Genomic DNA, 71,368 nt, shown 5'->3' on the forward strand with positions numbered 1-71,368 from the left:
TCTCACTGCTTTCAGCTTTTTCCTCCTTGAAAAGGTCTGAGATCATGACCCTCTCATTCAGTTTTTTCTCCTTAAGCAGGCCTGAGATGATGACCCTCTCCTTCAGCATTTTTGGTCAGCTCCTGCACCCCTTTTTTCCTCCAGTTTTAACTATTGCAATGGCCTGATGCTAAAATGTTTTATCTTGAAGGTCTAGAAAAGCAATGTTTTCTTCTAGCATAACTTGATTTTATATTCTTGGCTTTTCTTGCTGTGTCTAAATTTTCAGTGTAATCAGAAAACTTCTCATGCTGTTCCTAAGAGTCACATATGCTCATAACCTTAAACACTGTTCCTGTGCATTCAAGCACTTCTTTCCTCAAGTTTGTCTTCCAGGTTATCTAAATGGGCTTCCCGTAAGGAGAAGCAGTCTCACTGCAGAAGGTTTTCTCTGCCTTTTTATTAGCTGGCTTTACTTTTTTTTTTTTTTTTTTTGCGACTGGGTCTCACTTTGTTGCCCAGGCTGGAGTGCAGTGACACAATCTCAGCTCACTGCAACCTCTGCCTCCCGGGTTCAAGCCATTCTCTTGTCTCAGCCTCCCCAGTAGCTGGGACTACAGGCACCTACCACCATGCTCAGCTAATTTTTGTATTTTTTGGTAGAAATGGGGTTTCACCATGTTGGCCAGTCTGGTCTTTAACTCCTGACCTCAAGTGATCTGCCCACCTCGGCCTCCCAAATTTCTGGGATTACAGGTGTAAGCCACCACACCCAGCCTATCAGCTGGCTTTTTTAAAAAATGCAAGATTTTATATTTTATCAAGATAATTCTTATGCTGTCTTTATTAGGTTTTCTATTGAAAAAAAAAAACCCTGACATTTAAAAGGCTTAAGGTTTTTACATCCATATGACTTTCTGTATTGCTCGTAATGTCTTCTTTATTATTACTCTTGGTTAAATGTGTGGGGAAAAGAAAGAGAGATCAGACTGTTACTGTGTCTATGTAGAAAGAAGTAGACATAAGAAGCTCCATTTTGTTCTGTACTAAGAAATATTCTTCTGCCTTGAGATGCTGTTAATCTGTAACCCTACCCCCAACCCTGTGCTCACAGAGACATGTGCTGTGTCGACTCAAGGTTTAATGGATTTAGGGTGCAGGATGTGCTTTGTTAAACAAGTGCATGAAGCCAGTTTGCTTGTTAAAAGTCATCACCACTCTCTAATCTCAAGTACCCAGGGACACAATACACTGCGGAAGGCCGCAGGGACCTCTGCCGAGGAAAACCAGGTATTGTCCAGGGTTTCTCCCCATGTGATAATCTGAGATATTGCCTCGTGGGAAGGGAAAGACCTGACCGTCCCCCAGCCCGACACCCATAAAGGGTCTGTGTCGAGGAGGATTAGTAAAAGAGGAAGGCCTCTTTGCAGCTGAGATAAGAGGAAGGCATCTCTCTCCTGCTGGTCCCTGGGCAATGGAAGGTCTCAGTGTAAAACCCGATTGTATGTTCCACCTACTGAGATCGGAGAAAACCGCCTTAAGGCTGGAGGTGAGACATGCTGGCAGCAATACTGCTCTTTAATGCACTGAGATGTTTATGTATGTGCACATCAAAGAACAGCACCTATTCTTAAACTTGTTTATGACACAGAGACATTTGTTCACATGTTTTCCTGCTGACCCTCTCCCCATTATCACCCTATTGTCCTGCCACATCCCCCTCTCCGAGATGGTAGAGATAATGGTCAATAAATACTGAGGGAACTCAGAGACCGCAGGTGCGGGTCCTCCTTATGCTGAGCGCCGGTCCCCTGGGCCCACTATTGTTTCTCTATACTTTGTCTCTGTGTCTCCTTCTTTTCTCAGTCTCTCATCCCATGCGACGAGAAACACCCACACATGTGGAGGGGCAGGCCACCCCTTCAAAATGAGTAACTGTTACAATGACCTGTGATTCTGTTTTGATCAAATGTTTTGAGCCTTTTAACATCTTTAACAAATATTCTCAAAATCAAAATCCTAAATTAAGTCTCCGATTTAGTGTCCTCGCTGGGGCTTATTAAACCTATAAAAATTAATCTCTGTGAGGTTATAAAATCTTTGTATAGCTTCCAGGTAGACCATGAACTCCAGTATCACCACCTCCAGCCTGATAATTATATATTGGAAGAAAATTAGTTAAAGGATTCCCTTCAGCCCCCTTGAAACTGCCCTTATCAGGAGTTGTTAGCTAATCCTTGTGCTCAGTTAATAACCTGTTGCAGGCCCTTGACTCCTGGGCACACGTCTAAAGAAGGCACTGACTTCCACCAGTATCTGACAAAAACTCAGGTTAATCGAAGCCTCGTCTTTAGACCTGGGCAAAGGGGACAACGTAAACTGCTTTCATGAGACACAAGGACAGGCCTGTATTCCAAAACATTATGATTCATTTCAGAATTTTACCTTTATCTGAAATAATATAATTTGTTCTATGCCTTTATACTAAATAATTTAAATGTTTAACTTATTTCCTGGCATTCTCAAAATTAGATAGGGCTTATGACCTTTTTCTTTAAAATGTTGTTAATTCTTTATGTTTTCTTTTACCTCCAAAATTTACTCCCACCAGGCCCAGGGAGTGTCATAAGTGTTTTCAGGGCCAGTTTTGAGGAATAAAATGAGTGCAAACCTTCCAAATAAAGGACAGGCACACAAATGCCTAAATGGCTGAACAAAGTGCTTGTGTTTTGTGTAGCTAATTGCCACAAACCATGATGACAGTAGCTCATACACAGAATGTATAAAGAAGCCAATTTTGTAACCTTGCCTTTTGGCTTTTGATTTTTGGTTCTCATGTTGCTGAAGGGGGTTTAAGATTAATGAGTGCCTGCCCACCTACATTCCCATCTGGCCTAGAGTACTTCATTGGCTCTAAGTCTTTTGACTCAAAGTCCCTTGGCCACAGGAATTCCACCAAGGGGCATGATGGACCCAGGGCAGGTTGCCCACCACTCCCACTCCAGTGTCCACATGGGACAAAATAGAAGCGTGGCTGTTGACACTGCCTCTGGCATACCTTGACAAAAAAGGAGGAAAATAAACGTAAATAAATAAATAAAATCCTAAGCACCCCCATCCCCAGCAGAATGGGGCCCCCTTAGGCCAAAAACCTGAAAAACTAGTTTAGGCCAGGAGGGGAAGTGGAGCTGGTAGTCAGGGGGCGGGGAAGGCATGGACAAGCCTCACTATACCTTTCCCCCACCTTGGAATTCAGGCACAACTGACCAGCATTAAAATTAAAATAGAGGTCATAAGACTGACAAAACAGACTGGATCGAAGACCCTGCCAGGCAGGGATGAAGTCTGCACCCCAGGGTAGACAGAGGTGTAAGTTACAGGAACGTTTTAAAATATGTTTGCGTCAGGACCACCTTCATGAATATTCATAGCTCCTCTGTTCAACCAGAAGACTTCATCTTATTAAAAACCTGGAAAGAAGGATCCTCTGAGGATCAGTTACAGCCAAGATGGAGGGGCTCATCAGGCATTGTTGAGCACCCCCATTGCCGTTAAACTTCAAGGACTCACTAGCTGGATACACCTGTCTAAGATTAAGCCCGTTTCTTATGAGTCCCCACAGGCACCTGAGAAAGACACTATGGCCAACACTTGTGAACTCTTAGAATACCTAAAGCTGTTGTTTTGGAAATAAACAGATAACTAGCATCCTTAGTCCCTCCTACTCAGCCTCCTTAACAACTCTCATCCCATACAGGTTTGCACCCCCAGTGGATACCTATGGTCATGTGGTCACCTATTCAATCAGCATATAAATAGCTTATCTCTCATTTGGGACCATGAACTCAATGGTTACCAGCGTATTGATAACATTTGGTTCAGGGGTCAATGTACAATAAGACAGGCAACACCCTATAATGTACAATTATATACCATCACTTACCTGAGAGCTAAGTGGGCAATTCGCCTTATATTGGCTGGGGTTGAGGCTGCCATTGGCTTACCCATCCCATGGGGAAAATTTGCCTATTATGAGGCAACTCTTCAAAACTTTACTTCTTCATTCTACGCACTGTCTCATAAAACAGGAGACACTTAGAAACATTAAAACTCTCCCTTGATTCCTTTGCAGATATAATAATTGATGACAGGTTAGCATGAGAGTATTATACTTATTGGTTGAACAAGGAGTATGCACTATAAGTAATAAAACCTGCTGCACTTACGTAAACACCTCAGGTCAAATAGAAGAAGATGAACGTAAAATATATGAGCGAGCTGCCCAGTTGCATAAATACAACCAAGGCTGTGATCCTAACTATAGCTGGTCAACAATAAAAAGCACCCTCCTGAGTCTCACTTGGTTTTTGCCCTTCCTAGGACCTTTGATATTTATCTCATTATTAGTAATCTTTCGCCTTTGCTTATTTAACTTAATAGTAAAGTTTGTGTCTTCTAGATTACAACAGTTCCACATAAAGATTATTCTGGCAACCCATCCCGTCTTCTGACCTTGGAAATAAAGACATCCTGCCTCAGGCCCCTTAGATCAGGCATCCAGAGAGTTTTACACCTCCAATACTAGGCAAAGCATAAGCCCATAGAATCATCAGTCAGGCTGGAGTTAGAACGTATATGACCATGCGATCGTAAACCCCAGGCAGGAAAACCACTTGCAAGTGGTCATGAGTCATCCTCACGCTGGGAAGCCAACAGAAACCATCACTGGAGGGGGACATACCCTCCACTCAGACCCCCAGCCTCTGGTTTACTAATGACAAATACAGATGTGCCACAGATAACCAGAGGCACAGAAGTGATTAAGCCCCCAGGAGCAAAGGCAGAAGACACAAAGTCTCCAAGTTAGACTCCCAAGGAATTCCCATATAGGAATGATTGGAGGCAAATGTAAACATACAGCCTTGAAAAGTCAGGAAAAAATCAGGTCACTTCCACTTCTACATGGGATGCAGTAGGTTGTGGCTGCTCAGAATGTGACAACCGGGCAAATCAATCCACAGAGTTAAAAGTCACATTTGAAAGGCCCTTGGACAGATGTGGAAGCACCAAGGCCTGCATGAACTGAAATTCCGCAGAGGGCGAGCCCTTCCAGGGTACCCTTTGTCATTGCAGATACATTTGTCAGTTTGGGCACCAGCTGAAAGCCAGGCTGGCTACAGACAGGGACTCCAGTAGGGAATGCAAACCAGAGTGCCGTCTTGGCTCACGGGGAACCAAAGTGGCCCAGAATCTCCAGGTACCTAAAGATCAAGACAGTTTTCCCATGGAAGAGCCTCCAAGTGCTGTGCTGGGAGGGACCCTGGGAAGTCAGAGAAGGCCAAGTAGAATCCCCCCAGTGTGGCAGATCCCAGGAGACAGAGTGCCCCTAGAAGGAGCCTGCCACAGTCATACCACTGGTCTCCATCATAAGCCAGTGGCCCGGATGGAACAGGTGTGTGGGATGAGGTTCAAGGGGAAAGTCAAAGCCTAGAAAGGGAAACCTGTCCGAGCTGAGGATTCGGTGTGAAAGGTGAGCATACAAATTGGGTCACCCTTGTCACACCCAACTAAGGCAGAGTGCCAGGTAGGGAGACCATTCAGCACTCAGGATAGAAAACATTGCTCCAAGAATGTACTTCTCTGAGGCCTGGCTGCTGAAACTGCCTGCGGTAACTTGAAACTAGTTTTATCTGATGGCTACTGAGACCACCTGCTGCAACTCTAAGCCTCGGTTCACCCACTGCTGTCACTGATTCACTCATCAACCAGAGCTTGCCAGCTCCCCAAAATCCTACTAGTGCCAATGAAACTCAGACAGCAATATGTACTATTTCTCTTCTTTATAAAAAAGAGACATAGTTTCTTTTTTTTTTTGAGACAGAGACTTGATCTGTCCTGCAGGTTGGAGCGCAATGGCGCGATCTTGGCTCACTACAACCTCCACCTCCCGGGATCAAGGGATTCTCCTGCCTCAGCCTCCTGAGTAGCTGGGACTACAGGCACGCACCACCACACCCAGCTAATTTTTGTATTTTTAGTAGAGACGGGGTTTCACCATGTTGACCACTCTGGTCTTGAACTCCTGGCCTCAAATGATCTGCCCGCCTCAGCCTCCCAAAATGCTGGGATTACAGGTGTGAGCCACCGCGAATTTAAAAAAGCCTTTTCTTTGTTCTTTGGACATACTGAAGGCCAGCCAGTCTGCCCCCATGCCCCTAATTGCAGTTATTTCCTCCCAAATAAAACATTTCAATTTCAGAAATTCACCTATTTTATATGACTTCGACAAGAGACAAGCCACACTGTGTAGGAGATGCTCGGGTGAAGCCAGCTGTCCCTGGCCACACACAGCTTGGAGGCAAAATGGCAGGAGCTCAAGCGAAAGCCAGGCAGGTCTCCCCCTGAAACCTCTGCACAGGTGGGCGCTGGCGGGGCTGAAGGGCAAGGGCACCGCTCAAGCTGGCTTTGGTCAGGGTTAGGGACAGGGCCGGCTCCAGAGGCGACGGGGTCACACCCTGAGCGGAGGGGCTCCCGGGGTCCCCAGGGGTTATGGTGATGGCGGGACCCCCTAGAGGGAGGGTCCAGGAACGAGGCAGGTGGACTGGGACCTTGAGGGCAGGGTGGGCCTGGGCGGTGCCAACAGGCTGCCGAGGGTGGCTGCTGTCCCGTTTCTCCAGCAGCCAGGGCCGTGCGCTTCTAGAACATTCCCCGTGGCTTTCCTAAAGGGAGCATGGATGGAGCCAGGGTGTGCAGATTTCTGTGAGAAATATTTTCACCTGGGAGCCCCAAGGGCGACCCTGCCAACCTTTGAACACTGGCAGATGGGCTGGAGGCCTGGAGCCTGGGGACGGGGCTTTGAGGGTCCGGAAGGAGGGCGGAGCTGTGCGGCCGGCGGAGGCCCCCGAAAGTTCCAGAAAGCGGGTGGGGCGGTCGGCGCGGGAGGCTCAGATCGCTGGAGGCGGCGGGCACGCACACTGCAGGCTCCGAGGGGCACAGGTCAGTTTCCTGAGGCGGGTCGGGACCCAGGCGTGAGACTGGAGTCTGCCCAGGGGCCCCGCTGAGGCAGCCCGGCAGGCAGCCTCCTCGTCAGCTGCTTGGGCCGCCAGGACGCCGCCTGGGGGTGCGCCGCGCTTCCCTGGATGGGGTGCCCCCACTCCCCTGGGAACTCCACTCCCCTCGGAGCCCCAGGGAGACCCCCCGAACTCAGCTCCTCTCAGGGGTACCAGGGGGACCCCTCAAACTCCACTCCCCTCAGGTTCCTGGGGAGACGCCCCCTACTCCATTCCCCTCAGGGTCCCAGGGAGACCCCCTAATTCAGCTCCTCTCAGGGGTACTGGGGGACCTCTGGAACTCCACTCCCATCAGGGTCCCAGGGAGACCCCCCAACTATGCTCAGGGGTCCCAGGGAGATGCCAGCACCCCAACTCCGCTTCCCTCAGGGGTCCCAGGGTCCCCCTCCCCTTACAGCTCAACTTCCCTCGAGAGTCTGGGGCTGGGGCTCCGTTCAGTTCTTGAGCCCCCTTCCCTCGGGGTGTCCCGGGGGCCGCCCCACCCCCACACTGTCTGTGATTCCCCAAGGCGGGGGTCTCGGGCCGCAGCCCTTGCCACGTTCTGCTGCTCATTCTTTTCTGGCTCCTTGCTGTCGAAGGAGAGAAGGAGGCCTTCGTTTCCAGTCTTTTTGCCTTTTCTAATGGAGCCCTGCTTTTCCTTCCGTGTCCCTTCAGGCTACTTCTGCCAGGTTTCTATTTTTCATTCTTTATTATGACTTTGCCCAAAATATTCTTGACTTCTATTGAGAAGGATTTGGGGGTCCATTTCTTATTTGGAGGTGTGTTCTTAAGTTCCAAACAGATGAGGATTTTCCAGTTAATCCTTCTGGGGTGACTTATTGCTTAATGCCACCATAGTCAGAAAATGGACTCTGAGTGTCCGAAACTGCATTCGGCTCTGAAGTATCTGTCCTTGTCACCTCTTGCAATGTTTTTTGCCTGGAAGCCTGCACTCGCCGACGCTGACGTAACTGTTTCTGCCTTTCAGTTCTACAGCCTCCTTTGCTTTGTGATATTGTCATATACTTTATTTCTATATATGTTATAAACTCAGTATTTCTTGTAGTGGGTCTGCTGATAATAAAATATTCCTACTCTTTTTGTCTGAAGCCATCTTAAGCTTACCCTGTATTTGCCCCATGCATCTCTTCCGTTTCACGGTTCCTGAGTTGTCACCTTTGTGATAAACTGGTAATAGTAAGTAAACTGTTTTCTTGTGCTCTGTAAGCTGTTCTAGCAAATTGTCTAGGAGGAGGTGGTCTTGGAAACCCTTGATTTATAACTGGGCAGTCAGAAGTACACGTGGCCCAGACTTGTGATTGGCATCTGAAGTGGGGGCATTAGGGTGGGACTGAGCCCTTCACCTGTGGGGTCTGCCCTACTCAAGGCAGTGTCAGAATTGAATTGAAATGTTGGACAGTCAGTGTCCAGAGAGTTGGAGAACTGGTTCGTGTGTAAAAACTCACATATTTAGGGTCAGAAGTATGGTGGTGTAGAAATAATTCATACTATAGTCCCTTATTTCTGCCTCTTACACATCCTGTTATTTTTAAAATTTTTTCATCTTTAAAAAATCAATTTAGTAATCTTTTTCTCTTGCTCTTTAATGCTCTCATTAGAATTTTTAAAGTACTTGTATGCTAATGTCAACATTTGAGTGAACTGTGGGTTTATTTCTATTGTTGTTTTATTGATTAGCAATAATTTATTCCTAATTCTTACATATCCTGTGATGTTTTTATTGAACATCTTGCGTTGCGTACAAAATAGCTGGAAAGCTTGGAGGCGGTTGTATGTTACTACTGGGGATGTGTGCCCTCTCCTCTCTCCAGGAGCCTGTGGGAAGGCCTGGACTACTGGCTTGCTCAAAGGTGGAGGCCAATTGGGATGCTTGCAGCTTCAATCTGACCCTGGCTGCCTCTGGAGCCGGCCCTGTCTCTAACCCTAACTGAAGCCATCTTGAGCGGTGCCCTTCCCCTTCTCCTACAGAGTGTGGCTTGTCTCGTGTTGAAGTCAAATAAAATAGATGACTTTCTGAAATTGAAATCTTTTCTTTGGGAGGAAATAATTGTAATTAGGGGTATGGGGGTAGACGGGCTGGCATTCAGTATGTCCGAAGAACAAAGAGAAGGATTTTTAAAATTTGCAGTGGCTCACACCTGTAATCCCAGCACTTTGAGAGGCTGAGGCAGGCAGATCACTTGAGGTCAGGAGTTCAAGACCAGTGTGGCCAACATAGTGAAACCCCGTCTCTACTAAAAATACAAAAATTAGCTGGGCGTAGTGGCGTGCGCCCATAGTCCCAGCTACTCAGGAGGCTGAGGCAGGAGAACTGCTTGAACCCTGGAGGTGGAGGTTGTAGTGAGCCGAGATCACGCCATTGCACTCCAACTCCAACCTGCAGGACAGAGCGAGACTCTGTTTCAAAAAAAAAAAAAAAAAAAAAAGAAACTATGTCTCTTTTTTATAAAGAAGAGAAATAGTACATATTGCTGTCTGAGTTTCATTGGCACTAGTAGGATTTTGGGGAGCTGGCAAGCTCTGGTTAATGAGTGAATCAGTGACAGCAGTGGGTGAACCGAGGCTTAGAGTTGCAGCAGGTGGTCTCAGTAGCCATCAGATAAAACTGGTTTCAGGTTACCGCAGGCAGTTTCAGCAGTCAGGCCTCAGAGAAGTACATTCTTGGAGCAATGTTTTCTATCCTGAGTGCTGAATGGTCTCCCTACCTGGCACTCTGCCTTAGTTGGGTGTGACAAGGGTGACCCAATTTGTATGCTCACCTTTCACACCGAGTCCTCAGCTCGGACAGGTTTCCCTTTCTAGGCTTTGACTTTCCCCTTGAACCTCATCCCACACACCTGTTCCATCCGGGCCACTGGCTTATGATGGAGACCAGTGGTGTGACTGTGGCAGGCTCCTTCTAGGGGCACTCTGTCTCCTGGGATCTGCCACACTGGGGGGGATTCTACTTGGCCTTCTCTGACTCCCCAGGGTCCCTCCCACCACAGCACTTGGAGGCTCTTCCATGGGAAAACTGTCTTGATCTTTAGGTACCTGGAGATTCTGGGCCACTTTGGTCCCCCGTGAGCCAAGACGGCACTCTGGTTTGCATTCCCTACTGGAGTCCCTGTCTGTAGCCAGCCTGGCTTTCAGCTGGTGCCCAAACTGACAAATGTATTTGCAGTGACAAAGGGTACCCTGGGAAGGGTTCGCCCTCTTCGGAATTTCAGTTTACGTGGGCCTTGGTGCTTCCATATCTGTCCAAGGGCCTTTCAAATGTGACTTTTAACTCTGTGGATTGATTTGCCTGGTTGTCACATTCTGAGCAGCCACAACCTACTGCATCCCATGTAGAAGTGGAAGTGACCTGATTTTTTCCTGACTTTTCAAGGCTGTATGTTTACATTTGCCTCCAATCATTCCTATATGGGAATTCCTTGGGAGTCTAACTTGGAGATTTTGTTTCTTCTGCCTTTGCTCCTGGGGGCTTAATCACTTCTGTGCCTCTGGTTATCTGTGGCACATTTGTATTTGTCATTAGTCAACCGGAGACTGGGGGTCTGAGTGGAGGGTATGTCCCCCTCCAGTGATGGTTTCTGTTGGCTTCCCAGGGTGAGGATGACTCATGACCACTTGCAAGTGGTTTTTGTGTCTGGGGTTTATGATCACACAGTCATACACGTTCTAACTCCAGACTGACTGTTGAGAAAGCCTCTGGGTAAGGAATTCCTGGGAAACACACTGTTTTCATGCATCCTCTGGAAGATGAGGCCCGAAGTTACCAGGGTCTCTGTTTGCTGATGCTGATGATCCACATTTTCTAGCCCACTCTGCTTCTCTGACACCTTTAGTCTAGAGGATCCATGCTCTGTGAAGGAATCCAAGCTCTCATTTCCCACTCACCTCGGCCCTGGCTCTGTCTCCAGGACCTGTTCTACTACAAAATCCTAAAGCTCTGGGCGCTGGGTGTCAACCTGTGCCCCAGGAAATCATACAGTTACTGTGGACTTTCCAGTTTGCTTTCTTCTAGTATTCCATTGTAGCTCTTGGGTATTTTCCCATCTGCCCCAAGATCCAGCTGGAAATCAGTGAACACATTTGATGGGAGTTTTCCTGCATGTGCTCTGGGCATTGACAGTGGAAGGGTGTTCAGAATGTCTGCTGTGCCCTCATGGAGGAAGAGGGCCTCAGTGTACATGCTCTGGGTCAGTAGGTGCCCTTGAGCCCAGCTTTGGGAGCAAGTGTTGGATGAGTGAAGGAGGCATCCAGGGAAAGCAGGCAGGACAGAGTGGAGATGGGGCTGCTGGGTCTCAGGGGAATGGGCATGGAGTGGGTAGGAGATCCACCTAGGGAGGCTGGCTGGCCGGGTGAGTCAGGAGCCCCTTCCAAGGGTGGACACTGACAGGCCCTCAGTCTTGGTCTCCTGCATCCCAGAGGTACCAGCCCATCTTTTTTCCCAAACTTGATGACCTAGGGCTAGGGGCATTTTGAATCTCAGCCTCGCCCACTGGAGCTGGACTTGGTACACAGGGTGGGGCAAAGTGGGTACTGGATCCTGATCGTCCCTATCCCTGGGGTGTGGCTTCTTGCTGCACAGTCAGCTTCTAGTTCTGTAGCCCCAGCTGCTCCTGCGGTGGAGGGAGCTACAGATCAGGCTCTGACCCCCTCCAGGTGGGGCCTTCGCGTGAGGGGAGTCAGCAGGCATCAGCAGCTGGGCCCAGGGAGTTGCCCCACTGAGCACTGCGGGCTGACCTGCTCCCAACCAGGGAGATGGAGCTTCCCCCTTGAGTTGGGCTGCTGAAGGGGGGTAGGGGATGGAGACAGCGCGTTTGCAGGAGTAAGGGTGCAGTTGGGTCCCTGCGAGAAAATGTCTCAGTTGTGGCAACTGATTGGTGACCTGGGGGGCGTTTCTGAGCCCACAGTGCTGGCATCAGGACTCAGGTGTGAGGTGCCCCAGACCCTCCCCTTGCCAGTAATTAGCTGATGGCTCAGTGATGCCCAGGGTGAAGGAAGACTTGATTTTGGGAGGGGAGTTCTCTCGTAATGACACTGAGGATGCCTTCAAGTTGGGCTTCTGGCATGTTCTGCCCTCGCTCCCCTTCTGTAGTCACCTCGGCCCTCGTGTTGCTGAGCTGTGTGTGGGAGCGGGAAGCGCGTCAGTGGGCGGAGTATTTGAGAACATTTCACAAGCCGCTGTTGAGGTTCAGAATCAACCAGCAGATACAGAAAAATATTTCGGAGCGTGGGGACCCTTGGGTGAGCTGCCACATGAAGCAGCCCAGGACCTCCCTGGCTCGAGGAGTGACAGCGAGTTTGTCTGAGGTGAGGGCACAGGCCTGGCGAAGCCTCGTGTGTGGGTGAGACCTGCCCGACCCCAGTGCCTTACCCGAGGAGCTACTGGCCCAGTGGGGGAGGCATTCAGGTGGGCAGAGTCAGGGAGACTCATGAGGCCCTTGAGGCCAGGGGCATAGAGCTGGCCAAGGAGCCATGGCTCACTAACGTGTTGTATGGGGCTCCTTCCCTTCAGGTCCAGGCTCCTGCGTGAAGTGATGCTCCTCTTTGCCTTACTCCTAGCCATGGAGCTCCCATTGGTGGCAGCCAATGCCACCATGCGCGCTCAGTGTAAGTGTCATTCCCTCTCACTGTCCTGGAGAGGACGAGAATTCACCTGGGGTGCTGGGGGTCACTGGGATGATTGGCTGCAACGTGGAGCAAGTCTCCGTTAGCTGGGGCCTGCATTGTCTGTGTAATCAGGGGTGGGCACTAGGGCAGTCCAGGAGTAGTCATGAGCAAGGAGAGGGTTAGGATGAAGGAACAGCTGACCAGGGACCAAGGGGGAACCTTGATGTGGCCCTTCCCCATCAGCGCCAGGCAGGAGGGGCTCTGTCCAGGGAAACCCAGGAGGATGCCGGACCCCTGTGAGTATCCAGTCTTCCTTGGCGAGGTGAGCCAGGTCTGCAGAGCATAGCAATCCCATGTGTGACCACCAGTGGCGCTCTCTGGAGCCTGCGTTGGAGAGCAGGGAAAGCTCTCCTTGTGCCTGGCCTCCCTCCCAGGAGCTAGCCTGGGCCAGACTCAGACTGCATAGAGAGCTGAGCTGTGCAGGCTAGGAGAAGTCCTTGGAAGCAGAGGCGAAGGGCTGGCCGTTGAAGAAGGGTGGAGTGAGCTGGTAATGGGTGGAAAAGGCGTGGTGGAGCAGAAGCCTGAAGCCTGCTTTCTCCCCTCTCAGGGACTTACAGTTTGAGATGCCATGACTGTGCGGTCATAAATGACTTCAACTGTCCCAACATTAGAGTATGTCCGTATCATATTAGGCGCTGTATGACAATCTCCATTCGTAAGTACTCTTTGTCATTTTGACACATTGTAGATTAGTCCCCTACCTGGGTAGTTTCTGGGGCCAGGGCCAGTCTGCTTTCTTCTCTGCACCCAGCTCTGTTTCCCCTTCCCTCATGTCCTCCCATCCTGAGTGCGTTTCTGCACGCTTTGGTCTCAGCCTCATGATAGGCCAGCATGCATCATCTTGTAGAGCCAGGTACTCTGCAAAGTAGTACAATCTGTCCACACATCTGCAGCGTCTCCAGGGGGTAGGAGCATTGCTGGACCTCAGAGCCTCTACTGTTCCTGGTTGTGTGTGTAGACACCCCATGCTGCCTGGGCGAGTCCTCACTGGCCATTCAATTTCTGGTAGTCTAGAGAGTGCCTCCAGCTCGGCAGGTCAAAGCAGTGGATGGGCCATGGACTCCCCCCAGGGAAAAACCTACCACACACAGATGGGAAGGACAAGCATGAGGTCAGGGCACAGCCTGCACTTCCAGGATGCTCTTGCTTCTTCCTCAGAGCCCTCTGGTGCCCTCTCTCCCCAGGGCCCTAACCTGCAGAAGATGTATGGCCAGAGGCCCAGTGACCAATGGAGCAAGCAGGGAGGGTGCAGCCAGTGTATGTCCTGGCGCACAGGTGGAGGCCTTGTCTGGGGCCCTGCTCAGGGCCTTTCCTGTAGCCCTTTTGTCCCCGGTGTCTGTGGTTGTGCTTGCAACTTCACATGTCATTCTGTGTTCTAAGCTTTGTGCAAAAATAATCCCCTGATTACCACCTCGGTGTGGTTTGGCTATGTCCCCACCCAGATCTCATCTTGAATTGTAACTCCCATAATCCCCGTGTGTCATGGGAGGGACCTGGTGGGAGGTAGTTGAATCATGTGGGTGGTTACCCTCATGATGTTCTCGTGATAGTGAGTTCCCACAAGATCTGATGGTTTTATAAGGAGCTTTTCCCCGGCACTTCTCCTTCCTGCCATCATTTGAAGCATGTGTTTGCTACCCCTTCTGCTGTCATTGTAAGTTTCCTGAGGCCTCCCCAGCCACGCGGAACTGTGAGTCAGTTAAACCTCTTTCCTTTATAAATTGCCCAGTCTCGGGCAGTTCTTTATAGCAGCGTGAGAAGAGACTCATACACACCTCTTCTTCAGACCAACTGCTGATTTGGGACATGGGCAGGAGGCTGAGAATCTGGGCTTTGTCTCCACAGTGGCCACTGCTGGGGACCTTGATGGCATGGTTTTGTCATGTTGGGATTACTGCCTCTAAATGAGGCTGAGAACTATCTTTCCCATAACTCCCTCATGGGGTAATAGTTGGCAAAAAGAGGAACTTGAGTGAGATTCGCAAGGTATGGGTGAAGCAGAGATCACTCTTCTGGAAGGTCACGATGGTTTAGTGAAGTGAAGGACACTGGTGGACACCAATCTGTCCTCCTTCATGTCCACCCCATCTTCTCCACTTTTGAGCCTTTGACTGAAAGCAATTCTAAGACTCCAGCAGGTATTTGGCCACTGGCCTGCCTAGGTGATGGGTACTCCAGTGGCGCAGTTTAAACGTCTCTGCAAGAGACTCCTCTGCACAGCCTTACTTGAGAGGATAACGGTGCATGGCCTTTGATATTGCCCTGCAGAGTTGGGCTGTTCCAGCCTGCCCCAGTGTAAGTGACCTAGCTCCGGACTGTTCCTCTGATCTTCAGCCTTACCTGACTGACTTCCTTTCTTGGCTCCCCCATGGTCATGGCAGCTGTAACACTTTTATTTAATAACTTAGACCTAGACTGTTTTAGAGGCTCCATTTTCCTGAATGAACCCTGATGGATATTAGGACAAAGAAATTGGGAATGCTGGAATGCTGGGACATTTCTCCTTTCAGGAGATTTGCTGATTTCTGGGGCTGTGCAGGATGGTAAGCAAAAGACCTCTATGGAAAGAAACGCAGGCAGTGTCCTGAGACAAGGGGCCTGGGTATGAGGCATATAGGAACTCTGCACTATCTCTGCAACTTTTCTGAAAACCTAAAACTATTTTTAAAATAAAGGGTTCATACACACACACACACACACACACACACACACACACACACCATAACCCCACTACCTTGTGGATTCAATAACAGAATTGCAATGTGGTTTACAATTTGAAACCCATCAGTTTAATTCACCATATTAACAAAGAAAAGGGCAGAGATGATTGTAGATGCTGAAATGTTTTGATAAAATCCAACACCCTTTCCAAATCTCTGAGGGAAATGTCTACCATCACCACTTCTATTCCCAATGGAACTGGAGTTCTTAGGTAGTTCAGTTAGGCAAGAGGAAGTATTAAGTCTCATGGAGAGGAGAAAGAAAGAATTTAAACTGCTTACTATTCATCAGAGACAACAAACTTCAAATAACAGATATCTTTAGGAAAGATCCTGGATACAAGATAAGTATTCAAAAATCAGTTTACAAAATCAGTTGTCCTTTTGTACATCAAGAAACAGATTGAAAATGAAATCCAAGGAATGGTGCTCTTTAAAGTATCACAAAATCAAGTACCACAAATCTAACTGGATTTGTGCAAGATTTCAACACTCAAACTGCAAGAACACTATTGAAGACTTAAAACACCATTAAAGACTTAAACACATGGAATTGTACACTATACTTATGGATCATGAGAATCAAAAGAGTAAGGATATCTCTTCTCCAATTAACCTACAAATCCAAAAGAATTTCAGTCAAAGTCTCAGCAGGGGTGTGTTTGTGTTTTGACAAGTTGGTGCCGAATGCTTTTTGAAAATATGAAGGGCTAGGAATAGCCAAAGCAGTCTTGGGGAAAAAGAAAAAAGCTCGAGGACTTGTGCTCTGAACTATCAAAATTATTCATATAGTTTCCTTAATCAAAACGGTTTGGTGTTGGATCCTGTGGTCAGGATTGAAAGATAACAACACTAGAAGAGAAATAATTCAGAAAAAGCCACATACTTCTGGTTTCTTGATCTCTGACAAAGTTGACCCTGCAGTGCAGTAGGTAAAGACACTTCTCTGCGCTGAGCAGTGGTGGATATGTTAGATATTTATACACAATATCTGCACCATATAAAAGAAGCAGTTTCAGATGGTTTGTAGATCTCAATGTAAATATTAAACCAATAAAGTTTTTAGAGAAAAATGTAAAATGCTGTATTTATGACTTTTAGGAATTAAGAATTTAAAAAATCGAACAAAATAGTGCTAGTCACATAAGAATGAAATTGATAGGTTGAATTACCTTTAACTTCAAAACTTCTGTTCCTAAGAAGATACCTGTGAAATAGTATAACCGCAAGCCACGGATGAGGAAAAAGCATTTCAAAACATGTATTTACTGAAGTACTTGTGTTCATAATATAATGAACTTATTCCTATGAATTAATAAAAAACTGATCAATGGAAATTTAAACAAAAGGTTTAAAGGGAATTTGCCAGAAAATGGTGTCTGAATGTGTAACATACATAAGAAAAGTTGTTCACTGTCGTTCTTCTTGAAAGAAATGCAGCTTAAAACCACAACACAATAACACCACAGGAAATGACTCAATATCCTAAAGTGATCATACCACGTGTTGTCAGGGTTCTGAAGTGTGCACAATCCCTCAGACTATAGATAAGTTCAACCCAGTGTAGAAAACTCTTCGACGTTGTCTGCTAAAGCTGCGTATCAAACACTGAGACTCAGCGCTTCTACTCCTAGGTACATAGCTAATTATAAAAAAGCTTATACAGGCTCACCTCAAGGCAAATACAAGACAAGAGTATTCATTGCAGCACTATTTGGAGTAGACAAAAACCAGAAACAACCTCAATGTCCATCAACAATAAATTGTGGTATGTTCACCAATGTAATGCTATGCAATTTTGAGAATGAACAATATACAACAGTGTGCAACAATAGGGATAAATTTCATAAACACAGATTAGAGCAAAAGAAGCCATCCACAAAAGCAGATATAATGTATAATTTCATTTCATAAAGTTCAAAACCAAACAGAACTAACCTATAGGTTTAGAAGCCCATACATTTCCTGTCTTTGGCCTGGGCTGCTCACAGCAGTGTCTGCGTGGAGGAACAGAGTGAAGAATCCTGGGGCTCTCTTGCAGCTCTGTTTCTGATGCTGCATGCTGAGTACTGGCTGTGGGCACTTGGTGACAATCCATTGAGTTGTGGACTTATGGTCAGGCACATTTCTGTAGAATGGTGAACTCCAATAAACTTTTAAAATGGAAAATAACAGAAAACAAGTGACTGGTTCGTATTCATCAGTTGTTTCTGGTGTTATAGAGGGGACAAGACCCAGAGCCATGAATAGATAAATCAATTATGGTAAGTTCCAGAATAAAGTATTTGTGTAAACACTGGATAGACTTCAAGGGGAACAGAAGTAGTGATGAGGGCCAAGGTATTTAACCCAGGGATTCTTGAAGGAGGTGTTAGATGCAGCTTTGGTCAGGTGGCATTGGTCAGCTGAGGCCACTGGACAAGCCCTCTAGTGAAGATTATTGATCACATTAGTCGTGATCACATTAGTTGCGATCGATAACCTTCACCAGAGGGCTTGTCCATCGGATAACATGTACCTAGTTGGAAAGGTGCATCAAGTCTGTACTGGGGAGGAGGTTGGCACCAAGGGCTCAAGAGCATTTATATGTTGGTCCAGGAGACTGAAACACCAGGCTGAGGGTCCCAGGAAGGAGTTTACCCTAGAAGGGTCTTGCCAACTGCAGAAAATCTAGTTAAGGCTACATTAATATGGACACCTCTGTTAAAGGTCCATGTGATCTCTAGACCATAAGTGAAACATGATTTCTGGTCTGCATTTAATTTCTCGGGCTCTAGAATTCTTACCATAAGAAATGAACAGGACATTTCATTGCGTGTAGCTACATGGCAAGGTACCATGATATCATTTTGGGAGGGCCAGAGGCCTAAAGATGGCAGCTTAGATAGAAAACTATCTCCAGAAGAAGTTGTTCTGGGAGTGATGAGACCCGCTAGTGGACTTGGATGTTCTCTCTCAGTCAAGTGTTCTAGACAATTTTATCACAGCTGGGAGTGTAGAATGTGTACATGGAGCTAATTATGGTTGAATGTGAGGTGTATGTGCTTCAATATTTACAAGCAGAAAATGTGAAATCAATTATTTTCATTGCTGCTTCTTTTTTTAGGCATAAATTCTCGTGAACTACTTGTTTATAAGAACTGTACAAACAACTGCACATTTGTATATGCAGCTGAACAGCCTCCTGAAGCCCCAAGAAAAATCTTTAAAACTAATAGCTTCTACTGGGTTCGTTGTTGTAATAGCATGGTTTGCAATGCAGGAGGACCTACTAATCTTGAAAGGGACATGTTACCCGATGAAGTAACTGAGGAGGAGCTTCCAGAAGGAACTGTGAGGCTGGGGGTGTCAAAACTGTTGCTGAGTTTTGCCTCTATCATAGTCAGCAATATATTGCCATGAGGACCCCACCTTGGAGGGTCTGACCATCTTCACCTGTTCCGCAGAGAAATGTTGCTCTCCATTATTCCCTTCTAAGCCAGAGACCCTTATCCACTGCTCCTCTAGGTGGCCCATTTATGGTTTGTTGTAAGAGAAAAATTAAAAAAATATTGTTTAGTGGAGATGTTCATGAGCATTTGTTTGCCTGCATGTACTTGAGCACTCATAGTGGAGTCCCTATTCATATCTGTTCTTCCCTCCCTTGCTCTGTATTCAGGGATTACTTTGTGGTTTTATTATAATCAGTTGCTGTAGCTATTAATTGATTTTGGTAGTTTTGTCTTTGCGCTTCATACTAAAGTTATGAGTGGGTTGCACACTGCAGTTACAGCATTGCAATATTTTGGTTTGTCTGTGTACTTAATTTTACCCTAGGTTTTATACTTTCAGATGTTTTCTTTTTATACATGAGTGTTTTTTTCTTTCAGTTTGAAGAGCTCCCTTTAGTGTTTCTTGTAAGACAGATGTGGTGGTGGTGAATTCTCTCAGCTTTTGTTTGGGAGAGACTTTATTTCTCCTTCATATTTGAAGTTCAGTTTTGCTGGATACATTATTCTTGGATGACAGTTCAGGATTTTTTTTTTCTGTTCAACACTTTCAAAATGTCATACCACTCACTCCTGGCCTGTAGAGTTTCCCTTAAGAATTCTGTTGCCAGATGAACTGGAGCTCCTTTACATGTCTGCCTATTTTCTCTTGCCACTTTTAGGGTCCTCTTTTTGTCCTTGACCTTTAAGAGTTTGATTATTATATGTGTCAGGGTAGTCCTATTTGGGTCAGATCTCTTTGGTGTTCTCTAACTTTCCTGTACCTGAATATTTATCTCTTCTTCAAGTTTTGGAAATTTTTCTGTTATTATTTTTTGAACAGCTTCCTACCCCTGGTGCTTGCTTAACTCCCTCTTAAACACCAGTAATTCTTAGATTTGGTCTTTTGAGGTAATTTTCTATATCTTATAGGTTATCGTCATTCCTTTTCATTCTTCTCTCTTTTTTCTCCTTTGTGTACTTTCAAATAGCTGTCTTCAGGTTCATTGATTCTTACCTCTGCTTTATTTATTTTGCTGTTGAAAGCCTGTAATGAATTTTTCAGTTCAGCAAATATATCTCTCATTTCCAAGGTTTCTGTTTGACTTTTTAGATTATTTCAATGTCTTCGTTAATTATTTCTCATAAATTTCTGAATTGCTTTTCTTTGTTATCTTGGAGATCACTGAGTTTCCTTAAAACTACTATTTTGAATTCTTGGTCAGAGAATTCACATATTGCTGTCTCTTTAGGGTCAGTTACTGGTTCCTTGCCTTGTTCGGTTGGGGAGGTCATGGCTCCCTGTTTGCCATTGTTTCTTGTGAATGTATGTCTATGTCCTTGCACAGAAGAATTATGTATTTATTTCAGACTTCTCTGTCTGGCTTCTTTTTGTTTCTTTGTTTGTGTGTGTGTATGTGTGTGTGTGTTTTAAGACAGGGTCTTACTCTGTCACCCAGGCTGGAATGTAGTGGTGATTGTGGCTCACTGCAACTCCACATTCCAGGCTCAGGTGATCCTGCTACCTCAGTCTCCTGAGTAATTCAGACCAGCTAATTTTGTTTTTTTTTTTAATAGAGATGAGGTTTTCCTGTGTTGCCCAAGCTGCTTTCAAACTCCTGGGCTCAAGTGATCTTCCCACCTCGACCTCCCAAAGTGCTGGGATTACAGGTGTGAGCCACCACACCCAGCCTGGTTTTTACTGGATATGTTTCATTAGAGATTTTTGTAATTTATCTGTTTCTTTCCTTTTTTCCTGCTAGGTTGCTGCCTCCTTTTCTGCACTAGATGGCAACTTAAGCCCAACTTTGCCTTGGTTCTAGTCAACAGTAGAGTACTACCAGTCCCAAAGAGAGAGGCCCCAAGAGGATATCCTGGTCATGTGGGAAGGCTGACCAGGGCTGCATGCCTGGGGGCCTGTGGGACTTACTTCCTACAGCATGGCACTGTGAACAGCCACATGATTTAGTGTCTCCTTTGGCTGAGTTACACAGCAGAGTTTTCAAGGGTGGGATGGGAGTCCCATTTCCCCTTTTGTCTCTGACTTTCCTCAGAAATATTTTTCCCTTCAGGCACTCCTGATGATAACTCTGGGTTGAAGCAGGGGCAGGTCTCCTGCCAGGAAACCCAACGTGGGAAGGAAGCTGGTTGTCTGCCTCCACGTCACTTTGTCCGGTGTAGAAACTGTGAGTCAGGGGGAAATGTTCTGCACATTTGGTGCTGAGCAGACTGGGGAGAGGGGCATTGTGGGCATGTAAATCCCATTTTCTTACATCTGCTCTAGGAGTTTTTTTACTTTTCTGTGGCCCCAGGAACTATCTCATCCTCATATTTGAGTCCTGGGATATTGCTGGTGATAATCTCAGTGCTGTGTATTTGGTTTTGGTTTTCTTTGAAATGGGAGGGAAGCCAGCTTGCTTGTACACTGCCATCATGGAAACTTGGACTTGTGTTCTCTTAGGTATATTCCTAGTAGTGGGATTGTTGGGTTCTATGGTAACTCTCTAGATAATTATTAAAGAGACGATGAGACTGTTTTCCAGAGTGACTGCACCATTTTACAGTCCCACCAGCCATGTATGAGGGTTCTAGCACTTGTTATTACCTGACGTTTTTTATTTTAGTCTTTCTAGTAGATGTGAAGTGCCATCTCATTGTGGTTTTGATTTGCATTTCCCATATGACTAATGACATTGAGTATCTTTGCCTGTGTTTTTTGGCCATTTGTTTATCTTCCTTGATTGTAAGAGTACTTTATATACTCATGATACAAATCCCTGATCATATAGATGATTAGCAAATACTGTCTCCCATTCTGTGGTTTGTCCTTTCACTTTTGAGAGTGTGCTTTGAAGCACACATGTTTTCAATTTTGGTGAAGTCCAAACTATCTATTTTTTCTTTTCTTGCTCATATTCTTGGTGCCATGACCTTCATCAAACCCAAGGTCAGTAAGGATTACATCTATGTTTCCTTCTAAGACTGTTATTTTTTGCTCTTATGATTAGATCTTTGATCAATTTCAGATTAATTTTCATATATGGTCTGAGATAAGAACCCAACTTCATTCTTTTCCACATAGTTATCAAGTTTCAATACCATTTGTTGGAAATATTATTCTGTCCCCAATGGATGGTCTTGGCACCTTTGTAAAAAAGTCAGGTGACAGGGGTGGTCCGTTCCAAGATGGCCATATAGGAACAGCTCCAGTCTGCAGCTCCCAGTGTGATCGATGCAGAAGATGGTGATTTCTGCATTTCCAGCTGAGATACCTGGTTCATCTCATTGGGACTGGCTGGACAGTGGGTGCAGCCCATGGAGTGTGAGCCAAAGCAGGACAGGGCATCGCCTCACCTGGGAAGCACAAGCAGTCACGGGATTTCCCTTTCCTAGCCAAGGGAAGCTGTGACAGACTATACCTGGAAAATCAGAACACTGCCACCTAAATAATGAGCTTTTCCAACAGTCTTAGCAAATGGCACACCAGGATATTATATCCCACGCCTGGCTCAGTGGGTCCCATGCCCATGGAGCCTTGCTCACTGCTAGTCCAAGATTGAACTGCAAGGCAGCAAGCCTGTCTAGGGGAGGGGCGTCCACCCTTGCTGAGGCTTGAGTAGGTAAACAAAGCAGCTGGGAAGCTCGAACTGGGTGGAGCCCACCACAGCTCAATGAGGCCCACCTGCCTCTGTAGACTCCACCTCTCGGGGCAGGGCACAGCTGAACAAAAGGCAGCAGAAACTTCTGCAGACTTAAAAGTCCCTGTCTGACAGCTCTGAAGAGAGCAGTGGTTCTCCCAGCACGGTATTTAAGCTCTGAGAACAGACAGACTGCCTCCTCAAGTGGGTCCCTGACCCATGTGTAGCCTAACTTAGAGACACCTCCCAGTAGGGGCCAACTGACACCTCATACAGCTGGGTGGCCCTCTGAGATGAAGCTTCCAGAGGAAGTATCAGGCAGCAATATTTGCTGTTCCACAGCCTCTGCTGGTGATACCCAGGCAAACAGGGTCTGGAGTGGACCTCCAGCAAACTCCAACAGACCTGCAGCTGAGGGACCTGACTGTTAGAAGGAAAACTAACAAACAGAAAGGAATAGCATCAGCATCAACAAAAAAGAATATCCACACCAAAACCCCATCTGTAGGTCACCATCATCAAAGACCAAAGGTAGATAAAACCACAAAGATGGGGAGAAACCAGAGCAGAAAACCTGAAAATTCTAAAAACCAGAGCATCCCTTCTCCTCCAAAGGGTCACAGTGCCTCGCCAGCAATGGAACAAAGCTGGATGGAGAATGACTTTGACGAGTTGGCAGAAGTAGGCTTCAGAAAGTCGGTAATAACAAACTTCTCCAAGCTAAAGGAGGATGTTCAAACTCATTGCAAGGAAGCTAAAAACCTTGAAAAAAGATTAGGTGAATGACTAACTAGAATAAACAGTGTAGAAAAGACTTTAAATGACCCGATGGAGCTAAAAGCCATGGCAAGAGAACTATGTGATGCATGCACAAGCTTCAGTAGCCCATTTGATCAACTGGAAGAAAGGGTATCAGTGATTGAAGATCAAATTAATGAAATGAAGTGAAAAGAGAAGTTTAGAGAAAAAAGAGTAAAAAGAAACAAAGCCTCCAAGAAATATGGGACTATGTGAAAAGACCAAATCTACGTTTGATTGGTGTACCTGAAAGTGAGAGGGAGAATGGAACCAAGCTGGAAAACACTCTTCAGGATATTATCCAGGAGAACTTCCCCAACCTAGCAAGGCAGACCAACATTCAAATTCAGGAAATACAGAGAACACCACAAAGATACTCCTCGAGAAGAGCAACCCCAAGACACATAATTGACAGATTCACCAAGGTTGAAATGAAGGAAAAAATGTTAAGGGCAGCCAGAGAGAAAGGTTGGGTTACCCACAAAGGGAAGCCCATCAGACTAACAGTGGCTCTCTTGGCAGAAACTCTATAAGCCAGAAGAGAGTGGGGGCCAATATTCAGCATTCTTAAAGAAAAGAATTTTCAACCCAGAATTTCATATCCAGCCAAACTAAACTTCATAAGTGAAGGAGAAATAAAATCCTTTACAGACAAGCAAATGCTGAGAGATTTTGTCACCACCAGGCCTGCCCTACAAGAGCTCCTGCAGGAAGCACTAAACATGGAAAGGAACAACCGGTACCAGCCACTGCAAAAACATGCCAAATTGTAAAGACCATCAAAGCTAGGAAGAAACTGCATGAACTAATGGGCAAAGTAACAGGCTAACATCATAATGACAGGATCAAATTCACACATAACAATATTAACCTTAAATGTAAATGGGCTAAATGCCCCAATTAAAAGACACAGACTGGCAAATTGGATAAAGAGTCAAGACCCATCAGTGTGCTCTATTCAGGAGACCCATCTCACGTGCAGAGACACACATAGGCTAAAAATAAATGGATGGAGAAAGATCTACCAAACAAATGGAAAGCAAAAAAAAGCAGGGGTTGCAATCCTAGTCTCTGATAAAACAGACTTTAAACCAGCAAAGATCAAAAGAGACAAGGCCATTACATAACGGTAAAGGGATCAATTCAACAAGAAGAGCTAACTATCCTAAATATATATGCACCCAGTACAGGAGCACCCAGATTCATAAATCAAGTTCTTAGAGACCTAAAAAGAGACTTAGACTCCCACACGATAATAATGGGAGACTTTAACACCCCACTGTCAATATTAGATCAACGAGACAGAAGGTTAACAAGGATATCCAGGACTTGAGCTCAGCTCTGCACCAAGCAGACCTAATAGACATCTACAGAACTCTCCACCCCAAATCAACAGAATATACATTCTTCTCAGAACCATATCACACTTATTCCAAAATTGACCACATGGTTGGAAGTAAAGCACTCCTCAGCAAATGTAAAAGAACAGAAATCACAACAAACTGTCTCTCAGACCACACTGCAATCAAATTAGAACCCAGGATTAAGAAACTCACTCAAAACTGCACAACTACATGGAAACTTAACAACCTGCTCCTAAATAACTACTGGGTAAATAACGAAGGCAGAAATAAAGATGTTCTTTGAAACCAATGAGAACGATGACACAATGTACCAGAATCTCTGGGACACATTTAAAGCAGTGTGTAGAGGGAAATTTATAGCACTAAATGCCCACAAGAGAAAGCAGGAAAGATCTAAAATTGACACCCTAACATCACAATTAAAAGAACTAGAGAAGCAAGAGCAAACACATTCAAAAGCTAGCAGAAGGCAAGAAATAACTAAGATCAGAGCAGAACTGAAGGAGATAGAGACACAAAAAACCCTTCAAAAAAATCAATGAATCCAGGAGCTGGTTTTTTGAAAAGATCAACAAAACTGATAGACTGCTAGCAAGACTAATAAAGAAGAAAAGAGAGAAGAATCAAATAGACAAAAATGATAAAGGGCATACCACCACCAATCCCACAGAAATACAAACTACTATCAGAGAATACTACAAACACCTCTATGCAAATACACTAGAAAATCTAGAAGAAATGAATAAATTTCTGGACACATACACCCTCACAGGACTAAACCAGGAAGAAGTTGAATTGCTGAATAGACCAATAACAGGCTCTGAATTTGAGGCAATAGTTAATAGCTTACCAACCAAAAAAAGTCCAGGACCAGATGGATTCACAGCTGAATTCTACCAGAGGTAAAAAGAAGAGCTGGTACCATTCCTTCTGAAACTATTCCAATCAATAGAAAAAGAGGGAATCCTCCCTAACTCATTGTATGAGGCCAGCATCATCCTGATACCAAAGCCTGGTAAGGAGGACACAACAAAAAAAAAGAAAATTTTTTTAGACCAATATCCCTGATGAACATCGATGCAAAAATCCTCAATAAAATATTGGCAAACCGAGTCCAGCAGCACATCAAAAAGCTTAGCCACCAAGATCAAGTTGGCTTCATCCCTGGGATGCAAGGCTGGTTCAACATATGCAAATCAATAAATGATTTTACATCACATAAACAGAACCAAAGACAAAAACCACATGATTATCTCAATAGATGCAGAAAAGGCCTTTGACAAAATTCAATAGCCTTTCTTGCTAAAAACTCTCAATAAACTAGGTATTGATGGAATGTATCTCAAAATAATAAGAACTATATGTGACAAACCCACAGCCAGTATCATACTGAATGGGCAAAAACTGGAAGCATTCCCTTTGAAAACTGGCACAAGACAGGGATGCCCTCTCTCACCACTCCTATTCAAAGTAGTGTTGGAAGTTCTGGCCAGGGCAATCAGGCAAGAGAAGGAAATAAAGGGTATTCAATTGGGAAAAGAGAAAGTCAAATTGTCCCTGTTTGCAGATGACATGATTGTATATTTAGAAAACCCCATCGTCTCAGCCCAAAATCTTCTTAAGCTGATAAGCAACTTCAGCAAAATCTCAGGATACAAAATCAATGTGCGAAAATCATAAGCATTCTTGTACACCCATAACAGACAAACAGAGAGCCAAATCATGAGTGAACTCCCATTCACAATTGCTTCAAAGAGAGTAAAATACCTAGGAATCCAACTTACAAGGGATGTGAAGGACCTCTTCAAGGAGAACTACAAACCACTGCTCAATGAAATAAAAGAGGACACGAACAAATGGAAGAACATTCCATGCTCATGGATAGGAAGAATCAATATCGTGAAAATGGCCATACTGCCCAAGGTAATTTATAGGTTCAATGCCATCCCCATCAAGCTACCAATGACTTTCTTCACAGAATTGGAAAAAACTACTTTAAAGTTTATATGGAACCAAAAAAGAGTCCGCATTGCCAAGACAATCCTAAGCCAAAAGAACAAAGCTGGAGGCATCATACTACCTGACTTCAAACTATACTACAAGGCTACAGTAACCAAAACAGCATGGTACTGGTACCAAAACAGAGAACTAGACCAATGGAACAGAACAGAGGCCTCAGAAATAACACCACACACCTACAACCATCTGACCTTTGACAAACCTGACAAAAGTAAATGGGGAAAGGATTCCCTATTTAATAAATGGTGCTGGGAAAACTGGCTAGCCATATGTAGAAAGCTGAAACTGGATCCCTTCCTTACACCTTATACAAAAATTAATTCAAGATGGATTAAAGACTTAAATGTTAGACCTAAAACCATAAAAACCCTAGAAGAAAACCTAGGCAATACCATTCAGGACATAGGCATGGGCAAGGACTTCATGACTAAAACACCAAAAGCAATGGCAACAAAAGCCAAAATAGATAAATGGGATCTAATTAAACTAAAGAGCTTCTGCACAGCAAAAGAAACCACCATCAGAGTGAACACGCAGCCTACAGAATGGGAGAAAATGTTTGCAATCTACCCATCTGACAAAGGGCTAATATCCAGAATCTACAAAGAACTTAAATTTACAAGAAAAAAATCAAACAACCCCATGAAAAAGTGGGCAAAGGATATGAACAGACACTTCTCAAAAGAAGACATTTATGCAGCCAACAGACACATGAAAAAATCCTCATCACCCCTGGTCATTGGAGAAATACAAATCAAAACCACAATGAGATATTGTCTCACACCAGTTAGAATGGCAATCATTAAAAAGTCAGGAAACAACAGGTGCTGGAGAAGATGTGGAGAAATAGGAACACTTTTACACAGTTGGTGGGACTGTAAACTAGTTCAACCATTGTGGAAGACGGTGTGGCGATTCCTCAAGGATCTAGAACTAGAAATACCATTTGACCCAGCGATCCCACTACTGGGTATATACCCAAAGGATTATAAATACTGCTACTATAAAGACACATGCACACATATGTTTACTGCGGCACTGTTCACAATAGCAAAGACTTGGAACCAACTCAAATGTCCATCAATGATAGACTGGATCAAAAAAATGTGGCACATATACACCATGGAATACTATGCAGTCATAAAAAAGGATGAGTTCATGTCCTTTGTAGTGACATGGATGAAGCTGGAAATCATCATTCTGAGCAAACTATCACAAGGACAGAAAACCAAACATCGCATGTTCTCACTCATAGGTGAGAATTGAACAGTGAGAACCCTTGGACACAGGGCAGGGAACATCACACACTGGGGCCTGTCGTGGGGTCAGGGGGCTTGGAGAGGGATAGCATTAGGAGAAATACCTAATGTAAATGATGAGTTAATGGGTGCAGTAAACAAACACGGCACACGTGTACATATGTAACAAACCTGCACGTTGTGTACATGTACCCTAGAACTTAAAAGTATAATTTTTAAAAAGTGACCATAGATGTATGGCTTTATTTCTGGACTCACAATTCTGTTCTGATCTATCTGTCTGTCCTTGTGCCAGTATTTCACTGTTTTCATTATTGCTACTTTGTAGTAAATTTTTAAATTGAGAAGTGTGAGTCTTTCTACTTTACTCTTTTTCAAGACTATTTTGGCATTTGTGGGTCTCTTGCAATTCCATATGAATTGTATAATCAGCTTGCCAATTTCTACAAAGAAGAGATTCTTTGGGGATTCTTTGAGACTGTGATAGGGATTGCACTGGATCTGTAGATAGATTTGAGGAGCATTGTCATCTCAGCAACATCATGTCTTCTGACCCATGAACATGGATGGGATGCTTTTTCAGTTATTTAGATCTTTAATTTTCTTCAGCAGGGTTCTGTAGTTTTCAGAGCATAAGAGTTGAACTTCTTTTGTTAAATGCATTCCTAAGTATTCTATTCCTTTTGATGGTATTGAAAATGGCATTATTTTCTTAATTCCTTTTTCAGATTCTTCATTACTAGTAGAGAAAATACAAATGATTTTTCATATTGATCTCATACCCTGAAGTCTTGCTGAATTACTTTTGTTAGAAATAATACTGTTTTTAGTGGGCTTCTTAGGATATTCTATATGAAAGATCATGTGAAGTTTGAAGAGACGGTTTTACTTTTTCTTTTTCCATCTGGCTGACCAGCCCGGCCAACACAGCGAAACCCCGTCTCCACCAAAAAAATACGAAAACCAGTCAGGCGTGGCTGCGCGCACCTGCAATCGCAGGCACTCGGCAGGCTGAGGCAGGAGAATCAGGCAGGGAGGTTGCAGTGAGCCGAGATGGCAGCAGTACGGTCCAGCTTCGGCTCAGCATCAGAGGGAGAACGTGGAAAGAGAGGGAGAGGGAGACCGTGGGGAGAGGGAGAGGGAGGGGGAGGGGAGGGGGAGGGGGAGGGGAGGGGGGAGGGGGAGGGGGGAGGGGGAGGGGGGAGGGGGGAGGGGGAGGGAGAGCCCCTTCCTCTTTTTCTTTACTTTCTTTTTCTTTCTTCTTTCTTACACAAAAGGCAAAAATTGTATACACAATTTTTAATAGATCCTGGAAATTGCTCTGATGATAATCACAGGAGTTTTCTTCCTTCTTTTTATAACTACACAGTTGTCCTTTATATAGATGTACCATAGTTTATTCAACCACTACTGTATATGAACATTCAGCTTGTTTCCAATGTTTTGCAATTATAAACAATGCTTCACTGAGTAGTCGCGTATATTTATATTTCCATACATATTTTCAATATATATTCCATATATATTTCCATATATATTTTGAAATAATTTTAGAGTTATCCAAGAGTGTCAGAAGAGTGCAGAGTTCCTTTATCCACTTCACCGATCTTCCTTTGAGTTAGCATCTTACATAATCACAACACATTTCTCAAAACTAAGTAACTACTTTATTACAGCAATATTAACTAAAGCGCAGAATGTGTTTGTATTTTACCAGCTTTCCATTAATGTCCTTTCTGGGGTTTGTTTTGAGGAACAATCCATGACACCACATTGTGTTTGGTGAATATGTCTCCTTAGTCTCCTTTGACCCATAACTATTTCTCAGTCTTTCCTTGTTTTACATGACCTCGATACTTTCAATTCTGGTCAGCTGTTTTGCAGCATGCCAATCAATTTGGATTATCTGATGTTTTCTCATGATTAGTCTGAAGTTACATATCTTAGGGAAGAATACCATAGAGATGAAGAGCTAAGGGCGTGTGTGTGTGTGTGTGTGTGTGTGTGTGAATTCTCTGTTCATGAATTTTTACCATTTTATCAGGTTTTAAAGTTTTCTCTCAATTTCTAAGCTTTTAAAATTTTATTTTATTTTAGATTTGGGAGTTATATTGGTCCGTTTTTACATTGCTATAAAGAATACCACCCGAGACTGGGTAATTTGTAAACAAAAGAGGTTTAATTGACGCACAGTTCTGCATGGCTGGGGAGGCCTCGGGAAACTTACAATCATGGTGGAAGGCAAAGGGGTAGCAAGGCATGTCTTACATGGTGGCAGCAGAGAGAGAGAGCAGGGAAAACTGTCATTTATAAAACCATCAGATCAGTTGGGTTGTGCAAATGGTGGAGAAGAAAACTTCAGGAAGAGTGCATAGACTGAGCAGAGAAGAGGACCAGCTACCTCCATAGAGGCAGGGAGAGCAGCCAAGCTGGAGCCCAAGCAGCATTGCTGGACATGGAGAAGGTCTGGAATCTTGTCAAGGAAGCAAGCAAAGGGTCTCTTTCTATTCAATGAAGTCCACTCCCAGGACCCTGGGCAGCAACGGGTGCTGGACTGGGCCAGCTGGCAGTGACGCATCAACTGGCAGCTAGAAGTCCTGGAGAATGACAACTTCCAGGACGACCCCCATGTGGGACTCCCTCAGCTCAGCAAGAGACTGCCACAGTTCGATGATGATGCAGACACCAGACAGTAAAAGAAGAAAACCCGAGGTGATCATTTTCAACTTCGCTTCCAAAAAAACTTTCAGGCCCTGCTGGAGGAGCAGAACTTGAGTGTGGCCAAGGGCCCCAACTACCTGATAGCCTGTGCAGAGTCCCTGTCGCGGCCACAGCGCTCCTTCTATGCTGTCTGCGGCTTCCCCTCCCCCTACACCTGTGTCAGCTGTGGTGCCTGGTATTGCACCGTGTGCTGTCTGGGGACCCACCAGGAGACCAGATGTCTGAAGTGGACCATGTGAGCCCGGGCATTCCTGGAGAGGAAGGGCCTCTGTGCATTGCCAGGCCTCCAAAAAGCCAGTTTCATCACCCAGTGGAGTGGGGGCTCTCCCTGGACTAAGGGAGGAGCTGCTCACTCACCTAACAAAACTGTGTCTTACTTGCTAGGAAAGACCAGCCTCACTCCTGGGAACTGTCTGGCAGGTGGGTTGGGCCCACCCAGTGCTGTTAGAATAAAAAGCCTTGTGCCAGGAAAAAAAAAGTTAAAAAAAAATTAGCTCTCATGAGAATTCACTCACTATTATGAGAACAGCATGGGGAATACTGCCCCCATGATCCAATCAGCTCCCACCAGGTCCCTCCCTCAGCACTTGGGGATTACAATTCGGATTACAATTCAAAATGAGATTTGGGTGAGGACACAGAGCCAAACCACATCAGGGGTCATGTGTGCATGTTTGTTACATGGGTATATTATGTAATTGTGGGGGTTAGGCTTCTAGTCTACCCAACACCCAACTATTGGACATTGTACCTAACAGGTTATTTTTAAACACTCGCCCCACCCAACCGTCCTCTGTTTTGAAATTCCTATTTTCTATTATTTCTGTCTTTGTAGACATGTGTATGCATTGTTTAGCCCCCACTTATAAGTGAGAACATGCAGTATTTGATTTTCTCTCTCTCAGTTCACTTAGCATAGTGGTGTCTAGCTCCATCCATGTTGCTACAAATAACATGATTTCATTCTTTTTATGGCTTTGTAGTATTTCCTGGTGCAAACATATCACATTTTCTTTATCCAATCAACTGTTGATGGACACTTATGTTGGTCCCATGACTGCTATTGTAAATAGTGCTGCCATAAACGTATGAGTGCAGGTGTCTTTTTTATATAATAATTTCTTTTCCTTTGGGTAGATATCCAGTAGTGGGATTGCTGGGTCAAGTGGTAGTTCTATTCTTATTTCCTTGAGACATCTCCATACTGTTTTTCCATAAAGGTTGAACTAATTTACATTCCCTCCGACAGTGTATAAATATTGCCATTTCTCCACATCCATGCCAGTATCTGTTGTTTTCTGATATTTTAATAATAGGTATTCTGACTGGTATGAGACAGTATCTCATTGTGGTTTTAATTTGCATTTCTCTGATAATTAGGAATTTTCAGCATTTTTTCGTGTGTTTGTTGGCCATTCGTATTTCTTCTTTTGAGAAATGTCTGTCCATGTCCTTTGCCCAGTTTTCAATGGTGGTGTTTGGTTTTTTTCTTGTTGGGTTGTTTGAGTTTCTTGTAAATATTAGTCCTTCTTCAGAGGCATAATTTACAAATATTTTCTCTCATTTTGTAGGTTGTCTATTTACTCTGTTGATTGTTTCTTTTGCTGTGCAGAAGGTTTTTAGTTTAATTAAGTCTCATTTGTGTTGTTTTGTTTTTGTTGCATTTGCTTTTGGGGTCTCCATCATAAATTATTTGCCTAAGCATATCCAGAAGAGTTTTTCTAGGGTTTTTTTCTAAGATCTTTATAGTTCCAGGTCTTACATTTAGTCTTTAATTCATCTTAATTTAATTTCTATATAATATATGCTGAGAGGGCTGGGCACAGTGACACATGCCTGTAATCCTAGCACTTTGGGAGGCTGAGGTGGGCAGATCACCTGAGGTCAGGAGTTCCAGACCAGCCTGCCCAACATGGCAAAACCCTGTCTCTACTAAAAATACAAAAAATTAGCTGGGCATGATGGCAGGCACCTATAATCCCAGCTACTTTGGAGGCTGAGGCAAGAGAGTTGCTTGAATCCAGGAGGCAGAGATTTCAGTGAGCCGAGATCATGCCATTGCACTCCAGCCTGGGCAACAAGAGTAAAACTCTGTCTCAATATATATGGTGAGAGTTGGAGCCCAGTATTATTCTTCTGCGTGTGGCTATCCAATTTTCCCAGTACCATTTATTGAATAGAGTGTCATTTCCCCATTGTTTATTTTTGTCAATTTTGTCAAAAATTAGTTGGTTGTAGGTATGTGGCTTTATTTCTATGTTCTCTATTCTTTTTAATTGATCTATGTGTCAATTTTTTTACTAGTTCCATGCTGTTTGGTTACTATAGCCTTGTAGCACAATTTGAGGTCAGGCAATATGATGCCTCCAGATTTTTCCTTTCTGCTTAGGATTGCTTTGGCTATTTGGGCTTTTTGTTGTTGTTCCATATGAACTATAGAATTTTTTTTCTAATTTTGTAAAAAATGGCATTGGTAATTTGATAAGAATTGTGTTGAATCTACAGATTGCTTTGGGCAATAGGGTCATTTTAACGATGCTGGTTCTTCCAATGCATGAGCATGAAATGTTTTACCATTTGTTTGTGTCATCTATAATTTCTTTCATTAGTGTTCTGTAGTTCTCCTTGTAGAAATCTTTCACCTCCTTGGTTAAATGTATTCCTAGGTTGTGTGTGTGTGTGTGTGTGTGTGTGTGTGTGTGTGTGTGTGTGGTCTATTGTAAATGGGACTGAGTTCTTGAATTGGTTCCCAGCTTAAATGTTATTAGTGTATAAAAATGCTACTGATTTTTGTATGTTGATTTTGTATCTTGAAACTTTACAGAAGTTGTTTATCAAGTCGGGAGTCTTTTGGAGGAGTCTTTAGAGCTTTCTAGGTATACGACTATGTAATTGGTGAACAGAGATAATTTGACTTCCTGTTTTCTTTTTTCTTTCTTTCTCTTGCCTGATTGTTCTGGCTAGGACTTTCAGTATTATGTTGAATAGGAGTGGTGGAATAAGGAATGGACATCCTCGTTCCAATTCTTAGGGGAAATGCTTTCAACCTTTTCCCATTCAGTATGATGTTTAGTGGCTGTGGATTCATCATATATATTCCCCATTCAGTGGCTGTGGGTTTGTCATATATGGCTGTTATTATTTTGAGGTATTTTTAAATGCCTAGTTTGTTGACAGTTTTTATCATGAAGGGATATTAGCTTTTATCAAATGATTTTTTCTGCATGTATTGAGATAATCATATGTTTTGTGTTCTTAGTTCTGTTTATGTGGTGAATCACATTGATTGATTTGCATATGTTGAGCCATCATTGCATCCCTGGAATAAGAGGGATGAATTATCTTTTTGATGTGCTGTTGGATTCAGTTTGCTAGTATTTTGTTGAGGATTTTGGCTTCTGTGTTGAGTGATATTGGCCTGTAGTTTTCTTTGTTGTGTGCTTGCCTGATTCCTCCCTAACTCATTCTATGACACCAAAATTCAACAGTGCATCAAAAAGACAATTCATCACAATTAAGTGGACTTTATTCCAGGGATGGAAGGATGGCTCAACACACACAAATCAATAAATGTGACTCACCACGTAAACAGAACTAAGAATGAAAACCATGTGATCATCTCAACAGATGCAGAAAAAGCATTCCATAAAATCTCTCCTTCTAGATTGTTTGGAATAGTTTCAGTAACTTTGGTCCTAGCTCTTCTTTGTACATCTGGTAATATTTCGCTGTGAATATGCCTGGTGCTGGGCTTTTTTGTTGTTATTGGAAGATTTTTTTAATATGAGTTCACTTTTATTACTCCTTACTGGTCTGTTCAGTAGTTCTATTTCTTTCTGGTTTAATCTTGGGAGGTTGTATGTTTCTAGGAATTTATCCATTTCCTCCACATTTTCTAGTTTGTGTGCATAGAGGTATTCAAAGTACTCTCTGATGATCTTTTGGTTTTTATGTGGTATCAGTGGTAATGTCAGCTTTATCATTTCTGATTATGCTTATTTGAATCTTCTTTTTTTCTTAGTCTAGCTAGTGGTCATTAATTTTGTTTATCATTTCAAAGAACCAACTTTTCATTTCACTGATCCTGTGTGTCATCCTGTTTGGTCTCAGTCTCACTTAATTCTGCTCTGATTCTTGTTATTTCTTCTCTTCTGCTAGATTTCGGTTTGGGCAAGCAGCTGGGAGAGCTGCAGAAAAGAGCTAGGTAGATCCTGCACCCAGTGTGCCTGGGCAGCCCCTTAGAAGTGTTCTCAGACTCAGACTCTTCTTGTTCTAGTTCCTTGAGGTGTGATGTTAGAATGCTAATTCGAGATCTTTCTTTCTTTTCAATGTAGGTGTTTAATTCTATAAAGTTTCATCATAGCTCTGTTTTTTCTGTACCACAGAGGTTTTGATATGTTTTATCTCTACTTTCATTTGTTTCAAAGAATTGTTTTATTTCTGTCTTAATTTTGTTGTTTACCCAAGAGTCATTCTTGAACGAGTTGTTTAGTTTCCATGTACTTATGTAGTTTTGAGAGTTCCTCTGGATATTGATTTATAATTTTATTCCACTGTGTTCTGAGGATACTTGATACGATTTTTTAAATGTTGAGACTTGCTTCATGGCCAAGCATATGGTCGATTTTGGAGAATATTCCATGCATAGATGAGAATGTATATTCTGTGGTTATTGGGTAGAATGTTCTGCTAATATCTATTAGGTTCATTTAGTCTATAGTCCAATTCAAGTCCAGTGTTTCTTGATTTTCTGCCTCAATGATCTGTCCAGTGGTGTCAATGAGGTGTTGAAGTCCCCACTATTATTGCATTGCTATCAACCTGTTTTCTTAGGTCTACTAGTATTTCCTGTATGAATCTGGGTGATCTGGTGTTAGGTACATAGATATTTAGAAGAGTTAAATCTTCTTGTTGTATTCAACCCTTTATCTTACATAATACCCTTCTTTGACTTTTTTTTTAACTGTTTTTGGTTTAAAGTTTGTTTTATCTGATATGAGAATGGCTATTCCCACTTGCTTTTGCTTTTCATTTGCATGACATATCTTTCTCTACCTTTTAACTTTGAGTGTGAAGGTGTCTTTAGCCAGTAGGTGGGTCTCTTGTAGGCAGCAAATGATTGGGTCTTATTTTTTTCATCCAATTTGCCACTCTTTATCTTTTAAGTGGAGCACTTAGGCCATTTACATTCAAGGTTAATATTGGTATGTGAGGTTTTGTTCCTATCATAGTGTTGTTAGGTAGTTGTGTTGGAGTTTAAATTGTGTAATTGCTCTATAGGATCTGTGAACTTTGCACTCATGTGTCCTTCTATGATGGTAAGTATTGTCCTTCTGTCTCCATGTTTAGAACTCCTTTGAGTATTTATTGTAGTCTAGTGGTGACAAATTACCTTAGCATTTGCTTGTCTGGAAAAGACCTTATTTCTCCTTCATTTATGAAGCTTAGCTAGCCAGGATTATACAATTCTTGGCTGGCTTTTTTTTTTTCATTAAGGAAGCTAAAAACAGGCCCCCAATCTCTTCTGGCTTGTAGGGTCTCTGCTGAGAATTCTGCTGTTAGTCTGATGGATTTTCCTTTACAGGTGATTTGACCCACCTTTCTAGCTGCCCTTACGATTTTTTTTCTGGCATTGACATTGGATAGTCTGATGACTATATGCCTTGGTGATGTTTGTCTTGTATAATATCTCACAGGTGTTCTCTGAATTTTTTATATCTGGATGTCTACCTCTTTAGCAAGATTAGGGAAATTTTCCTGAATTATTCCCTCAAATATGTTTTCCAGGTTGCTTACTTTTTCTTCTCTTTCAGGAATGCCTATAAACTGTAGGCTTGGTCACTTTACATAATCTCATATTTCTCAGGGGCTTTGTTCATTTTTTATAATTCTTTTTTCTTTATTTTTGTCTGACTGGGTTAATTCAAAAGACCAGTCTTCAAGCTTGGATATTCTTTTTTCTGCTTGGTGTAGTCTGTTGTTAAAGCTTCCAACTGTACTTTGAAATTCCTTAAATGAACTTTCCTTCTCCACAAGTTCTGTTGGGTTTTTGTTTCTAAGATATTTACCTTTGTCTTTATTTCCTGGAAGGCTTTCATGGTTCTTTTGTGTTGGTTTTCAACCTTCTCTTGGATCTCGTTGAGCATCCTTACAGCCCATACTTTGAATTCTTTACCTGTCATTTATGAGTTCTCATTTTGGTTGGGGTCCATTGATAAAGAGCTAGTGTGATTCTTTGGTCACAACATTCTGGTTTTTCGTGGTGCCAGAGTTCTTATGCTGATTCTTTCTCATTTGTAGAAGCTGACACTTCTTATTTTTGAATTTATTTTCATTCTGATTGTTTTTTTTTTCTCTATTATTCCCCCCAACCCTTGGGGGTGTGACTGTGGAGTACGTTGGGCAGGTTCTTTTGGCTTCCCTTCTATAGTCCTCTGCACCTCGGTCAGCAGGTTTTATAGTGAGTTGTGCAGTTTGACCTGCAGGCCAGTAGGTGGTAGTTATGGGTAAGAATCGGCTGCAGCACAAGTGGATGGGTATGAACTAGACCTTTGGCTACTGTGAGGAACTCTCTGTTGTTTCAGGTGATGGGCTGGACAGTGGAGTGCCTGGCACCCTGAGCTATCTGTTCAGTGGATGGGGGACACAGCTAGGCAGAGCTGGATCCCCTGGCTTGCCCATAAATACCCCAATGGCAAGCACAGGCACCTGGGGAATTGCACTAGCTCTGTGTCCTAGATAGGCAGGAGCACAATCTGTTTCCCTATCACACCCCTGTGCCAGGGCTAGTGACTTTCATTTCAGATGCACACTGTGGTCTCTCTCTAGGCCACAGTGTAGCGGAGAGCCACGGAAATGCCAGTCCTATGGCTCTCTGTGGGAGTGGTTTTGGATATAACCTCCACTCAGTCCGATACAGACAGCTTTGTGGCTCACCTGTTCCCCAGGGTGGTAACTGCTGGCGGGTGGGGAGGGCCTCTGCCTTTCAGCCTGTGTGGGCGGGTTTCAGTTGCAGTGACGTCAGCTGGTTGGGTCAGCCCACCTCAGGCCCTGGGGGAGTGGTCAGGTATCAGCAGTGCCACAATAGGCTAGATAATTCTCTAATTCCTAGGTCCCTAGATGGCCAGTGAATGGTATATATGAGTGCTGTAGGGACTGGACCAGGATCCGCCCGGTCCAGAGTTCAGGTGCTAGATGTGACAGGGAGGGGTAGACTGGTCCCTGGCCACCAGCCAAACTCTCAGGTGCCAGCAGGCAGAATGCTCAGGCAGTGAGAGCCTGAGGGCAGATTATAGGCCTTTGGGGGCTGGGCTGTCAGAAAGGCTCCAAGCTGCAGCTGAAAAGGTCAAGTGACAGCTGATGCTTGTGCTGTGGCCCTTTCACTAGGGAAGGCAGACCCCCCGAGCTGCGACTGGAGACTGGCAGCTTCAGAGCGCGTGGCCCATCGCACTTCCCTCCCACAGAAGCAGCGCTGGATTTTGCTGCTGGGGCATGTTTAGGTGCCTGGCCTCCCTGCTCCCTCCCTGGACCATGGGTGGCAGGGGTGGAGGCAGCAGTGGCAGTGACTACTGCATGACCCACAGGGCTTATCAGTGGTTTCTGGGGGTTGGGATTTCAGGGAAACGCTGAGCTATGGGGTGGCTTTGCTGGGGCCCTGTTGCCAATGCAGGCACACCCCATTTGGTGGGGAGCAGCAGAAGTAGGAAGCCATGCAGTGCGTAGTCTGCCTGCTCCTCCATACCATGGGTGCAGCATCTGTCTTTGGGGAATGCAAAAGTGCTCAGCCTCCCTCTTTGGCATGGTAGCAGCAGCTGGTATTAGGCTGTTCAGGGATCAAAAGCCTGTGGAATTCCACACAGGTTTGAGGGGTGCCTCTGTGCTGTCTCCAGGCAGCTCCCTGGAGGTCTGGGGTACTTGAGTGGTCTTTCTCATGTCTAGGATTTTAAAGGCCCATGGCAGAGGTGTGGACACCTGGGGTCTCTCACTTGCCCACCACTTGCCCACATTAGGGAGCCTCTCCCAACTCTGTGCCTGTACCAGCTCGGAGGGTGCCATCTTAGCTCTCCTAGGCTGTCTGTGATTCCTGTCATTTCTCTGTTGAATTTCAGCATGCTCTCTTAGATGATCTACTTGAAGTGTTAGTGTTTACTCATGATTTTGATTCCTCTCTGGGAGAGAGGTGCCCAGTAGCTGATCCCAGTCAGTCATCTTTAAGCACTTTATATTTTGAGGACATTAGCACTTTATTTGTGATGTATTTTGCAAATATTTTCTACTAGTTCATCAGTTGTCTTTTGATTTGTTTACATTTTTGTAATGCAAAAGATTTTTTTGTGTTGTCAGATTTATTTATTGAAAAGCTTTTATTTATTAAAAAACCTTTTCCTGTATCCAGGTGTATTAATTTGTTTTCACACTGCTATGAAAAACTGCTTGAGACTGGGTAATTTATAAAGAGGTTTAATTGACTCACAGTTGTGCATGGCTGGGGAAGTCTCAGGAAACTTACAATCATGGTGGAAGGTGAAGGGGAAGCAAGGACCTTCTTCACAAAGTGGCAGGAGAGAGAGAGAAGCAAGGGGGAAGTGCCAGATACTATCAAACAACCACATCTTGTGAGAACTCGCTCACTGTCATGAGAACAGCATGGGAGAAACTGCTTTCATGATCTAATCACCTCCCACCTGATCCCTCCCTTGACATGTTTGGATTGCAATTTGAGATGAGATTTGGGTCGGGACACAGCCAAACCATATCACCAAATGTATTAGTGCAGGTCCTCTAGAGAAACAGAATCAGTAGTTCCAATGGATCTCTCTCTCTGTCTCTAAATATATACTCTGTGTGTGTGTGTGTGTGTGTGTGTGTGTGTGTGTGTGTGTGTGTGTGTTCACATGATTTGGGGGGCTGGTAAGTTCAAAATCTGTAGGTCAGGTCAGTAGGTTGGAACCTCTTGGGAAGGAATTGATGCCGCAGTCTTGAGGTAGAATTTCTTCTTCTCTAGAAAACATTAATTTGGCTTTTAAGCCCTTTCAACTGGTTGGATAAGATCCACCACATTTTTGAGAGTGATCTTAATCTTCTTTACTTAAAGTCAATTTACTGTTGATGTTAACTACATCTACAAAATACCTTCACAACACAGAGTGATATGGTTTGGCTGTTTTCCCATCCAAATCTCATGTTCAGTTGTAATCCCCAGTGTTGGAGGTGGGGCCTGGTGGGAGGTGACTGGATCATGGGGGCGGAGTTCTGATGAATGGTTTAGCACCATCCCCCCTTGATACTGGACAGTGAGTGAGTTCTCAGAAGATCTGGTTGTTTAAAAGTGTGTAGCACCTCTCCATGCTCTCTTACTCCTGCTCCAGCCACATAAGACGTGCCTGCTTCCTCTTTACCTTTCGCCATGATTGTAAGTTTCCTGAGGCCCCTCCAGAAGCTGAGCAGAAGCTTCTATCCTTTCTGTACAGCCTGCAGAGCCATGAGGCAATTAAACCTCTTTTTAAAATAAATTACACTGTCTCAGGTATTTCTTTATAGGAAGGTAAGAACAGACTAATACTCATAAATCATGTTTGATTGAGTTACTGGATACTGTATCCTACTCAAGTTAACGTATGCAATTATCACAGCCATTAGGACAGAAAAGTTGTATTGCTGATTTTGCCAGCTGAAAGCAAATTACTTCTGGTGGTCATTCCTAATAGAAATTTAGAAAAAAGCATTTGTCAGTCAATACCTGCATACTATTGTCTTAGTCTGTTTTCTGTTGTTTATAACAGAATACCTGAAACTGGGTAATTTGTAAAGAAAAAGAAATTTATTTTTCACAGTTATGGGGTCTAAGAAGCTGTCAGTTGGAGGTGAATCTGGTGAGAGTCTTATTGCTGGTGGAGACTCTCTGAAGGGTCCCAGGGTGGCGCAGGACATCACATGGCGAGGGGCTGAGTGTGATTGCATGTGCTAGCTCAGGTCTCTCTTCCTCTTCTTATAAAGTCACCGTTTCCATGACAGCCCATTAATCCAGGAATGGATTAATATATTAATGGGGGCAAAACCCTTCATAGTGTAATCACCTCCCAAAGGCACCATGAATCAACACTGCCACTTCTGGGTTATGTTTCAACATGAGTTCTAGAGGGGACATTGAAATCATAGCAACCAGATACCAGGAGGCATATTAATTTGCCACAATAATGAAATGATATCGGGTACAGAAACTGCACTTGGAGTCACCATCTGGCTAAATTTACAGTACTTTATTGTCATTCTAGAAGATCCATCTATCTTCTGCTCAGTCCAAATAATCTAGTTGAATGGGAGTATGGTGGGAATCATCATCCCTCCACTCTTCAAGCCCTTGATAGTGACACCAACATTTGTAATTTTTTCTGCAAATGCAATATTGCTTTTTATTTATGGTTTTCCTGGGCAGAAGCAATTCTAGTGGCTTCCGTTTGGCTTCTCCTACAGTAATAGCCCTTGCTTCACAGGTCAAGAGACCCTTGTGGGATTTTGTCAGGACCTGAGTATGTCTATTCCAGTAATGCATTCTGAACTGAGGGAAATAAGCATTGGATGGGTTTTGGGGCCCATTGGATCCACTGTGAGATGGACCTGAGCTAAAATTCCATTAATCATCTGAGTTCTATAATCCCTTATATTTGGGGTCTCCTGAAATTAGTGTCAATTCAGAGCCTGTGTTTAGAAATCCCTGAGAAGTCTGACGATTTCCTTTTTCCCAGTGCAAAGTCACCCTGGTAAAAGGCTCTTTGGGGGAGGATGTGAGAAAGATTAACAGTATAAATTTTTGGCAGTGTCATGGGGTCTGTTCCTCAAGAGGAACTGGCCTACCCTTCATTCAAGCGGTTCTGGGCATGTAAACTGGCTCATTGTGGGAACTGATTCAGGGGCCATGACTCTGCTTTTATGATTCTGGTTTAACTTCTGTCCACTTGACCTAGAACTCCTCTGCTTATACAGATCAAATAAGGATTTAGTGGACTCCATACCTATTTGTTTGGCATCTAGGAACACCGTGATCAACTAGCCAATGCCATGGGCCTCCGCCAGGCAGATTCTTCTGAGTACGGCTTTAACCGTGCTGTTCATTATTGCAGCCATGCCAGCTTTTCTGGTTATTAAGGATTGCCACAAGGCCCTGCTACGCCCCTCCCACTGCAATTATTTCCGCTGCCTTTAAGGATCCCAGTTAAGTGACAGCAGCTCCCACTATAATGCCTGACCTACAGAGAAGAGTGCCCACAGAGCTCTTCAAGGATAAAAAAACTCCCTTCCCAAATTTATTTCTGACAGTCATGGTGAAAGATACTTCCTTGGGCCTCCAGGGATGGGTGGCCTCCGTGGATTGGCACAGATCTTACATGATCAATCTGCTTTATCATTTCACTCTCCTTCAGGCTTTGGATATGTTCCTCTATGGTGAACTAAGATTGTCCTGGCATTCATTTCATGTCGGCCATATTTTGTTCATATTTCAGCCAACCAACCAAACTATTAGAGCCCATTTCTAACTCTCAAACTATCCAGAATCTCTGCTTGGAGGGCCCATATCAATAGATCAGCCTGAATCTAACTTTTCTTTTGTTCAACCATGATCCCACCCACTTAAAATTCATTTCCACTTGTGTTCCCCTGATGCATCTGCATGTATTGGGAATGGCACATGGTTGTTTTAGAGTGTAGCACAGCTCCTCCTGGGTCACACTTTTACCTCATCTTTTGGGGCCTGCTGGTACTTAAGTGTAGCTCTAGGTCTAGAAGGAAAGAGAGATGGTGCAGTAGGTTCTGAGACAAATCAACAGTGTCTTGCAAGGCAGCTCCCTCAGGGAGGCCATTACAGGTTCTTCAGGCAAAGCAAAGTTTCTGCCATCCTCAAGGACACCTTCCCCTGTGCTGCCTCAGGCTTGTGCCCTTCTCCACACAACACTCACACACCTTCACCTAGGAGAGTGAGAAGGCTGGAGCTGGGGAATTATTTTCCAGCCAGAGGTGGACATTTCCAAGGACAACTCTTAAGGAAGAAGAGAGCCCAACAGTCCCTATCAGTAAAAGGGCTGAGACATGTGAGCAGGGCTAGACTGTGCTCTTTTCCAAAAAAGACCCTGCCTGCTATCTTGGATATCTGGGTCCTGGCTCCTCCAAACCCTATTGCCAATCCTTGTTTGTTTGTTTTTTTAAATTCCACTGCTGGATACATGTACAGGAAATTTTTCAGGATAAGTGCAAGTAAAACTGAAAAATGCTGTTGAAAGTGAAAGTGCCCACACAAAAGAGTCCCCAGAGAGCTTCTTCATTTCTTTCCATCATGTGAGGACACAGTAAGAATGTCCTATCTATGACTCAGGAAATAGACCCTCCCCAGACACCAAATCTGCCAGAACCTTGATCTCAGATGTCTCAGGCTCCAGATCTGTGAGCAACAAATCTCTGTTGTTTCCGAGCCACCCAGTCTGTGGTACTTTGTTATAGCAGCTTGAATAAACTAAGACAGAAGATTGGTACTGAAAGATGGGGTGCTGCTGGGTAATTGGGTAGAGGCTAGAAGGGTTTTGAAGTGCATGCTAGAGAAAGCCTATGTCACCATGAGCAGGCCCTGAAGGATACTGCTGGTAAGGGCTCAGAACAAGAGGAGGAGGGCTGTAGAGAAAGCCTCCATCTTCTTAGAGAATATCTAAGTGGCCATGGACAGAATGGTACTAGAAATATAGATGATAAAAGCCATTCTTATGGGACTTCAAACAGAAATAAGGAACATGTTATTTGGAAACTGGGGGAAAGGTAGTCCTTGTTATAAACTGGCAAAGAACTTTGCTGAATTGACTTTATGTCCTAGTGTTTTATGTAGAGTAGAACTGGTGAGTAATTAAATAAGATATTTGGCTGAAGAGATTTCTAAGCCAAGTGTTTAAGGTGCAACTTGGTGCTCTTGAATGTTTATAGTAAAATAGAAGAAGAGAAAAATAATTTGAAGATGGATTTTTTTTTAAATCAAAAGGGAAGCAGAACTTAAAGATTTGGGAAATTGCCAGTCTGTCCATATTGCAAAATATGAGAAAGCATGTTCTGGAGACAGCACCAAGGGTGTGGCCAAGGGACCATTTGATAAGATTAGTATGGATCAGCCAGGTGTTGTTCACCAAGACAATGGAAGAATGACCCTGGAGGCATTTTAGAAATAACTGGGGCTGCCACTGTCACCACACACCCAAAGTGCAAGAGTCTAGGGGGACAGAATATTTTTAAAGGATGGGCTATATTTTTCTGTAAGACCTTGGCACTCACTCCCTTGTGCTACCTGAAGGCTCTGCTCCCCACATTCTGGAGTTCTGTTCATTGACCACCCCAAGTGGGCTCCAGTGAGCTTATGTGGGTCATGTGCCACAGTGGCTGCCCCTCCAGAGGGCACAGGTAGTAAACCTTGGTGGTGTCAACATAGGGTCATCTCTGCTGGAGTGAAGGTTGCATGAGCTGTGGGGTGTGGAAGCCTGCACCTGGATATCAAAGGGTGGAGTGGCCCACAACTTCAGGCACAAGACTGAGGCAGAGGGCTGCTGTGAAAGCCATGCCTAGTGGAGGCAGCAGAGCAGGACAGCCCAGGATCCCAGGTAGGTGAAGCTACCGGTGAGTCATTCCAGTCTGGGAGACCTGCAGGAATGCAACTCCAACTCATGAGAGCTGCACTGCAGCTGCACCCAGCCAAGCTGCAGGGGCAGAGCATCCTGAAGCCCTGAGGGAAACAACCCCTGTACCACTATGTTCAGAAGATGGAAAATCCAGTCAAAGGAGATTATTCTTGAGACTTAAGGTTTAATACTGTTTGTCACATTCAATTTTGGAGTTGCTTGAAACTTGTTACTCCTTTCTTCTTTCCTGTTTCTCCTTTCTGGAATGGGAATGTTTATCCTATGCCTCTCCAACCACTGTATTTTGGAAGCACATAACATGTTTGATTTCATAGGTTCGCAGCAAGAACAGTTGGACTCAGGATAAATTGTACCTTGAGTCTTACCCATGTTTGACTCAGATAACATTTAAATCACACTTTGGACTACAATTTTAAAGTTGATGCTAAAATGAGTTAAGATATTTGGGGCTACTGGGGAGAAATGCATGTATTTTGTATATGAGAAGGATGTAGATTTTAGAGAAACAGAAGCAGAGTAGTTTAATCTGAATTTTTGTGTCCGCCTCCAGAATTCATAGGCTGAAATCTAGTCACCAAGGTGACTATAATAGCAGGGCAGGGCCTTTGAGGGGGGAAGGGAATGCAGGCAGTGCCCTCTTGAATGCAACTGGCGTCCTTATAAAAGAGGTCTCTGTGAGCTGTCTTGCCCTTTTCCACCATGTGAGGAAACAGCAAGAAGGTTTTATCTATGAAACAAGAGGTGGGTCCTCACCAGACACAGAACCTGCTGACACCTTGATCTTAGCCTTCTAAGCCTTCAGAACCATAAGAAATAGAATTCTGATGTTTGTCAGCAACCCAGTCTATGGCGTTTTCTTAGAGCATCCTGAATAGATTAACATCAATAACTCTAGCTAGGTGTGCTCCCAACCTGGGGCACTTCATCTCCCTGTACAGGCTGAGTCCTGCAGGGCGTCCTGAAACTACTGACCACCACTGGAATGATGCCATAGGGATTTCCCCTTTCATGGGGGAACAAATGCTCTGATCCTCATCAGCCACCAGGAGCTGGCTACCGTGATCTTTGCCCTGATGAAAATCCATGGAGATAAAGACAGTCTGGCTGGGTACACTCTCAAACTGGGTGCTTCCTCTCCCTGCACGGGAGCACTGTGGAGTGGCCAGTTCAGGAGGGGTCAACTCTCTCTGCTGGGCTAGGAGCAGATGAGGCCCAAGGCAGGTTCACGTAGGGAACTGCAGCCTCCCTGTGCCCACCCCAGGTCGTGGCACATGACATGGCTCCGTATCAACCAGAGGAATGAGTCAATAAAACTCATCTGAGTCCTTGTTGGCCCAATCCTGTCTCTCCTGTTACCAAAAACATTTCTGGAACCACACCCCAGGTTCCCACCCCACATGACTCTTCCATCTTCTGACAGCATCCTCGGGACCTTCCCCAGGGGACAGCACAGGAAGCAGAGGACCCAACGCCCACTTCTGGAACAAGGCCTGGTCCATGAAAGATGAGGCCTGGGGCATGAGGCTGACACGATCAGCTGGGGAACACACATCCCTCGAGACTCAGTTGTATCACTTGAAAATGGGGATGTCAGGACAAGTGACCACAGGGGCCTTTTTATTCTACCCTGCAGGACCCTATTCCAGGGTGACAACTTTCAGAGAGCTCAGGGCATGCTCGAGCTGCCTGGGGGGCAGGCTGCAGGAGGGAACTTGACTGGACTCTGAGATGCTGGGATCCCGCTTAATGACTCTGACAGTCTGCGCAGGGGCCCTGGCCAGGGGAAAAGGAACAGGGACATGTGAGACTAGGCAGGAAGGCAAGGGACAAAACCACAGCACCCTTGCATGGCCACACGAGGAGCCTGGAGCCAGCACTGGGAGGGATGGGGGCAAACTGCCCAGAGGACACTGCTTGCTGGAGAAAGGGCCAGGTGGGGCTGGGGACAAGGTCAGGCCCTGTCAGCAAGATCTTCCCCAGCTGTGCCCTGGCATTGCTGCTTAGCTGGCAAACCCTGGTCCTAGAGGCCCTCGGGAGTTCCATTTGTGCTGGGGCTGGTTAGACAGAGGGGTGACTCAGGAAGCTGTGCATGTGGGAGAGAAGAGGGGTGGCCTGGGGTCAGGCAGAAAGGGAGGCTGGTGGCCAGGCTGGGACCCTGGGTGCAGAGACGTGATTAGTTGATGGCTCTGAAGGTGAGGAGGGGGAACGTGCTGGGCCTCAATATGAAGCTGTAGACCATCTTTATGTCCTCTTGGGTTAGTGTCTCCACCTGGAGGTGTTTCAGCACCTAGGACAGAAGCCGGGTTTCCTTCTGGCTTGGTCCGCAGCCCATGCACGTGGTGCAGCCTCCTCAGACCCTCAAAGTTGCAGAGATTATGCTGAAGGGGGAACAGCAGCCTGGCCCCCAACCTGTTTCATTCCTGACGAGCCCCACCTTACAGCCCAGGCCCAGAATTCATCCAGCCCAGGTATTGCCCAAGCCCCACTATCCTGTACAGGCTCCACCCGACTTCCCCAGTTCCCACCTGACCCGGTTTAGCAGCAACCTCACCCAGATGGTACCCTCCTCACCATACCAACTCCTGCCCAGGACCTACACAGCCTCAACCTGGCCCAGGTTCTCCCAGTACCCGCTCTGCCCAGTCCAGGAAACATGCAGGCCACTGCCACTCTGCCGAGGCCAGTCCCACATTGCTCAAGCCCCGCCCATGCTGCCCAGACCCCGCACAGGCCCCTCCCCAGCCCGGGCCTGCTCACATGGTGCAGCAGCAGCAGCATCTCTGCCTCTGCCAGGCGCCGCCCGAGGCACTGGCGCATGCCAAAGCCAAAGGGCACGTGGTAGAAGTTCCTGCCGGAGCCCCTGATGTCTAGCCAGCGCTGGGGGTTATAGCGCTCAGGCCTCGGGAACAAGGCGGGGTTGCGACCCAGAGAGTAGAGGAACACGCGCACCAATGTCTGCGGACGGTGCAGAGCGGGGATCAGGGAATGACTGGGGAGGGAGGTTCTCAGCTCGAGGGGTGTGGGGCTCACTCACCCCAGCTGGGATGTGGTAGTTCTGAAGCACCAAGTCTGAGCTCGCCACTCGCTCCAAAAACAGACCCACAGGGTAGAGCCTGGAGGTGGGGGCATCCACAGAAAGGGTCCTCAGCTGGACGGGGCTTCCTGTGCTCTCTGCACCCTTCCTACCGAAGACCCCGCAGAGGTCCCAGATCCATGGGAAGCCCAGGTCGTAGGAAGTGCTTCCTTGCACCTGCTGAGCCCGGCCAAACCTCCCCTAACTTAAGCAGCCCCAAGCGCGGAAGGACATGCCCCACGTTAATCCCCAGGGTGTTGAAGAGGGGTTCCAGAGGAAGAAGAGCTCCCTGTCCTTGAGGGGGAGGAAGAGCAGGTGCAGGGGAATGGGCTGCCCGGTGATGCTGCTTATCAGCCCCAGATTCTGTCTGCCACCACCCAGTGGGGGCTGCTCTCCAGCAGGGGGCCAGGGCCACAGGGAGGCCTCAGCCAGCACCCACCTCAAGGTCTCCTTGAGGGCCGCCCGCAGCAAGGGCAGCTCGGTGGTTGCCTTCTGGGGATGTTCACTGATGCTGGCTGCGGCGGCCAGGCTTTCCTGGCGCAGGGCCTGCTGCACGTCGGGGTTCCGAGCCAGCTCAAAGAGCGTCATCAGCAAGGGAAACACCGTCTGCAGGAGACACAGCTGCAGGGTCAGACCTTGCACAGGAGGACTCAGCCCCCGGGACACCCCTCCCAGGACAACCTCCCTGTGAGGGGTGCAGACATGCATACCCTGAGCACGACAGAGCCCAAGACTTCAAATCCTAATGCCCGTCCAAACCCCTTTCCCTGAGTCCTCCACAGAAAGGAACCCCCCATTCCAACCATGACAACCTGCAAACGTGTTTATCACATCACAATCCCAAGTAAGAAATATGGGGCCCATAGCCTGGGGATGGGACACGTGGGCGCCGTGTGACATTGGCAGGCAGTGCCTGGGAGGCAGGCTTGGCATCACCCTCTCTGGGTGGGGCTGGTTGCCGGCCTGACCGTGTCCACGCTCCCTGCAGTGAGTTCCATAGAGTTGGCCTTGATGGCATCTGGTGACAGTTCCGCATTCAACAGGAGCTCCGCCACGATGCTGGTGTACTGTTGAGGGCGGCTGAAGGCCAGTTCCTGATAGATTTTCTGGATACAGTTGTCGCCTATCCGGGGAGCGGGAGGCAGCCCTCAGACTTTGGTGCTGGGAAACATCCTTCAGTGTCCTCCTCCTGCCCAGCCTGCCCCGACACCCACGTCTCCCTGCTCTCATCCCAAATTCTCCGGATCAGCCCAGCCCAGCCCCAGCCTCACACCAATCTCCCTGGCAGGACGGTGAGGAATCCCCGACCCCTCCCTGTGGCCTCCATTCCCCACTGGGTGGTGGAGAGGGAGAAATTGGGCCCCCATGGTGTCCCTTCCCCATAGCACTGCCCGGGTCCCTGGCCTCACCGTACTGGAAGATGCAGTCCCAGGCCTCAAAGTGCTCCTTCCACACCTTGGGGCTGATCCAGCGAGACAGGCTCCTGGGCATGAACATGAGCTGGACGGTGGATTTGAACATGACCTCCAGGGCATGGAGGAAGTTCAGGCTGGCAGAACTGGGGCTGTGGCCAACCAGGCCCAGCCGCTCTCCAAAAAGGGCTAAGTTGCTGGCTGCGGGGAGGATGCACTGCTGAGCACAAGGCAGCCCCAGGCCTCCTGGCTGCCTCCCCACACTCCCTTCAGTCCCCCATCCCCGTCCCTGGCCACTCCAGGGTCTCTGAGGCTGGATCTTCCCACGTGGCCCACACCTTCTATGGTGTAGTGGAAGATGCTGGGCTGGACGTCCAGGGTCAGGCTCCCCCGGGCGTTCTGCAGCACCTTCTTCTTCAGGGCCTGGGAGAAGTCCCTGGCCACTGCATCCACCATCGGGAGGAACCTCTGCACGGCCTTGGGCGACAGCACTTCTGGATTCAGCCGCAATCGGTTGAAGCGCCATTCAGGCCCATTCCTACAGAGGCCAGGGCAGAGCTTGTGAGGCCGCCCCAGCAAGACACGCCCTGACCCGTATCCCATCCTCCTTGTCCCCAAGGGGAATCGGCCTGCAGGGAGCTGACTGGGGGCCCTGGTGGAAGCTGCCTGTTTGTGTTCGAGCTGCAGCCTTTTCTCAGAGCGGCCTCCAGGTGCTGGACAAAGGCCACTCAGGTCTAAGCAGGGATGAGACGGTAGCTTCTGCCCACAGGTACTGACAGGGTAACTGAGGTCATTCCCGGGACCTGGCGCCCCAAGTCTGGCACCACCTCACCCATGCAGGCCCTCCTTGTAGTAGGGGGGAGGGATTTTCTGCAAGAAAGGAACTGACCCCTGTTGTCAAGCTTGCCTACCTCACCCACACAGTGTCCTGAGGGGAGAGCCCCTGGCTGCCCTCTCCTCCCCGCCCTTCCCTGCCCTGGGCACAGTGCCTCTGGGGCAGCAGCCCCAGTGAAGTGTCTGCATCTTCTGCAGGACAGAAACCAAGCTTTGTGCTTCATGCCATCCTCACCTACAGCCAGAGTGCGTGGGGGCTCCATGGATGCCCCCAGGGAATGGTGGGGAGGAATTTCCCCTGTCAGCCACATTCCTGCAAAACTCCTTTATTTATGTCCAGCTGGCTGCTGTGAGCTGTTGACAGTGATGGCAGGCAGAAGATGCACATGCTCACATGCGCCCATGCAAGACCTCAACACCATGTGTGAAGAGACACATGTACACGTGTGCACAGACACTACACCCATGCCGGCACCTGCACATGCACACACAGAGACACTCATGCACACACACCACACATACATGCACACAGACACATGTGCACACACGCATGCACACACAACACGTGCAAATGCAGGTACAGAGAAGCGCACAGGGTGTGCACAGATGCAAGACACACACACATACAGGTGCGCTCCCCTTCCTTCCGTTATGTGCACCCAGCCTTCTGGACTTGCCTTCCTGGGTCCTGACTCCCTCCCAGATGTCATCTGTAGGCCAGCCTCAGTGAAGGCCCCCACCCTTGGGTGCCCTTTTACCTAAACCCCACTATTCCCAAAAGCGTTCTCCTCCTGCCACGAGTGGGGGCTGTCGCCACTGTGACATCCTCGTCCAGTCCTTCCCCCGTCCTAATGACAACATTCCTGCAGGTGACCGACTCCAAGCATCAGCCTCTCCCTGCCCACCTGACCAGGCGCCACCCTCTCCACGGGCCAGGAAACATCCTCCCCAGTGCCATCAACCGCCCCACCTCGTGCCTTGCTTCTGAGAACAATGGAGCCACCAGCCATCTGCATCCCCACCTGCCTCCTGCCCCGGACTGTCCCCATCAGGAAGGTTTGCCAGGACTGCAGGGACCCTGAGCGCCCTGAGGGAGGCTGCGGCCCCAGCGAACACCAGGCTCAGCACTCAGCCTGTGACCTGGGCCAGTGGGAGTCCCCTTCTCAGGGCCTCAGTTTTCTGACCTATGGGAAGGAGAGTCCCCAGACCGCAAGAGAAAGCAGCCGCCGAGGTTGGTGCAGAGCGGGTTCTCACTACACAGAAGGGCTCATTGCTCTGCGTCTTCTCTGCAGAGGTGCCCGTGCCCATTTCTCCACCACCGCCCTGCTTCCCCAACCCACAGGGCAGACGCGACCCCACGGAATGGCCGTCCTCTGGGCCGGGTGCTCACCCTCACTGCCCACCACAGGGGCCCAGGGCAGATGTGCTTTCGGGTCCTGCCTCTCTCGCCTCCCACCTACACCCAGGCTGCCCACCCTGCTCCCAGCTCCCAGCTCGCCGCTTACAGCAAGAAGACGCCACATTTGTGCCCACGATGTTGTCTGTAGGCCACCCAGGGCTCCAGGCTCATCCTGTGGGGATGTAGGCTGTCCACCTGCTGCAGCTTCTCCACGTCCTCCGGCAGCATCACACACACCATGCCTGCTCCTCCCAAGTCGTACCTGTGGGGCCAAGCACGAGGCCCTGCTGGATGGGGCCATGTCCCCGCTAGCCCCACCCTGCAGTCCCAATCCAAAGTGTCTCCTGTCCACCCTCCCCTCTCCTGGATTAGCGGCTTCACAGCTAAAGCCCTCCTGCTGACTGCCCGTAACCTCTTAACTTCAGTGCCTCTGAGTCCTGCCCTCTCTGCAGCGAGCTGGGATTTGCTCTGCACCATCCCCTGCCCTGGCAGCGCCACAGACCAGCACGTGCTGCACTCCTTCCCCATCTTCCAAAGGATGCAGAGTGCCGGGACCTGCTGGGAATGGCAGTGCTGAGTGCCCGGCAGGGTCCTGGGCAGCAAGGGCAGGGCTCTGGGTGTTCCCAGCGAGGGCCAGGGAGGGCTTTACCTGAAAATGGGCCCCAGTTCCTGGAAGGTCTGGTGTACTTCCAGGTGCAGGTCCTCATAACCCTGCTCCCTCCAGATCTGCAGCAGCCTCAGCCACCTGTTGCCTGGATGCCGGGGCATGGCTTCAAAGGGCAGCACTGTTCTGGGGACCCGGGCGGCTCTCGTGCCCAGTGCCTGTGCCCTTTGCAGGGACAGCCAGGGCACTGCCATGCACACCTCTGCCTTTGCCCTGAGTGCCATTCCAATGCTCCCTCCACCCTGTTCAGCTGCAATCCTTTTATCTTGCCTGGTGCCTTGCCTTCGAGAGGGATCACGTCATGGGAGAACTGGCCCTGGATCTGCCTGAGAAACCGAGGGCAGAGGTCAGGGCTGGAGGCAGGGACTCATTGGGGGTGCATGAGCGTAGACGGGAAAAGGACTCTCCCTCCTCCTCCAGGGCTGAGAGGAGCAAGATGGATGGGGCCCTTATCTTATCCAAGAGCCTTGGATTGATTATTCATCTCCTTGCAAGGTTTATAGCAAAAAACGAGGGAATGAGTTGGCATGAATTGTATTAAACCACATGTATTTTTTTTACTTTTTAAAAATTTTAGTGCAATCAAACTAGAACTCAGGATTAAGAAACTCACTCAAAACCGCTCAACTACATGGAAACTGAACAACCTGCTCCTGAATGACTACTGGGTACGTAACAAAATGAAGGCAGAAATAAAGATGTTCTTTGAAACCAACAAGAACAAAGACACAGCATACCAGAATCTCTGGAACACATTCAAAGCAGTTTGTAGAGGGAAATTTATAGCACTAAATGCCCACAAGAGAAAGCAGGAAAGATCCAAAACTGACACCCTAACATCACAATTAAAAGAACTAGAAAAGCAAGAGCAAACACATTCAAAAGCTAGCAGAAGGCAAGAAATAACTAAAATCAGTGCAGAACTGAAGGAAATAGAGACACAAAAAACCCTTCAAAAAATTAATGAATCCAGGAGCTGGTTTTTTGAAAGGATCAACAAAATTGATAGACCGCTAGCAAGACTAATAAAGAAAAAAAGAGAGAAGAATCAAATAGATGCAATAAAAAATGATAAAGGGGATATCACCACCGAGCCCACAGAAATACAAAAACTACCATCAGAGAATACTACAAACACCTCTATGCAAATAAACTAGAAAATCTAGAAGAAATGGATAAATTCCTCGGCACATACACTCTCCCAAGACTAAACCAGTAAGAAGTTGAATCTCTGAATAGACCAATAACAGGATCTGAAATTGTGGCAATAATCAATAGATTACCAACCAAAAAGAGTCCATGACCAGATGGATTCACAGCCGAATTCTACCAGACGTACAAGGAGGAACTGGTACCATTCCTTCTGAAACTATTCCAATCAATAGAAAGAGAGAGAATCCTCCCTAACTCATTTTATGAGGCCAGCATCATCCTGATACCAAAGCCGGGCAGAGACACAACCAAAAAAGAGAATTTTAGACCAATATCCTTGATGAACATTGATGCAAAAATCCTCAATAAAATACTGGCAAACCGAATCCAGCAGCACATCAAAAAGCTTATCCACCATGATCAAGTGGGCTTCATCCCTGGGATGCAAGGCTGGTTCAATATATGCAAATCAATAAATGTAATCCAGCATATAAACAGAACCAAAGACAAAAACCACATGATTATCTCAATAGATGCAGAAAAGGCCTTTGACAAAATTCAACAACCTTCATGCTAAAAACTCTCAATAAATTAGGTATTGATGGGACGTATCTCAAAATAATAAGAGCTATCTATGGCAAACCCACAGCCAATATCATACTGAATGGGCAAAAACTGGAAGCATTCCCTTTGAAAACTGGTACAAGACAGGAATGCCCTCTCTCACCACTCCTATTCAACATAGTGTTGGAAGTTCTGGCCAGGGCAATTAGGCAGGAGAAGGAAATAAAGGGTATTCAATTAGGAAAAGAGGAAGTCAAATTGTCCCTGTTTGCAGACGACATGATTGTATATCTAGAAAACCCCATTGTCTCAGCCCAAAATCTCCTTAAGCTGATAAGCAACTTGAGCAAAGTCTCAGGATACAAAATCAATGTACAAAAATCACAAGCATTCTTATACACCCTTAACAGACAAACAGAGAGCCAAATCATGAGTGAACTCCCATTCACAATTGCTTCAAAGAGAATAAAATACTTAGGAATCCAACTTACAAGGGATGCGAAGGATCTCTTCAAGGAGAACTACAAACCACTGCTCAATGAAATAAAAGAGGATACAAACAAATGGAAGAACATTCCATGCTCATGGGTAGGAAGAATCAATATCGTGAAAATGGCCATACTGCCCAAGGTAATTTATAGATTCAATGCCATCCCCATCAAGCTACCAATGACTTTCTTCACAGAATTGGAAAAAACTACTTTAAAGTTCATATGGAACCAAAAAAGAGCCTGCATCACCAAGTCAATCCTAAGCCAAAAGAACAAAGCTGGAGGCATCACGCTACCTGACTTCAAACTATACTACAAGGCTACAGTAACCAAAACAGCATGGTACTGGTACCAAAACAGAGATATAGATCAATGGAACAGAACAGAGCCCTCAGAAATAATGCCGCATATCTACAACTATCTGATCTTTGACAAACCTGAGAAAAACAAACAATGGGGAAAGGATTCCCTATTTAATAAATGGTGCTGGGAAAACTGGCTAGCCATATGTAGAAAGCTGAAACTGGATCCCTTCCTTACACCTTATACAAAAATTAATTCAAGATGGATTAAAGACTTAAACGTTAGACCTAAAACCATAAAAACCCTAGAAGAAAACCTAGGCATCACCATTCAGGACATAGGCATGGGCAAGGACTTCATGTCTAAAACACCAAAAGCAATGGCAACAAAAGCCAAAATTGACAAATGGGATCTAACTAAACTAAAGAGCTTCTGCACAGCAAAAGAAACTACCATCAGAGTGAACGGGCAACCTACAAAATGGGAGAAAATTTTCGCAACCTACTCATCTGACAAAGGGCTAATATCCATAATCTACAATGAACTCAAACAAATTTACAAGAAAAAAACAACCCCATCAAAAAGTGGGCAGAGGATATGAACAGACACTTCTCAAAAGAAGACATTTATGCAGCCAAAAGACACATGAAAAATTGCTCATCATCACTGGCCATCAGAGAAATGCAAATCAAAACCACAATGAGATACCATCTCACACCAGTTGGAATGGCAATCATTAAAAAGTCAGGAAACAACAGGTGCTGGAGAGGACGTGGAGAAATAGGAACACTTTTACACTGTTGGTGGGACTGTAAACTAGTTCAACCATTGTGGAAGTCAGTGTGGCGATTCCTCAGGGATCTAGAACTAGAAATACCATTTGACCCAGCCATCCCATTACTGGGTATATACCCAAAGGACTATAAATCATGCTGCTATAAAGACACATCACACGTATGTTTATTGCAGCACTATTCACAATAGCAAAGACTTGGAACCAACCCAAATGTCCAACAATGATAGACTGGATTAAGAAAATGTGGCACATATACACCATGGAATACTGTGCAGCCATAAAAAATGATGAGTTCATGTCCTTTGTAGGGACATGGATGAAATTGGAAATCATCATTCTCAGTAAACTATCGCAAGGACACAAAACCAAACACCACATGTTCTCACTCATAGATGGGAATTGAACAATGAGAACACATGGACACAGGAAGGGGAACATCACACTCTGGGGACTGTTGTGGGGTGGGGGAAGGGGGGAGGGATAGTATTAGGAGATATACCTAATGCTAAATGACGAGTTAATGGGTGCAGTGCACCAACATGGCACATGTATACATATGTAACTAACCTGCACATTGTGCACATGTACCCTAAAACTTAAAGTATAATAATAATAATAAAAATAAAAATAATTTTATTTCATTAACTTTTAGTTGACAATTAAAATTACATGTATCTATCCTGTACAGCATGATGTTTTGAAATACGTATATAAAATCTGAAATATAATTTCTGCCACAATCAAGCTAAATAATATGTTTATTAGCTCAGACACTTTTTTTGTGTGTTTAGAATACATCAAGTCTACTCTCTTAGAGATTTTCAAGTCCGTGGTTATTAACCACGGTTCCATGTCACATCATCAATCTCTTGGCCTTTTTCCCCCTGGCTAACTGAAACTTTGTATCCTTTCACCTGCTGACCAACGTCTCCCCACCGCAACCCTCCAGGTACCTCTGCCTCCCTGCCCTCAACTGCTGGTAGCCACCATTCCACTCTCTGTTTCTGTGGGTTCTATTTTTTTAGATTCCACAGTATAAGTGAGATTATGTGTTGGTGTTTGCTTTTTTTGTGCCTGGCTTATTTTTTATTTATTTATTTATTTTTGAGACAGAGTCTCACTCTGTTACCCAGGCTAGAGTGCAGTGGTGCAATCTTGGCTCACTGCAAGCTCCACCTCCCGGGTTTATGCCATTCTCCTGCCTTAGCCTCCCCGGTAGCTGGGACTATAGGCGCCCACCACCACGCCTGGCTAATTTTTTTGTATTTTTAGTAGAGACAGGGTTTCACCGTGTTAGCCAGGATGGTCTCGATCTCCTGACCTCGTGATCCACCCGCCTCGGCCTCCCAAAGTGCTGGGATTACAGGCATGAGCCACCGCGCCTGGCCGTGCCTGGCTTATTTCACATAACCATTTTCCAGCTTCATCCATGTTGTCACAAATAATAGATTTCCTTATTCTTTTAAGGCTGAATTAAAGCCTTTGTGTCTATATTCCACATTTTCTTTATTCATCTGTTGATGGACACTTAGGTTGATTCCATTATTGTGAATAATGCTGCAATCAACATGGGAGTGCAGGTATCTCTTCAGCATACTGATTTCATTTCCTTTATCTATGTAGATTCACCATGACATGGGTGGGTCATATGGTAATTTTATTTTTAATTTTTAAGAAACTTCCATTCTGTTTTCCTTAATGGCTGTGATAATTTACATTCCCATCAACAGGGTACTAGAATCCCCTTTGTCTGCATTCTCACAACACTGTCATCTTCCCCCTTTTTTATAGAGGCCATTCTAACCAGTGTCAGGTGATACTTCTTTTTTTTTTTTTTTTCAGACAGAGTCTCACTCTGTTGCCCAGGCTGGAGTGCAGTGGCGCAATCTCAGCTCACCACAACCTCCACCTCCCAAGTTCAAGTGATTCTCCTGCCTCATCCTCCTGAGTAGCTGGGACTACAGGCATGCGCCACCATGCCTGGCTAATTTTTGTATTTTTAGTAGAGACGGTGTTTCACTATGATGGCCAGGCTGGTCTCGAACTCCTAACCTTGTGATCTGCCTGCCTCGGCCTCTCAAAGTGCTGGGATTACAGGTGTGAGCCACCATGCCCAGCCAGTGATATTTCATTGTGGTTTTAATTTGCATTTCTTTGATGATTACTGATGTTGAGCACCTTTTCACATACCTGTCAGCCATTCATACATCCTCTTTTGAGAAATATACTTGACCTTGAAATATACTACAAAGCTATAGTAACCAACACAGATCGGTATTGGCATAAAAACAGACACATAGATTAACGGAACAGAAAGCAGAGCCCAGAAATTAATCCATGCAGTTAAGGTCAATTGATTTTTTACAAAGATGCCAAGAACATACACAGGGGAAAGGACAGGCTTTTCAACACACGGTGTTGAGAAAACTGGATATCCATAGGCAAAGAATAAAATTAGACCCTTATTGCACTAGACTGTTCTTGCATTGCTATAAAGAAATATCTGAGACTGGGAATTTGAGAAATAGATTGAGAAATAGATATTCAGGTCCTTTGTCCATTTTTTAATCCAGTTACTTGTTTTCTTGCTATTGAGTTGAGTGCCTTATGTATTTTGGATATTAAACCCTTATCAGATATAGATTTGCAGATATTTAGTCCCCATTTCTCTTCACTCTGTGGATTGCTTTCTTGGTTGTGCAGAAGATTTTTTTTTTGTTTGATGTATTCTATTTGTCTATCATTGCTTTTGTCGCCTATGGTTTTGTGTTAATATCCAAAAAAAAATTTGCTAAGACCAGTGTCATGAATTCTTTCTTCCATGTTTTCTTCCAGGATTTTTAATGTTTCAGGTTTTGCATTTAAGTCTTTAATTCATTTTGAGTTGATTTTTCTGTATGGTGGGAAATAAGTGATATCTTAAAAATTTTTAATATGGTTTGGATGTGTGTCCCCTCCAAATCTCATGTTGGAATGTGACCTCCAGTGTTGGAGGTGGGACCTGGTGGGAGGTACTGGATCATGGGGGCAGATCCCTCATGAATGGCTGAGAGTGTCGCCTTAGTAGAGAATAAGTTATCTGAGTTCACATGAGATCTGGTGTTCAAAAGAATGTGGCACTTTCCCCCTCGCTTTCTCATGCCCACTCTCGTCATCTGGTACACTGGCTCCCCCTTTGCCTTCCTCCATGATTGTAAACTTCCTCAGGCCTCACCAGAAGCTGATAAGATGCCAGCACCATGTTTCCTTTACAGCCTGCAGGACCATAGCCAATTAAACCTCTTTTCTTTATAAATTACCCAGAAATTCCCAGTCTCAGATATTTCTTTATAGCAATGCAAGAACAGTTTAGTGCAATAAAAGTCTAATTTTATTCTTTGCCTATGGATATCCAGTTTTCTCAACACTGTGTGTTGAAGAGACTGTCCTTTCTCCTGTGTATGTTCTTGGCATCTTTGTCAAAAATCAATTGACCTTAAATGCATGGATTAATTTCTGGGCTCTGCTTTCTGTTCCGTTAATCTATGTGTCTGTTTTTATGTCAATACCAATCTGTGTTGGTTACTATAGCTTTGTAGTATATTTCAAAGTCAAGTAGTGTGATGCCCCTCAGCTTTGTTCATTGTTGCTCAAAATTGCTTTGGCTAATTCAGGATTTTTTGTGATTCTATAACAATATTAGGATTGTTTTTTCTATTTCTTTGAAAAATGTCATTGGAATTTTAATTGGAATTGTATTAAATCTGTAGATTTTGGGGGTATATGGACATTTTAGCAATATTAATTCTTCCAGTTGATGAGTACTGCATTTCTTTACACTTTTTGTGTCCTCTTCAATTTCTTTATTTTTCATGTTTAATTTTTGTGAATACATAGTAGGTGTATATATTTATTGGGTGTATTAGTCCGTTCTCATGCTGCTATGAAGAAATACCTAAGACTGGGTAATTTATAAAGAGTACAATCATGGTGGAAGGCACCTCTTCACAGGGTGGCAGGAGAGAGAATTAGTGCAAGCACAGGAAATACCAGACGCTTATAAAACCATCAAATCTCATGAGACTAACTCATTATCACGAGAACAGAGAGAAACTGCCCCCATGATTCAATTACCTCCACTTGGTCCTGCCCTTTACATGTGGGGATTATGGGAATTACAATTCAAGGTGAAATTTGGGTGGGGACACAGAGCCAACCCATATCATGGGGTATATGTTTTGATACAAGTATGCAATGTGTAATAATCACATCATAGATAATGAGGTATCCATTTCCTCAAGCATTTATCCTTTCTGTTACAAGCAATCCAATTTGTATTAGTCCATTGTCACATTGTTATAAAGAACTACCTGACACTGAGTAGTTTATGAAGAAAAGAAGTTTAATTGACTCACAGTTCTGCAGGCTGCACAGGAAGCATGGCTTGGAGGCCTCAGGAAACTTACAATCATGGTGGGAAGTGAAGGGGAAGCAAGCACGTCTTACCATGGCAGAGCAGGAGGGCGGGGGAGAGAGAGAGAGAGAGAGAGAGAAGGGGGAGGTGCTACACACTTTCAAACAACTAGATGTCATGAGAACCCTATCACGAGACAGCACCAGGGGAATGGTGCCTAAACCATTAGAAACACCTTCATGATCCAATCACCTCCCACCACGCCCCTCCTCCAATAATTTATGATAATTTACATTTCCATCAACAGGGCACAAGAGTTCCCCTTTGTCCACATCCTCACTAACACTTTTCAATCATGGGGATTGTCAATCGTGGGTATTAAAATAAGACATGAGATTTGGGTAGGGACATACAGCCAAACCATATCATTCTGTCCCTGGCCTCTCCCAAATCTCATGTCCTTCTCACATTTCAAAATACAATAATCCCTTCTCAGCAGTCTCACAAAGTCTGAATTCATTCCAGCTTTAACCAAAAGGCCAACGTCTCATCTGAGACAAGGCAAGTTCCTTCCACCTATGAGCCTATAAAATAAAAAACAAATTAGTTACTTCCAAGATATAATGGGGTGTACAGGCATTGGGTAAATGCTCTCATTCCAAATGGGAGAAATTGGCCAAAACAAAGGGGCTACTGGACCTATGCATGTCCCAAATCCAGCAAGGCAGTCATTAAATCTCAAAACTCCAAAATATTCTCCTTTGACTCCATGTCTCACACCCAGGTCATGCTGATGCAAGAGCTGGGCTCCCAAGGCCTTGAGCAGCTCCACCCTTGTGGATCTGCAAGGTACAGCCCCTGTGGCTGTTTTCACAAGCTGGCGTTCAGTGCCTATGGCTTTTCCAGGTGCATGATGTAAGCTGTCAGTGGATCTACCATTCTGGGGTCTGGAGGATGGTGGCCCTCTTCTCAGAGCTCCACTGAGCAGTGCCCCAGTGGGAACTCTGTGTGGGGGCTCCAACCCCACATTTCCCCTCTGCACTGCCTTAGTAGAGGTTCTCCATCAGGGCTCTGCCCCTGCAGCAGACTTCTGCCTAGACATCCAGGTGTTTCCTTACATCCTCTGAAATCTAGACAGAGGCTCCCAAACCTCAACTCTTGCCTTCTGCACACCCACAGGGCCTCACTGATTAAAACTCACAAAGGTTTGGGGCTTCCATCCTCCAAAGCAATGGCCTGAGATGTACCTTGGCCCCTTTTAGCCACGGCTGAAGCTGGAGTCACTGGGATGCAGGACACCATGTTCTGAGGCTGTGCAGATCAGCAAGGCCCTGGGCCTGGCCCACAAAACCATTTTTCCCTCCTGGGTCTCCAGGCCTGTGATGGGAGGGACTGCCACAAATGTCTCTGAAATGTCCTGAAGGCATTGTCTGCATTGTCTTGGTGATACGGTTTGGCTGTGTCCCTATCCAAATCTCATCTTGAACTGTAGTTCCCATAATCCCCATGTGTCATGGGAAGGACCCAGTGGGAGGTAATTGAATCATGGAGGCAGTTACCTCTGTGCTGTTCTTGTGATAGTGAGTGAGTGAGTTCCCACAAGATCTAATGGTTTTATAAGGGGCTCCCCACCCTCACCCTTCATGCTGCACTTCTCCTTGCTGCTACTATGTGAAGAGGGATGTGTTTGCTTCCCCTTCTGCCATGATTGTAAGTTTCTTGAAGCCTCCCCAGCCCTGCAGAACCGTGGATCAATTAAACCTCTTTTCTCTATAAATCACCCGGTCTCAGGTATGTCCTTATAGCAGCATGAGAAAGGATAAATACACTTGGCTATTAACATTTGGCTCTCCTTTACTTATGCAAATTTCTGCAGCCTTGAATTCTTCCCTAGAAAATGGGTTTTTCTTTTCTACTGCATGGTCGAACTGCAAATTTTCCCAGCTTTCATACTCTCCTCTTTTAAATGTAAGTTCAAATTTCAGATAATCTCTTTCTTCATACGTATGAGAATACACTTTTAGAAACAGCCAGGTAACCTCTTGAATGCAGCTGCTTAGACATTTCTTCTGCCAGATGCCCTAAATTATTTCTCTCAAGTTCAAAGTTCCACAGATCTCTAGAGCAGGGGCATAATGCCACCAGTCTCTTTGCTAAAGTATAGCAAGAGTGACCTTTATGCCAGTTCCCAGTAAGTTCCTCATTTCCATCTAAGAACTCATCTGCCTGGCCATCTCTGTCCATATCACTATCAGCATTTTGGTCGAAGCCATTCAACAAGTCTCCAGGAGGTTCCAAACTTTCTCTCATCTGCCTGTCTTCTTCTGATTCCTCCAAATTGTTCCAACCTCTGCCTATTACCCAGTTCCAAAGTCACTTCCACCTTTCCAGTTATCTTTATAGCAATGCCCCATTTCTCTGGTACCAATTTCCTGTATTAGTCTATTCTCACACTGCTATAAATAACTATCTGAGACTGGGTAATTTATAAAGAAAAGAGGTTTGGTTGACTCACAGTTCTGCAGGCTGTACAGGGAGCATAGCTGGAAGACCTCAGGAAACTTACAGTCATGGCAGATGATGAAGGGGAAGCAGGCACGTCTTAACATGACAGAGTAGGAGAGAGAGAGAGTGAAGGGGGAGGTGCTACATACTTTCAAACAACCAAATCTCATGAGAACTCTATCATGAGACAGCACAAGAGGGATGGTGCTTAACCATTAGAAACCACCCCTCCATGATCCAAGCACCTCCCACCAGGACCCTCCTCCAACACGTGGGAATTACAGTTCGACATGAGATTTGGGTGGGGACACACAGCCAAACCATCTCACAATTATACGCTTTTAGTGACTTTTAAATGTACAATTAAATTGTCATTGATTATAATCACCCTGTTGTGCTATCAAATAGTAGGTCTTATTCATTCTTTCTATATTTTAACCATTCTCACCTCACCTCCACTACCTCACTACCATTCTTAGCCTCTGGTAACTGTCCTACTCTGTATCCCCATGAGTTCAATTGTTTCAGTTTTTAGATCCCACAAATAAGTGAGAACATGCAATGCTTGTCTTTCTGTGCCTGGCTTATTTCAATTAATGTAATAATCTGCAGTTCCATCCTTGTTGGTGCAAATGACAGGATCAAATGCTTTTTCATGGCTGAATAGTACTCCATTGTGTATCTTTACCACATTTCCTTTATCCTTTTATCTGTTGACGCACACTTAGGTTGCTTCCAAATCTTGGCGATTGTGAACAGTACTGCAATAAACATGCTAGTGCAGATCCCATATACCAATTTCCTTTCTTTTGGGTATATACCTAGCAATGAGATTGCTGGATTGTATGGTACCTCTATTTTTAGTTTTTTGAGGAACCCCCAAACTATTTTCTATAGTGGTTGCACTAATTTACATTCCCACCAACAGTGTAGAAGGGTTCCCTTTTCTCCACTTCCTCGCTAGCATTTGTTATTGCCTGTCTTTTGGATACAAGCCATTGTAACTGGGGTGAGAAAATATCTCATGGTAGTTTTTATTTGCATTTCTCTGATGATAATGATGTTGAGCAGCTTTTCATATGCCTGTTTACTGTTTGTATGTCTTTTTTTAAGAAATGTCTATTCGAATATTTTGCCCATTTTTAAATTGGATTATTCGTTTTTTTCCCTACAGAGTTGTTTGAACTCCTTATATATTCTGATTATTACTCCTTTGTCAGATGGGTAGCTTGCAAATATTTTCTCCCATTCTGTGGGTTGTCGCTTCACCTTGGCAATTGTTTACTTTGCTGTGCAGAAGTTTTCTAACTTGATGTAATCCTATTTGTCCATTTTTGTTTTGGTTGCGTGTGTTTGTGGGTTATTACTCGGGAAATCTTTGCCCAGACCAATGTCCTGGGAAGTTTCTCCAATATTTTCTTATAGTAGTTTCATAGTATGAGGTTTTATGTTTATGACTTTAATCCATTTTGATTTGATTTTTGTATATGGTGAGAAACAGGGGTCTAATTTCATTCTTCTGCATATGGATATCCAGTTTTCTCAGCACCATTTATTGAAGAGACTGTCTTTTCCTTGGCACCTTTGTCAAAAATGAGTTCACTGTTGTGTATGGATTTTTTTCTTAGCTCTCTATTCTATTCCATTGATCTATGTGTCTGTTTTAATGCCAGTACCCTGCTGCTTTGCTTACTATACTTCTGTAGTATAATATGAAGTCAAGTAATGTGATTTCTCCAGTTTTGTTCCTTTGCTTAGGGTAACTTTGGCTATTCCGGGTCTTTTGTGGTTCCATATAGATTTTAGGATTGTTTTTCTATTTCTGTGAGGAAGGTCACTGGTATTTTGAGAGGGACTGCATTGAATCTGTAGATTGCTTTGGGTAGTATGGACATTTTAACCATATCAATCCTTCCAATCAATGAACATTTTGGTGTCTTCTTCAATTTCTTTCATCACTGTTTAATAGTTTTCTTTATAGAGATCTTTCACTTCTTTAATCTCAGGTATTTCATTTTATTTGTGGTTATTGTAAATGGAATTACTTTTTATTTTTCAAATTGTTCACTGTTGGCATATGGAAATGCTACTGATTTTTGTAAGTTGATTTTGTATTCTGCAACTTTACTGAATTTGTTTATAAGTTCTAATAGTTTTTTTGTGGAGTCTTTATATTCTTCCAAATATAAGATTATATAATCTGCAAACAAGGATAATTTCACTGCTTCCTTTCTAATGTGGATGTTGTTTATATCTTTATCTTGTCTGACTCCTCTAGCTAGGACTTCCAGTACTATGTTGAATAACAGTGGTGATAGTGGGCATCCTTGTCATTCTCTAGATCTTGGAGGACAGGCTTTCAGTTTTCCCCCATTCAGTATGATACTAGCTGTGGGTCTGTAATATATGGCTTTTATTATGTTAAAGTATATTCCTTCTACACCCAGTTTTTTGAGGGTTTGTTTTTATCATAAAAGGATGTTGAATTTTATTAAATGTTTTTCAGCATCAATGGAAATGATTATACAGTTTTTGTCCTTCATTCTGTTGATAGGATGTATCACACTGATTGATTTGCATTTGTTGAACCATTCTTGCATCCCAGAGATAAATCTCACTTGGTCGTGATGAATGGTCTTTTTAACGTATTGTGGAATTCAATTTGATAGTATTTTGTTGAGGATTTTTGCATCAATATTTATCAGAGATATTGGCCTTTAATTTTTTTATGTGTCTTTGTCTGGTTTTGGTATCAGGGTAATACTGGTCTTGTAGAATGAATTCAGAAGCATTCCTTCATCCTTTATTTTTCAGAATAGTTTCAGTAGGATTGGTATTAGTTCTTCTTTAAATGCTTGGTAGAATTCAGCGGTGAAGCTATTGAGTCCAGGGCTTCTCTTTACTTGGAGACATTTTATTATGGAGTAAATCTCATTACTTGCTATTTGTCTGTTCAGGTTTTTTATTTTTTCAAGGTTCAATCTTGGTAGGTTTTTGTGTCTTGAAATGTATCCATTTCTTCTAGATTTTCCAATTTATTGGCATGTAGTTGCTCATAGTAGCCACTAATTATCCTTTGAGTTTCTGCAGCATCAGTTTTAATATCTCTTTTTTCATTTCTGATTTTATTTATTTGAATCTTCTCTTTTTTTTTCTTAGTTGGGCTAAAGTTTTGTCAACTTTGTTTATCTTTTCAAAGAAAGACCCAACTTTTTGTTTCATTGATCTTTTGTATCACTTTCTTCATTTCAATTTCATTTATTTCTGTTCCTTAGGTTTTATTTGAAGTTTTTCTTCTTTTTTGAGACAGGCACTTACAGCTATAAAGTTCCCTCTTAGTACTGCTTTTGCTGTATCCCATAAATTTTGGTATGTTTTGTTTCCAGTATCATTTGTTTCAAGAAAATTTTCAATTTTCTTCTTAATTTTTTCATTGACCCAGTGGTCATTCAGGAGGATATTGTTTAACTTCCATATATTTGTATAGTTTCCAAAATTCTTCTTGTTAATTGATTTCTAGTTTTATTTCATTGTGGTCATAGAAGATGCTCAATATTACTTCAATTTTTTGAATGTTTTAAGATTTGTTTTTTGACCTAACCTATGGTCTATCCTTGAGAATGATCCATGTGCTGAGGAAAATAATGTGTATTCTGTAGCTGTTGGATAAAATATTCTGCAAATATCTACTAGGTCCATTTGGTTTATAGTTCAGATTAAGTCTGATGTTTCTTTGTTGATTTTCTGTCTGGAAGATCTGTCCGATAGTCAAAGTGAGGTATTGACGTCTCCGCTTACTATTGTATTGGGGGTCTATCTGTCTCACCACAGTGGGGAATCTGCTAAGCTTCACCTGAAGCCAGCAAGTCTCAGATTCTCACCTAAAGCCCTTGATGAAGAACCTGGGTATAGCTGCTTGTTATTCAAGGTCCAAGGTCTCTTTAGTTAGCAGGTGATGATTCCTGCCAGACTTGGCCCTTCCCTTCAAGGCAGCAGGTTCCCTTCCCGCCCAAGGTGTGTCTAGTAATGTCATCTGAGAGCTAGGGCCTGGAAACGGGACCTCAGGACTCTGACCAGTGCCCTATCCTGCTGTGGCTGAAGCTGGTATCCAAGATGTAAGACAACGTCCTCCCCTTTCTTTTCTCTCCTCTCCTCAAGTAGAAGGAAGGGGTCTCCTTTGGACCTTCAAACTGTGCAGCCTGTGGTTAGGAAAGGGGTGTGATGCCAGCACTCCCTTATCTGCCCCAGCTATTGCCTAAGTATCTCACGTGCCCACCGGTCCACTGGCTCTGGGCCCAGTTCAGCAGCAGGAGTTGCAGTTCTTGTGGCCTAGACTGCCTTTCAAGTTTGTTTAGAGGTGCTTTAAATGGTACCTCCAAAGTCCAGAGGTCCCCTTTATTTAGAGGTGCTCTAAATAAACTTGAAACTCTAGTCTGTGGTAATGAGGCTTGAGGCAACTCCAGTTTGTACCACTGGGATCAGCAATTTTCCTCTGGCTAGGGCTGGGTTTTGTTTTGTTTTGTTTTGTTTTTGTTTGTTTGTTTGTTTGTTTGTTTTGTTCCTAACCCTCAGAACCTGTGAACTAGGGCTGGTTTAATGCTCCCTCCATGAGCAGGCATCAGCTGAGTTTGGTCTGGTTTTGCTTTCTGCTCTAGTAGGATAGCACTGAGTTCACTGCCTCACAATTGCTGCAGTCTCCCTCTCCCAGTGCACTGAAATGCACTCCACATCGCACCACGACTGCCAGGGGGACAATTGGCTCAGCTTTCTATTCCACCATCTTGCTTTACCTCCTCTCCCCCTCTCCCCAATTTCTTAATAAGGTTTTATAGTTTTCAGTGCATAGGTCTTTCACCTCCTTAGTTAAATTTATTCCTAAGTTTTTAAAATTTTGTAGCTATTATTAATGGGATATTTTTTCCTTCTTTCTTTTTTTTTTTTTTTTAAGAGATGGGATCTTGCTCTGTCACCCAGGCTGTAGTGCAGTGGCATGATTACAGCTCATTACAGCCTTGAACTCCTGGGCTCAAATGATCCTCCCACCTCAGCCCTACCCCCTAACCCCCTGAGTAACTGGCACTACAGGCATGAGACAGTGTGCCCAGAAAAATTGGGGTTTTTTATTTCTTTTTTTTTTTTTTTTTGGATAGTTTGTTACTAGTATGCAGAAATGCTATGAATTTTTGTTGACTTTTTTCATCCTGCAACTTTGTTGAATTTATTTTAGTTCTATCAGGTTTTTTTGGTTGCAGTCTTTAGGGTTTCTATTTATAAGATCATTGTCATCTGCAAATGAGGACAATTCAATTTCTTCCCTTTTAATTTAGGTGCTTTTTATTTCTTTCCCTTACCTAATTGCTCTGTCCAGTACTTCCAGCACTATGTTGAATAGAAGTGGCAAGAATGGACATTTTTGTCTTATTCCTCGTCTTCCAGGAAAAGCCTTCAAATTTTCACCATTGAGTATGATATTAGCTGAGAGATTTCTATATATGGCTTTTATTGTGTTGAGGCACATTCCTTCTACACCTAATTTGCTGGGAGTTTCTATTACGAAAGGATGTTGAATTTTATCAAGTGTTTTTCTGCATCTATTGAGATGATCCTAAGGCCATTCATTTTTTAATGTAGTGAATCACATTTATTGATTTGCATATATTGAACAATTCTTGCATCACTGAAATAAATCTCAGTTAATCACGGTGAATGATCCCTTTAATATGCTGTTGAACTCAGTTTGCTCGTATTTTGTTGAGGAATTTTGCATCTATGTCCATCAGGGATATTGGCTTGAAATTTTATTTTCTTGTGATGTGTTTGTTGGGCTTTGGTATTAAGGTAATAGTGGCCTTGTAAATGAGTTTGGAAGTATTATCTCCTCTTCAATTTTTTGGAAGAGTTTGAGAAGGTTTTTTTTTTTTTTTTTTTTTTAAGGTTTGGTAGAATTTAGCAGTGAGGCCATCGGGTTCTGAGCTTTTCTTTAACTGGAAATTTTAAATCACTCATTCAACCTCTTACTTGTTATTGGTCTGTTCATGTAGCAGGACAAGCCACAGACAAAACTCCTCAGACACCGAGTTAAAGAAGAAAGAGGTTTATTTGGCCGGGAGCATCGGCAGGATTCCTGTCTCAAGAGCCGAGCTCCCTGAGTGAGCAATTCCTGTCCCTTTTAAGGGCTCACAACTCTAAGGGGGTCTGCGTGAGAGGGTCATGATTGATTGAGCAAACGGGGTACGTGACAGGGTCTGCACGCACCGGTGGTCAGAGTGAAACAGAACAGACCGGGAAGTTTTATAATGTCTTTCTGTAATCTGTTGATAACAGCAGTTGCTAGGTCAGGGGTCGAATTTTAACTGCCAGGCTTAGGTCAGGCCCAGGCTTGGTTTCGGTTCTGGTTTCTTGGATTTGGGTCTGGTTCCTAGGCGCCGGGGTACTTGCCTTTAGTTTTGCTTCTCTTTCCTTTTCAGAGTATAAAACAATATGAGAAGGTCTGTCTCTCTTCTCTCATTCAGATTTTATATTTCTTCATAATGCAGCCTTGGTAGGTTGTGTGTGTCTAAGAATTTATCCTTTTCTTCTAGGTCATCTAATGTGTTGTCAATCAATAATTCATAGTAGAATCTTATAATCCTTTGTATTTCTGTGGTTTCAGTTACAATGTCTTTTCTTTCATTTCTGATTTTACTTCTGAGCCTTTACTTCTGATTTTACCCCAAGTCTTCTTTTTTTTCTCATTTGGTATAGCTAGAGGATTGTTGATTTTGTTTATCTTTTCAAAAAACCAACTCTTAGTTTTGTTGATTTTTTTGTATTGCTTTTGGAATCTTTATTTTGTTTACTTCTGCTCTGATCTTATTTCCTTCCCTCTGCTAACATTGGTTTTATTTTTTTCTTTATCTGGTTCCTTTGGGTGTAATGTTACATTGTTTATTTGAGATTTTTCTTCTTTTTTCATGCAGGCATTTGTTGCTGTAAACATCCCTCTTAGAACTGCTTTTGCTGCATTACATATATTTTGCTCTACTGTGTTTCCATTTTCATTTGTCTCAACATATTTTAACTTTTTATTTAAATTTCTTCTTTGACCCATTGGTTGTTCATGTTGTTTAATTTTTATGTATTTGTGAATTTTCTGTAATTCCTGCTGCTATTGATTTCTTAGTTTTATATTGTTGCCAGAAAAGATACTTGATACGATTTTAATCTTCTTAAATTTAAGACTTGTTCTTTCATCTAACATATTATCTACATAGGAGGATGATCTGTGTGCACTTGAGAAGAAGGTGTATTGCGCTACTGTTGGATCGAATGTTTTGTATATTTCTGTTAGATTCATTTAGTCTAAAATGTATTCAATTCTGATTTATCTTTATTGATTTTATGTCTGGATGATCTGTTTATTGCTAAAAGTGTTGTATTGAAGTCCCGCCTAAGCCTCCCACAGTTCTGGGATTACAGGGGTGAGCCACCACGCCTGGCCTGATTCTATTTTTAAATAGCTTTATTGAGAAGTTATTCACATACCATATAATTCACCTACTGAAAGCATACAATTAAAGGTTGGTAGTATAGTCACAAATATGTACAACTATCACTACATCCAATTTTATTAATTTCTAAAGTCGCCAAAGAAATCCAGGACTTCAGCAAAAATGCGGTGGGCAGCTCTAAATGTGTGACCCATCACAGTAACATTGAAAAATCAAGCAAAAACTGCACAAATTAACTTTGTCAGGGCTCTGGAAAATAATTATTTCGAGCCACCCATAAATGCTACATGAAGAAAGTGACAACTCTTACATTGTAGAGAAGCTTTGCTGTATTTTTACTTGCTCTGGCTTTGCCCACCCCAGATCAGTGGCTGTCTTTGAAGATGGCAGCTCAAGCTACCAGTGTGGGATGCTGGGGTCTGGAGACAGAAGGATCAGGGCAGCGCTTATTCCCCAAAATTGTCATTATTTGTTCTAACCTTTCTGTGGACTACCTGAGGAACTGATGCAAGGGCCTTGCCTTTGTTTTGCCTAACTTGGAATGTATTCAAGTGGAAAAGTAGCTATGGAAGACCCGCATCAAAAATATTGTAAGGCAGCTGAGTAACCTGATATCATCAAAGGCAAAAGATTCAACTTGAGGAAAGAAAAAAAAACTTTGTCAAAACGCTAGAAGAAAAAGCTTGGAAGAGTGTTTCTTTGAGAAACTAGAGGATTTGAAATGCCAACCTATACTGGGAAATCTAGAAAACCACAAGCTCCTAGGGCAGGACACATGCTAAGACAGTGTCTAATTATAATCCTCCTGGCTGTGTTTACAGGAGTGCCCCAAAAACAGACCCAAACTGCAAAGACAAAGACAGTGTGATTATTTTTCTTGTCTTTTTATTTTTCCCCTCTTTCTTTTCTTTTCTTTTTTTCTTCCTTTTCTTTTCCTCCTGGTGTTCAAGGAGAAAATCTCTCTCAAATTTGTCAAAACATCAGATTAATGCAAGCTAAAGAAATAGATTCCACTATTGCCTTATAATCCTTTGTATTTCTGTGATACAAATAAAAAGTAGAAGACCTAGAGAAAACAAATAGAAAAATTATAGAAGTTGTCTTATTTATCAGTAATTGCTTTACATATAAATGGTTCAAACTCTCCATTGAAAAGGCAGAATGGATAAAAATTGTGATCCACTACATGCGGTATTCAACAGATTCACATCATATCCAAAGATGCAAATAGGTTGAAAGTGAAAGGTAGAAAAATGATATTTCATGGGAATAGTAACCAGGGAGCTTGGATGGCTATGCTAATATGAGACAAAATAGTCTTTATGTAAAAAAGTTACAAAAGACAAAGAAGGTCATTATATATTGATAAAAGAGTTGTGGCCGGGCGCGGTGGCTCACGCCTGTAATCCCAGCACTTTGGGAGGCCGAGGTGGGTGAATCACGAGGTCAGGAGATCGAGACCATCCTGGCTAACACAGTGAAACCCCATCTCTACTAAAAATACAAAAAAATTAGCCGGGCGTGGTGGCGGGCGCCTGTAGTCCCAGCTACTTGGGAGGCTGAGGCAGGAGAATGGCGTGAACCCGGGAGGCAGAGCTTGCAGTGAGCCAAGATCACGCCACTGCACTCCAGCCTGGGTGACAGAGCGAGACTCCGTCTCAAAAAAAAAAAAAAAAAGAGTTCTGATGGTTAATTTTATATGTCATTAACTAAGGTATGGTATAGTTTTTGGTCAAACACTAGTCTGGATTTTGGTGGAAAGGCATTTTTAGGTTTTACCATCATTTAAAGAAGTAGGTTTTGAGTAAAGCAGATTATCCTCCAAGTATCCTCCTGCAGGATCCATCCTGTGGTTATTGCCACAATTCAAGCAGAATTGGAATATTCATAGTCAACAACTGGCAGAATCCCCACACTGGTTCCCTCTTC

At 44.4% G+C, this 71,368-nt stretch overlaps 2 protein-coding genes and 1 pseudogene across 4 annotated transcripts; 2 read left to right on the forward strand and 1 right to left on the reverse strand.

Annotated features, from left to right (window-relative positions):
* Positions 1 to 6,891: 6,891 nt before the first annotated feature.
* GML (glycosylphosphatidylinositol anchored molecule like) lies at positions 6,892 to 18,993 on the forward strand. 2 transcript variants are annotated; one of them, NM_001419780.1, is given in 4 exon segments: positions 6,892 to 6,975; positions 12,556 to 12,650; positions 13,258 to 13,365; positions 18,537 to 18,993. In NM_001419780.1, coding segments are annotated over 3 exon segments (477 nt in total). In that variant the 5' UTR covers positions 6,892 to 6,975; positions 12,556 to 12,577; the 3' UTR covers positions 18,833 to 18,993.
* A 2,830-nt stretch (positions 18,994 to 21,823) lies between these two features.
* On the forward strand, positions 21,824 to 30,935 carry LOC107976464 (zinc finger HIT domain-containing protein 1-like; annotated as a pseudogene).
* A 13,574-nt stretch (positions 30,936 to 44,509) lies between these two features.
* Positions 44,510 to 51,981, reverse strand: CYP11B1 (cytochrome P450 family 11 subfamily B member 1). 2 transcript variants are annotated; one of them, XM_063817438.1, is made up of 9 exons: positions 51,731 to 51,981; positions 51,188 to 51,343; positions 49,187 to 49,386; positions 48,846 to 49,049; positions 48,405 to 48,559; positions 47,876 to 48,042; positions 47,398 to 47,476; positions 47,121 to 47,318; positions 44,510 to 46,650 (listed from the first exon to the last, which is right to left on the reverse strand). In XM_063817438.1, exons 1-9 carry the CDS (start codon positions 51,967 to 51,969, stop codon positions 46,537 to 46,539), a joined length of 1,512 nt encoding a protein of 503 aa, XP_063673508.1. In that variant the 5' UTR covers positions 51,970 to 51,981; the 3' UTR covers positions 44,510 to 46,536. The 2 variants fall into 2 exon arrangements, with proteins under 2 accessions (XP_063673508.1, XP_016815461.2); XM_016959972.4 differs by lacking the exon at positions 47,121 to 47,318 and having other exon boundaries at positions 51,731 to 51,976.
* Positions 51,982 to 71,368: the final 19,387 nt, after the last annotated feature.

Source organism: Pan troglodytes, chromosome 7, assembly GCF_028858775.2.
Source record: "Pan troglodytes isolate AG18354 chromosome 7, NHGRI_mPanTro3-v2.0_pri, whole genome shotgun sequence".
Classification (NCBI taxonomy): domain Eukaryota; kingdom Metazoa; phylum Chordata; class Mammalia; order Primates; family Hominidae; genus Pan; species Pan troglodytes.

Coding starts and splice junctions, on each gene's coding strand:
- GML (XM_016959973.4), top strand. CDS start 12,536: ATGGGGCTCCTTCCCTTCAGGTCCAGGCTCCTGCGTGAAGTGATGCTC. Junction 12,651..13,257: donor TGCCACCATGCGCGCTCAGT/GTAAGTGTCATT, acceptor CTCCCCTCTCAG/GGACTTACAGTTTGAGATGC. Junction 13,366..18,536: donor CTGTATGACAATCTCCATTC/GTAAGTACTCTT, acceptor TTCTTTTTTTAG/GCATAAATTCTCGTGAACTA.
- CYP11B1 (XM_063817438.1), bottom strand. CDS start 51,969: ATGGCACTCAGGGCAAAGGCAGAGGTGTGCATGGCAGTGCCCTGGCTG. Junction 51,344..51,730: donor GAACTGGGGCCCATTTTCAG/GTAAAGCCCTCC, acceptor TTGGCCCCACAG/GTACGACTTGGGAGGAGCAG. Junction 47,477..47,875: donor GCCCTCAAGGAGACCTTGAG/GTGGGTGCTGGC, acceptor CCCCACCTCCAG/GCTCTACCCTGTGGGTCTGT.